At 48.3% G+C, this 72,089-nt stretch overlaps 1 protein-coding gene across 1 annotated transcript; it reads right to left on the reverse strand.

Annotated features, from left to right (window-relative positions):
* Window positions 1–13,629: 13,629 nt before the first annotated feature.
* Window positions 13,630–35,189, reverse strand: LOC138294027 (olfactory receptor 11A1-like). Its single transcript, XM_069233278.1, has 3 exons — window positions 35,129–35,189; window positions 20,274–20,413; window positions 13,630–14,595 (listed from the first exon to the last, which is right to left on the reverse strand). The coding sequence occupies exons 1-3, from the start codon at window positions 35,187–35,189 to the stop codon at window positions 13,630–13,632; spliced, it is 1,167 nt and encodes a 388-aa protein (XP_069089379.1).
* Window positions 35,190–72,089: the final 36,900 nt, after the last annotated feature.

The raw sequence follows: 72,089 nt of genomic DNA on the forward strand, positions 1-72,089 counted from the left end.
AAAACGCTAACCGCATGATTTGCAGCTAGCAAGGCTTGTTGGCGTTCTTTCGGCGGGAAAAGACTTCTGCACGACTCTCCACGGCGAGAGGGATCCGTCCACCAAAGGGGAAGTCTCTATCACTTTTCGTTCCTGCAGAAACCTCAGCTTCTTCTGTCCAGTGGAAGCTTCTTTGCACCCGCAGCTGGCATTTCCTGGGCATCTGCCCATCTCCGACTTGCTTGTGACTTTTGGATTTGGTCCCCTTGTTCCACAGGTACCCTAGATTGGAAATCCACAGTTGTTGCATTGTTGGTTTGTGTCTTTCCTGCATTATTCCTCTAACACGACTTCTTTGTCCTTAGGGGAACTTTAGTGCACTTTGCACTCACTTTTCAGGGTCTTGGGGAGGGTTATTTTTCTAACTCTCACTATTTTCTAATAGTCCCAGCGACCCTCTACAAGGTCACATAGGTTTGGGGTCCATTCGTGGTTCGCATTCCACTTTTGGAGTATATGGTTTGTGTTGTCCCTATCCCTATGTTTCCCCATTGCATCCTATTGTAACTATACATTGTTTGCACTGTTTTCTAAGACTATACTGCATATTTTTGCTATTGTGTATATATATCTTGTGTATATTTCCTATCCTCTCACTGAGGGTACACTCTAAGATACTTTGGCATATTGTCATAAAAATAAAGTACCTTTATTTTTAGTATAACTGTGTATTGAGTTTTCTTATGATATTGTGCATATGACACTAAGTGGTACTGTAGTAGCTTCACACGTCTCCTAGTTCAGCCTAAGCTGCTCTGCTAAGCTACCATTATCTATCAGCCTAAGCTGCTAGACACCCTATACACTAATAAGGGATAACTGGGCCTGGTGCAAGGTGCAAGTACCCCTTGGTACTCACTACAAGCCAGTCCAGCCTCCTACATTGGTTGTGCAGCGGTGGGATAAGTGCTTTGAGACTACTTACCACTCTTGTCATTGTACTTTTCATAAGAGAAAAATATACAAAACAAGGTCAGTGTATATACACATAGCCAAAAAGTTTTGCATTTCCTCTTTTCACTCTTTTCTAAAGTGCTGAAAAGTACTTCTAACTTTCTAAAAAGTTCTAAAAAGTTTTTAAAGTTTTTTTTCTCTGTCTTTCTAAAAGCTCTGACAAACTTTTTATCTTTTACTATCACTTTAACTCTCTCTAAAAATGTCTGGCACAGGCCAAAATGTTGATCTGTCGAAACTTGCATATGATCACCTTAGCTGGAAAGGAGCAAGGAATCTCTGCATAGAGAGAGGTTTGAGTGTAGGGAAGAATCCTTCCTTAGAACTGTTAATTAACATGCTTAGAGTACAGGATAAGGCCATAAGTGCCCAATCTGTAGAAAAAGTAGCTAATGGTTCTCAATCTGATCCAGGGACTCCCCCAGGAAAAGATTCAGGAAAGAAACTTCCTAGCCTGCCCATTACTAGACAGTCTAGCATAGTTGGTAATGATGATGAGCCACACCATATAAATAGTGTTGTCTCACATCATAGCAAAAGCATTTATTCTCACCATACTGGTAGTGATGTTTCTGTTAGCCAAGCTGTTAGGGTGGCTTCTGTAAGGGACAGGTCTCCTTCTGTCCATTCTCACCATACTTCTGTTTCAAGGCATGTCCCTCCCACCCACCCTGATGACAGATTGTTAGAAAGGGAACTCAATAGATTGAGAGTGGAACAAACCAGACTGAAGCTCAAGAAGCAACAGCTGGATTTGGATAGACAGACTTTAGAAGTAGAGAAGGAGAGACAGAAACTGGGTTTAGAAACCCATGGTGGCAGCAGCAGTATTCCCCATAGTCATCCTGCAAAAGAGCATGATTCCAGGAATCTGCACAAGATAGTTCCCCCTTATAAGGAGGGGGATGACATTAACAAGTGGTTTGCTGCACTTGAGAGGGCCTGTGTTGTACAGGATGTCCCTCAAAGGCAGTGGGCTGCTATCCTATGGTTATCATTTAGTGGAAAAGGTAGGGATAGGCTCCTTACTGTGAAAGAAAATGATGCTAATAATTTCCAAGTTCTTAAGAATGCACTCCTGGATGGTTATGGCTTAACCACTGAACAATACAGGATAAAGTTCAGAGAGACCAAAAAGGAGTCTTCACAAGACTGGGTTGATTTCATTGACCATTCAGTGAAGGCCTTGGAGGGGTGGTTACATGGCAGTAAAGTTACTGATTATGAAAGCCGGTATAACACAATCCTGAGAGAGCATATACTTAATAATTGTGTGTCTGATTTGTTGCACCAGTACCTGGTAGACTCTGATCTGACCTCTCCCCAAGAATTGGGAAAGAAGGCAGACAAATGGGTCAGAACAAGGGTGAACAGAAAAGTTCATACAGGGGGTGACAAAGATGGCAATAAGAAGAAAGATGGTGAAAAATCTCATGATAAGCATGGGGATAAGGGTAAAACCAAAGATCCCACTTCAAATCTTAAACACTCTTCAGAGGGTGGGGATAAAACTAATTCTTCCTCTTCTTCTCAACCTGCACACATTAAAAAGCCTTGGTGCTTTGTGTGTAAAAACAGAGGCCATAGGCCAGGGGATAAGTCCTGTCCAGGTAAACCCCCTGAGCCTACCACCACTAATACATCAAGCTCTAGTGCCCCTAGCAGTAGTGGTAATAGTGGTGGGACTGCTGGCAACAGTCAAGTTAAGGGTGTAGTTGGGTTCACTTTTGGGTCCATAGTAGAAACTGGGGTAGTCACTCCCAAGACAGTTTCTGTCACACCTAGTGGCATTGGCCTTGCCACACTGGCTGCTTGTCCCCTTACAATGAATAAGTACAGGCAGACAGTTTCAATAAATGGTGTTGAGGCCTTGGCCTACAGAGACACAGGTGCCAGTATCACTTTGGTGACTGAAAACCTAGTGCATCCTGATCAACACATCATTGGACAACAGTATAAGATTATTGATGTCCATAACTCCACTAAGTTCCTTCCCTTAGCTATAATTCAGTTTAGTTGGGGTGGAGTTACTGGCCGTAAGCAGGTGGTGGTATCACCTAGCTTACCTGTAGATTGTCTCCTAGGTAATGACCTAGAGGCCTCAGGTTGGGCTGATGTAGAGTTTTATGCCCATGCAGCCATGCTGGGCATCCCTGAGGAATTGTTCCCTCTCATTTCTACTGAAATGAAAAAGCAAAGGAGAGAAGGCCTGAAAACTCAGGATCCCTCTCCAACAACAGGTAAAAAGGGTATCACAGTATCCCCTAACCACCCTACCATTCAGGATACCATTCCTGTGGTGGGAGAAACCTCTCCTGGGGTGGCACCTGTTCCAAGGGAATCATCAGCTGGCAAAGCTGGACTCCCTGAGGTAGAAGTACCTCTCTGTGGGATAACTAACATTGGTGACAAAAAGAGCACCATTTTAGTTAACATGAAGCATCCCTCCAACCCTCCCAGAGAAACTTTAGTGCAGAAACCCTGCACTGCCTCACAACACTTAGGACAGCATCCCTGCCCTAGTGTGGAGCTCATAGGACAGCATCCCTGCCCTGCTCCAACTCAAGAGAAACAGCATCCCTGTTCTCTCTTCCAGCCATATGGACAAAGTTTTTGCCCAGCTATGGCTTTTCTGAGACAGCATCCCTGTCTGGCATTTCCATCACTACAAATAGGTTCAGTGGACAATTCCCACTGCTCTAAACTAAAACTTACTGATAGAAACTCTGAAAATACATCTTCACATTGTTGCTTAGCTAAAAAACTTCAAACAGGGTGGTTTACATCCCCACAGAGAAGTAACCATATAGTGGATGATAAAGGGAGTAACCAGTCTATTGTAGAGCTACTCTCTACTTATCACCACTTAGACAATAAAGTCTCAACTGGCCAAGGTTAGCCTTATTGTCCTTCGTTTGGGGGGGGGGGGGTTGAGTGAGAAAGTAGCCTCTTTCTAGCCTTGTTACCCCCACTTTTGGCCTGTTTGTGAGTGTATGTCAGGGTGTTTTCACTGTCTCACTGGGATCCTGCTAGCCAGGGCCCAGTGCTCATAGTGAAAACCCCATGTTTTCAGTATGTTTGTTATGTGTCACTGGGACCCTGCTAGTCAGGACCCCAGTGCTCATAAGTTTGTGGCCTATATGTATGTGTTCCCTGTGTGGTGCCTAACTGTCTCACTGAGGCTCTGCTAACCAGAACCTCAGTGGTTATGCTCTCTCATTTCTTTCCAAATTGTCACTAACAGGCTAGTGACTATTTTTACCAATTTACATTGGCTTACTGGAACACCCTTATAATTCCCTAGTATATGGTACTGAGGTACCCAGGGTATTGGGGTTCCAGGAGATCCCTATGGGCTGCAGCATTTCTTTTGCCACCCATAGGGAGCTCTGACAATTCTTACACAGGCCTGCCACTGCAGCCTGAGTGAAATAACGTCCACGTTATTTCACAGCCATTTTACACTGCACTTAAGTAACTTATAAGTCACCTATATGTCTAACCTTTACCTGGTAAAGGTTAGGTGCAAAGTTACTTAGTGTGAGGGCACCCTGGCACTAGCCAAGGTGCCCCCACATTGTTCAGAGCCAATTCCCTGAACTTTGTGAGTGCGGGGACACCATTACACGCGTGCACTACATATAGGTCATTACCTATATGTAGCTTCACAAGGGTAACTCCGAATATGGCCATGTAACATGTCTATGATCATGGAATTGCCCCCTCTATGCCATCCTGGCATAGTTGGCACAATCCCATGATCCCAGTGGTCTGTAGCACAGACCCTGGTACTGCCAAACTGCCCTTCCTGGGGTTTCACTGCAGCTGCTGCTGCTGCCAACCCCTCAGACAGGCATCTGCCCTCCTGGGGTCCAGCCAGGCCTGGCCCAGGATGGCAGAACAAAGAACTTCCTCTGAGAGAGGGTGTGACACCCTCTCCCTTTGGAAAATGGTGTGAAGGCAGGGGAGGAGTAGCCTCCCCCAGCCTCTGGAAATGCTTTGTTGGGCACAGATGTGCCCAATTCTGCATAAGCCAGTCTACACCGGTTCAGGGACCCCTTAGCCCCTGCTCTGGCGCGAAACTGGACAAAGGAAAGGGGAGTGACCACTCCCCTGACCTGCACCTCCCCTGGGAGGTGTCCAGAGCTCCTCCAGTGTGCTCCAGACCTCTGCCATCTTGGAAACAGAGGTGCTGCTGGCACACTGGACTGCTCTGAGTGGCCAGTGCCACCAGGTGACGTCAGAGACTCCTTCTGATAGGCTCCTTCAGGTGTTAGTAGCCTATCCTCTCTCCTAAGTAGCCAAACCCTCTTTTCTGGCTATTTAGGGTCTCTGTGTGTCTGGGGAAACTTCAGATAACGAATGCATGAGCTCAGCCGAGTTCCTCTGCATCTCTCTCTTCACCTTCTGATAAGGAATCGACTGCTGACCGCGCTGGAAGCCTGCAAACCTGCAAACCTGCAACATAGTAGCAAAGACGACTACTGCAACTCTGTAACACTGATCCTGCCGCCTTCTCGACTGTTTTCCTGCTTGTGCATGCTGTGGGGGTAGTCTGCCTCCTCTCTGCACCAGAAGCTCCGAAGAAATCTCCCGTGGGTCGACGGAATCTTCCCCCTGCAACCGCAGGCACCAAAAAGCTGCATTACCGGTCCCTTGGGTCTCCTCTCAGCACGACGAGCGAGGTCCCTCGAATCCAGCAACTCTGTCCAAGTGACCCCCACAGTCCAGTTACTCTTCAGTCCAAGTTTGGTGGAGGTAAGTACCTCGCTGGGCTGCATTGCTGGGAACCGCGACTTTGCAGCTACTCCGGCCCCTGTGCACTTCTGGCGGAAATCCTTTGTGCACAGCCAAGCCTGGGTCCACGGCACTCTAACCTGCATTGCACGACTTTCTAAGTTGGTCTCCGGCGACGTGGGACTCCTTTGTGCAACTTCGGCGAGCACCGTTTCACGCATCCTCGTAGTGCCTGTTTCTGGCACTTCTCCGGATGCTACCTGCTTCACAGAGGGCTCCTTGTCTTGCTCGACGTCCCCTCTCTCTGCTGGTCCAATTTGCGACCTCCTGGTCCCTCCTGGACCTCAGCAGCGTCCAAAAACGCTAACTGCACGATTTGCAGCTAGCAAGGCTTGTTGGCGTTCTTTCGGCGGGAAAATACTTCTGCACGACTTTCCACGGCGAGAGGGATCCGTCCACCAAAGGGGAAGTCTCTAGCCCTTTTCGTTCCTGCAGAAACTTCAGCTTCTTCTGTCCAGTAGAAGCTTCTTTGCACCCGCAGCTGGCATTTCCTGGGCATCTGCCCATCTCCGACTTGCTTGTGACTTTTGGACTTGGTCCCCTTGTTCCACAGGTACCCTAGATTGGAAATCCACAGTTGTTGCATTGTTGGTTTGTGTCTTTCCTGCATTATTCCTCTAACACGACTTCTTTGTCCTTAGGGGAACTTTAGTGCACTTTGCACTCACTTTTCAGGGTCTTGGGGAGGGTTATTTTTCTAACTCTCACTATTTTCTAATAGTCCCAGCGACCCTCTACAAGGTCACATAGGTTTGGGGTCCATTCGTGGTTCGCATTCCACTTTTGGAGTATATGGTTTGTGTTGCCCCTATCCCTATGTTTCCCCATTGCATCCTATTGTAACTATACATTGTTTGCACTGTTTTCTAAGACTATACTGCATTTTTTGCTATTGTGTATATATATCTTGTGTATATTTCCTATCCTCTCACTGAGGGTACACTCTAAGATACTTTGGCATATTGTCATAAAAGTAAAGTACCTTTATTTTTAGTATAACTGTGTATTGTGTTTTCTTATGATATTGTGCATATGACACTAAGTGGTACTGTAGTAGCTTCACACGTCTCCTAGTTCAGCCTAAGCTGCTCTGCTAAGCTACCATTATCTATCAGCCTAAGCTGCTAGACACCCTATACACTAATAAGGGATAACTGGGCCTGGTGCAAGGTGCAAATACCCCTTGGTACTCACTACAAGCCAGTCCAGCCTCCTACACTGATGTCAATAACTCCACTCAGTCTCTCCCTTTAGCTGTAGTTCAACTTAGTTGGGGTAGAGTTACTGGCCCCTAGCAGGTGGTGGTATCACCTAGCTCACCTGTAGATTGTCTCTTAGGGAATGACCTAGAGGCCTCAGGTTGGGCTGAGGTAGAGTTTAGGACCCATGCATCCACGCTGGGTATCCCTGAGGAATTGCTTCCTCTCATTGCTGGTGAAATGAAAAAGCAAAGGAGAGAAAAAGGCCTGGAATCTCATGATCCTTCTCCCCCAACAGGTAAGAAGGGTATAAAAGTATCTCTTCCCCACCCTGCCACTAAGTATACCATTCCTGTGGTGGGAGAAACCTCTCCTGAGGTGGAACCTGTACCAAAGGAGCCATCAGCTTCCACAGCTGGACTCCCAAAGGTAAAAGAACCTCTCCGTGGAACTAATAATCCAGATGTGCAAAACTGCACCATTTTAGTAAATATTGAGCATCCTTCCAACCCTCCCAGAGAAACTTGTCAACCCTGTACTGCCTCTAAACACATAGGACAGCAGCCCTGCCCTGCTCCAACTCAAGAGAAACAGCAACCCTGTTCTCTCTTACAGCCATATGGACTACGTTTTTGCCCAGCTATGGCTTTCTTGAGATAGCATCCCTGTCTAGCATTTCCTGCATTTGACATAGGCCCAGTGGGCCAATCCCACAGCCCAACATACTAATAGGAACTCTGAGAATTTACACTCACACTGTTGGTTAGGTAAAAATCTCCAAACGGGGTGCTTTACATCCCCACAGGGAAGTAACCATATAGTGGATGATAAAGGGAGTAACCAGTCTATTGCAGATCTACTCTCCACTTATCACCACTTAGACAATAAAGTCTCAACTGGCCAAGGTTAGCCTTATTGTCCTTCGTTTGGGACGGGGGGGGGTGTTGGAAAGTAGCCTCTTTCTAGCATGATTACCCCCACTTTTGGCCTCTTTGTGAGTGTGTGTCAGTGTGTTTTTACTGTGTCACTGGGATCCTGCTAGCCAGGACCCCAGTGCTCATAGATAAAAACCTATATGTCCGTGTATTTTGCCTGTCTCACTGGGATCCTGCTAGCCAGGACCCCAGTGCTCATAGTTTATGGCCTGATGTGTATGCCTGTGTAGTGCCTAACTATGTCACTGAGGCTCTGCTAACTAGAACCTCAGTGCTTATGCTCTCTATAATTTTTAATTTGTTGCTGTAGTCCAGTGAATTAATTTACCAATTTCAATTGGCATACTGGACCCTCCTTATAAGTCCCTAGTATACGGTACCCGGGTACCAAGGCATTGGGGTTCCAGGAGATCCATATGGGCTGCAGCATTTCTTTTGCCACCCATAGGTAAAATCCTTTCACAGGACTGCCATTGCAGTCTGCGTGAAATAGTGCTCACACTATTTCACAGCCATTATCACTGCACTTAAGTAACTTATAAGTCACCTATATGTTTAACCTCACTTGCTGAAGGTTAGGTGCAAAGTTACTAAGTGTGAGGGCACCCTTGCACTAGCAAAGGTGCTCCCACATAGTTCATGGCCATTTCCCGGGACTTTGTGAGTGCGGGGACACCATTACACACATGCACTACATATAGGTCAATACCTATATGTAGCTTCACAATGGTAACTCCGAATATGGCCATTTAATATGTCTAAGATCATGCAATTGTCCGCCCATTCCAAATCTGGTATTGAGGAGCCAATTCCAGGCATCCTGGGGGCTCCACTGTGGACCCCCAGTACTGCCAAACAAGCTCTCTAAGGCTTGCACTACAGCTACAGCTGCTGCCACCTCACAGACAGGGATCTGCCCTCCTGGGATCTGGGCAGCCCAGTCCCATGAAGGCAGAACAAAGCATTTCTTCTGAGAGCAGGGTGTTACATCCTCTCCCGTCGGAAATAGGTGTTTTAGGCTGGGGAGGGGTAGCCTCCCCCAGCCCCTGGAAATGCTTTGAAGGGCACAGATGGTGCCCTCCTTGCATAAACCAGTCTACACTGGTTCAGGGACCTCTTCTCCCCTGCTCTGGCGGGAAACTGGACAAAGGAAAGGGGAGGTACCACTCCCCTGTTCATCACCACCCCAGGGGTGGTGCCCAGAGCTCCTCCAGTCTGTCTCAGACTTCGGCCACCTTGCTTTGCGAGGTGTGGAGGCACTCTGTAGGGCTCTGAGTGACCAGTGCCAGCAGGGGACATCAGAGACCCCTCCTGATAGGTCCATACCTGATAAGGTAGTTAATCTCCTTCTCAGGGGTATTTAGGGTCTCTCCTCTTGGTTCTCTTCTGATTCTGCTTGCAAGTTTCCTTCCATGAATCCTAAGCAACAATTTCAGACTCCTCTGACCTCGGATCAACCGCAGCCTGCTCCAAGAAACACTGTTACTGCAACAAAGTGTCTACAAGAGACACTTTTCTTCAGCAACCTCAGATCCAAGTCAGCAACTGCAACAGTTTCCATGGTGTGCATGCTCTGGGGACTCCCTGTCTTCATCCTGCACCAGAAGGGCCAAAGAAATCTCCTGTGGAGTGACGGAGTCACTCCCCTACTCCAAGCAGGCACCTTCCAAGATGACAACCGGTACCCTTGGACTCCTCTCACGGCGACGGGCTTGCTCCTACGGCCACATAGGGTGGACACCATCGACATAGATTGTCCTGAAGTCCTGCTGACGCAATTTGGAGGAGGTAAGACCTTGCCTTCCCTGATAGCGACGGTACCCCTGTGTACTTCGTCTTCTTCACCTCCTGAGGCCTCTGTGCACAATTTGAAAAATTCCTTTGTGCACAGCCTAGCCCAGGTCCCCAGCCCTCCATCCTGTGACGCTCAACTCGCTGAGTTGTTCTCCAGCGGCGTGGGACCTTCTTTTGTTGTGCTGCATCAACCGTGTTTTGCACCTCCTTTGTCCCCAGATCCTGCGACTCCCGGTGGTGCTGGCTGGCATCCTCAGGGCTTTCTAAAGAGCTGAGAGCCCCTTCTTCCTCTTCACACAGAGTTGAGTACCCCAAGTTCCTCCTAGGTCCATTCAGCGCCATTTTGTGGCAAAATGTACTTTTGTCTTAGTCCAGGTTTGTTTGTGCCTTCCAACACGAAATCTCATCTGCAACGATCTTCACGCCGTGAGACATCTTTTCCATCATGCAGGAACCCGCTGGCATCTTCCTAGGGTGCATTTTTGCAGTCTTTGACTAATCGGGGACTTTTCTTTCGCACCCTATTCTGGGTTGGCAGGGGCTCCTGTCCTTCCTAGAACTTCTTTCGACTTCTGTACTTGGTCCCCTTCCTTCGCAGGTCTTCAGGTTCAATATTCCAGCAGTTGTTCTTTGCAGACTTGGTTGGCTGCTGCAAAATCCCAAAAACAAGGTGTAGTGTGTTCCAAGGAAACTTGCAGTACTTTACTCCTGCTTTTCTGGGCTCTGGGGTGGGGTGATTTACTTACCTTTACTGTATTCTTACTCTCCCAGCAATTCTGCACACACTACACTTATCTAGGGTAGAATTAATGATTCGCATTCCACTTTTTTAGTATATGGTTTGTGTTGCCCCTAGACCTATTTCATCCCATTTCATTCTATAGGATTTCCTACTGTTTGCATTGTTCTATGACTATTTACTTGTCTAATTTTGGTGTCTAGCGTACATATTGTGTATAATACTTACCTCTATAAGGATTATTGTCTCTAAGATATTTTTGGTACTGTGTCACCCAAATAAATACCTTTATTGTTGGTAACACTGAGTATTTTTACTTGTGTATAAGTACTGTGTAACTATAAGTGGTATTGCATGAGCTTTGCATGTCTCCTAGTTCAGCCTAAGCTGCTCTGCTACAGCTACCTCTATCAGCCTAAGCTGCTAGAACACTACTACATTCACTAATAAGGGATAACTGGACCAGGTGTAAGGTGTAAGTACCCAAGGTACCCACTACAAACCAGGTCAGCCTCCTACACCTCCCTATCCATCTCCAAGCTCCCCTCCCTCCTCCGAGGACCTACTTAATGGAAGCCACAGAGCAACCCCATTGAGCTGGTCCCAGGCCCAGCTCTCCCCCATGCTCCTGCATTGCTCTCGCTCCTGTCTTCTCCTTGATTTTCACAGCCTTGAGACCCTCACGGGTGATTTGCCGCACTTTCTAAATCCTTGATTGATTGATTGAATGTGTACTGCTTAGTTCCATGGAAACCTGCTATCCCACGATACTCGCAGAGTGCACCTCTCCTACCTGCTCCATGCGGGCAATGTTTGTTCTTTGTGGTGGCTGCCCCATTCCCCCCAGACATGGCCACGCAGTACAGGGGCCTGGCCCACTACTGCAAGTGTGCCTGGAGATGGGGCCCCAGGCCCCTCTTCTCCATGTTGGGGGCCACTATGACACACCCTTATTTTCCTTACTGCATCTGCTCCTTACCATAACTGCATCAGAGCTGCCTTATCTTAAAAGGTGGACACTGGCAGTGAGCTCCTGCAGTTCATTTGCATACAATTGCCTTGTGTGAGACACATATAGTGAGACTCGACAACAGTAAAAAGTCCAAAACAGGGTGATTCAACAAGCAAACAAATCTAGGTGCATTACATGAGCGGACCTGATTTTCCAATAATTTACATTTAGATAAAACATAAACCCATCATAGGGAGACAAAATCTTTGGTACTTTTATAGGGGGCAGACCTTTGACATAATTTGAAGTTTGGTGGGTAGAGTACTTTGCTTCAAATATGGCGGAGTACCCTGTCCTCTTAACTGGTGGACTGCTTGTTTATTTAGTATCAGGTGGGCCATTCTGTTTGGAGTGGTTGGAGCTCCCCCTGGTTTCTCCTTGTAGTGCAGGAAGACCTTACAGAGACATCCTCATGGACAAGGGGCAGTCGGTATCTAGGAGGGAAGGTCTCAGCTACTTTTTTCAGTTTGGCATCACCATTAAGTGCCTAGCAGTCCCACACAGAATAAATAGAATAGAAATGACTCCTGAACTACTTGAAAAAGCTCCTAGCGTCTCAGGGTCATAAGGTATTGGACGCCTCCCTTGCACACATTATGCCTGGTGTGGGCATAATGTGTTGCAAGGGGTTACAAAGTGGTGCAATGCAAGAATTGCACCCCTTTGTAAATATGGTTCAGCATTTTTGGCCTTCCAATGCCACATTAGCGTCACAAAAATGATGCTAATGTGGTGCTCGTATGGCGCTAGGCCTTCTTAAATCCAGGCCTTATTGTGAAAACTCTGCTCTACTTTTACAACTTTAAACTTGCTCCTTGAAAGACAAAGCAGGAGAGCCTGGTAGACCAATCATTTCTGGAATCAGAACCATCTCATAAAAGTAAAATTTAAAAGTGCTCTGCAACCACTCTTTACAAGATACAAAGTTCCACCTAACACACAACTAACTTTTAAAGTAAGTGCAATAAATGCCACAACAAACCATAATTCTGACCATGAGAACTAAAGCAAACACAACCTTTTCATTCTCAAAGCACTTTTGATAGCTCTTGGGAGCAGTTATGGAACACACCTCCCATACAAACATGCACACTATGCTTGTCTGATCTTGAGAGACCTTCATGGGTATAAAATGACAAAAGCCACTCTCTCTTTGTATTACACACATGAAACTGTAGATCAATTCTATGAACGATTTAGAAGTTTCCATCCTACGCTTGAAAGTCATTCCATCAATAAAATTAACCTTTTCTGCAAAGATGTGTATATAAAAACCTTTTCAAGAGACCAATGACAGATACAGATTGTTTATGCTGCAAGAGCATTCATCCCGCACAAAACATAAAGGCCCTCATTATGACTCCAGGTATGCAGTGGCAGTCTGACCGCGGCCAAAGCGGTGGTCAGACCATCGGCACTGCCAGTTTCCCTCCACAGGAGAGGCTGGCGGTGTAGGCGGTCTTGATCTGCCAGGGCAGCGCTGCATGCATCACCATCCTGGGTATTACGAGTCCCCTCTCTGCCAGCTTTTACATGGTGGTTGCACCAACACATAAAATCTGGCGGAGACGGGCGCAGGTGGCACCATGGGGGCCGCTGCACTGCCCATGATTTTGGCATGGGCAGTGCAGGGTTTCCCATGGCTAGCCCCATAGTGCTTTGCAGACAGTGAAAAGCGCGATGGGTGCTGGTGCACCCAATGCACTGCAACATTGCCACCGGCTCAATTATGAGCCGGTGTCAATGTTGTGGGCTGATTCCCGCTGGGCCAGTGGGAAACTCATAATAGAGGCCACAGGAAGGTCACAGCACTGGCGGTGACCTGACCGCGTGACTTCGGTGGACGAGCTTTTCCATCCGCCAAAGTTGTAATAAGGCCCTAAATCTGTAATTGCCAGCAATCCTAATAGGAGCACTAGAATCTGTTTAAAGACAAACATCAGAAGATCAACATCTCACTTCTGCAACAGGTTCTGTCTGCCAAACAGAGAATTTAAATGTTCCTTGATAATATCCAGAAATTTCCTACTGCAATCCATGGAGAGATGGACGCTTTTACTGAAATCAGGCCCTTAGAGTGAAATCATTTTCTTCTAGCTTCAAGTGGTGATATCTTGATAATATCCTGACGTGTTTTAGCAACACAAATTAAATCAAGCTTTACTGCTGGCCAAACAAGTTCTGTAGTCCAAAAATCTTCCTCATTGCATACTTGATCTCTGTGTTCCTCAGCGTGTATACAATGGGGTTGAACACTGGAGTTCCCACCGTGTAGAGCAGGGAGAAGGCTTTGTTAAGGTTGAGCACATGGCCTCCTGCTGGTAACATGTACACAATGGTCAGCATACCAAAGTATGTGATGCACACCGCCAGGTGAGCACTGCAGGTGGAGAAGGCTCTGTACCTGCCGGTGCTCGTCGGGATGCTGAGAATGGCCGAGATGATGTTCACATAGGAGATGGTGATTAACAGGAACTGGAAGGACAGCACAATGAAAGAAAAGACAAACACTTCCATTTCAATCATCGAAGGATCAGAGCAGGTTGCTTGGGTCAACGGCATCAAATCGCAGAAGAAGCCATCAATCTCACTGTGATCAGGGAACTGGAGCTGGCACAAGAGAAATACTGTGATCAGTGCTCCTGTTAACCCAGATGCCCAAGTGCCAGCTGTTAGATGAAAGCAGACATGCGGGGCCATCAGAGTGGAGTAATGTAAGGGGCGGCAAATGGCTGCATATCTATCGTAGGCCATCGCTGTGATGAGGAAGCACTCAGTGGTGGCCATCCAACAAAATATGAAGAACTGTGTGACACATCCTTTGAGAGAAATGATGAGGCCCTTTCTCAGCAGCCCTCCAAGTAGAGTAGGGGCCAAAGACGAGGTGTAGCAGACCTCAAGGCATGAGAGATTACACAGCAAGATGTACATGGGCGAATGAAGGCGGGCAGTGGAGTAAATTGTTATCATAACCAGGATGTTCCCCGCCACTGTTAGTGTGTAAATAGTCAGGAAGATGAGAAAGAGGACAGACTTCAGTGAGGGAAAGATCTGAAATCCCAGAAGCAGGAACTCAGCACCGCCGGTGTGATTGTCCAAACACTCAGTATTTCTCATTCCAATAACCTAAACAAATATGAATATAAAATGTAATGGGAGCAATGAAATGAGTTTGGCCAAACAGACATTTACTAACAATGGACTTACTTCAAGAAGAAGTTGGTTGCATGGATGCTGATTTGGAGTATTTTAAATGGGTTTACTATTTTATTTATGAAATAATTCTGAATGATTGATTGAGTTAAAGGTTAACTATAGTAGTGTAGTTGTGAGAAAGTAGGTTGTTGGCTCACTGGAGTGTAAGCCCTGGTCAAGCAATAGCCACAATCCCTTGCAGGGCTAGCTACGAAAAGTCACTACAGGAGCTTGTGCTTAACCCTGCGTAGTTTGGCCAAGGAAGCTGTCAGGCATAACTTAGAGGCAAAGTGTAAAGTATTTATGCAGCACGTACACAACAATAAAAATCCCAAACCAATTTAGAAACATAGAGTAAATTTTACTAAATTGACCCCAAAATATCAAAAATGCAATCAATAGTACCAGTATTATGACTTTTTAACTTTTAAGACTCAAAATAGCATTTAAAAGTGAAAAGCGCCAACCACGGACATCTCGTCATGCTAGATCGGGGTAAAGTCAAAAGTTAAGACCAAACTTTATGGGGCACGGGTCAGGTACACAAAGTGGATTGGGCCCAGTTAGCGCTTACCTTTGGACTTAGAAGATTTTTGAAGAAAAAGTCTCTGAGGAGGTTAAAGTTCAGTAGGGCAACTCTGAATGTGTGACTGAGGGGGGAGCGTCATAGTCAGATAGCTGTAGAGCAAAGCCGCTGTGAAGATTTTTGCCTTAGGACATAGGCGTTGTGATGGAAGTCGAAAATCTCAAGCGGGACAAATCAGAAGGCTGTAGCCAAAGACAGTTCCATAAGGTCAGATATGACTTTGGCAAAGGGCTCTTCAGCTGAATCCAATTTCCTGCTGTGGAGAAGAATGCAGCGGAAGAAACCTCAGAGTTCATCCAAATAGCGATGGATCTCAGTTGGATAGGCGACCAGGTTGGTCCCATTTTCCTCCTAGTTCTCGAGTACTTTTTAGCCAAATTTTGTCTGTGTCCTCAGAAATGGGCCATCTGTGCATCATAAACACCACAGCCAAGTGTCCAGGAGTAGGGATGACCTCTTTGGGGTTCAGGACTCACTCAGACGGGGTCCAAGTGTGGGTTCAAGATGGTGGGAGCCTGGTATGTCCCGGTGGCTCTGGAAAAAGGAGGCCAGAAAACTAACCCTTAAGGCCACTTCTGGAAGCCCTGGGTGCAGGTGAAGACACACGACTGGACTCAACATCAAGGTTGGCCTCTGAGGGTTCAAGGCAAGCTCCAGGCAGCAACTCAGTTCTTTTAGGCACAGCAGCAGTCTGGTAGAGTGTACAGTAGGTCACAGCAGCAGGCAGTCCTCTGAGAGTCCTTCCACAGGTCCAGTGGTGAATTTAAGAGTGGGTATGAGGGCCCTATTTTTATACCCAGGTGCCCTGCTCCTGGAAGATGGGAGATGGGAGAAGTTTCTGGAAAGGTTCTTTGAAGTCATGAGAGTTTCCTGCCTCCTCTTCCCTGGCTTCAAGCTGGCTGCACTGACAATACAGGGTTGTTCGGCCTATAGTGAGTAGCCAGGGCACAGCCTCTTCAGGTGCAAGTGGGTCTGTGCTTAGGTCCACCCCATCAGCCAGTTGATGGCCAATTGAGGCTCTGCTAATCCCACTATTGTGTGACTGTCTGGGTGAATTTGCAAAGTCCTGTCAGTGACACACAGTCAGGTGACCTACAACAGGCCGCAGACAGAGAGGACTAAGGGCAGGAAAAAGACAACTTTCTAAAAGTAGCCTTTTAAAACTTGTAATGATAAATTTGGCTTTACTATTAAATAGGATTTATCATTAGAGGTTCATAGGTAGCAAACATGCCATATCTGCATCATCTTACTTAAGAATTGCAGCTTATTTAATGTGAAAAGGAATTCCCAAAGTTATCCTCTGTGCTGGGTAGGCGTCACAGTAGTGAAAAATACAATTGGGAGTTTTTCACTACTAGGGCATGTTAAACTTAAAGGTACATGACCTACCTTTTAACACTACACAGCAGCCTGCCCTATGGACTACATAGGGCCTACCTTTGAGGTGACTTTTATGTAATAAAAAGGGGGTTTAAGGCTTGGCAAGGGATTTTAAATGCCAAGCTGACTTGGCAGTGGGGCACTGCAGCATAGCAGGTCTGAGGCATGTTTGAATGGCTATTTAAGAGGGTGGCACCATCAGGGCTGCAGGCCCACTGGTAGCATTTAATTTACAGGCCCTGGCTATAGAGGTGGGGTCAGTGATACTACATGAAGGGAAGGGGCAATGCTTCTACTGTATTGGTAGAAGTCAAGGTATTAGAACATGGGCAGTAGTGATGCTACTACTGGGCATGTATTGAAGGTATGAGCTGAGGTTCTAGTAGGAGTGGTGTTACAATGCTTGCAATGAACAGCATCCCCATGTCTGCCATTTGAAAACATTCAGCGTGATTCGGAGTTTTATGTACAGGTTAGTCCGTCACAAACATATCTTGTCCGCCATATTACAATTCCTGTAGGATACAATGGGATCTTAATACAGCAGACGGGATATCCAAACTCTAAATTAGGCCCCTTTCTTTTAAAGCACCCATGCTCCTTAAATAAACGCCTGCTTTCTGTTGCTGGTAAAAGGTGCGTATATTGGGTGGTTCTTCTAAGTGTCACCTGTAATGTCCCTGCACACACTTCCTTTATTGATCCTGAGTATATCGCCCTGTACTTTCAGAGTCCTCCGAATGTGAACCTGCACTGGTTTCAGCTGCTCGCATTAAAGTCTGTTATAATGTTTGGTTAAGATGTAAATTAAAAATAACTCACTAATCTGTACATATGCTTCATTGACGAAGGGGAGCCCTTTTCAGCAGTTTTTTGTTGACACCTAATACTGAAGCAACAGCTGAAGAGTGATGCTGTTTACATGACCGTACCCCGCTTCCCCTAAGAGCTGCGTAGACACAGGACAGCTGAGAAGACGTGCACCCACCAGGGCTCATGTGCGGATGGCATTTCACAGTCACGATATGATTAAGGTCTTGGCAGCAGCGGTCACCAGTGGTGCTGGAGCAACGCTCAGGGTGCGGGTGCTGTCCTCAATGCTACACCAGTGAAGTTACAGAGATTGTGAAAAGTACGCATGGCACACAAAGACGACTAGGGAACGGGTTCAGCGGGCGTAGTGGTCAGGACGCCGTTGTAAATATATTACCAAAGCATGGTGTGGGAGCACACATCCATTTACAGACCGCACATTTCCCATTGAAATGACCAGTAAATGTGCACCTGCAATTTTACTTAATATACAGCACACAAATGATAATCGGTAGAAACTGATATCCCCAAGTGTACTGACTTGTTTTTGATTGTAATTAAATATTTTTTCTACTGCACTTCAGAATTGCAAAAAATGTGGTTCATTAGTTGTTTCCTAACTGAGGATGTTCTTTGAAATATGTGTACAGTTCATTTACAGGTAATTACACTTTGGGCCTGTTTTGGGTTTAGGCGGAGGGGTTACCCCTCCGCCGAAATCTAAATCCAGTTCTTTCCTATATGATTAAGATTTCAGCAGATGGGATATCCATCACCGTTGTGCGGAGTAAACTCTCGGTTGAAATATAAAATCAGGCCCCATGTTGTGTGCTAGAACATAATGACATCCTACAGCCTTCCCTTTCACACACCCAGTGCCCAGCAAGATGGTTGGATACAACCATGGAACCATGCAACTGGTGCACTTTACGTCAAGGAGGGGCTACTCCCTGCTCAAACTGCTGTGACGTGCACCAGTCCCATCCTATGGTTGTACGTCGATCATAACCTAGTGGGGCTACGAGATGTGTAACGCCCTTATAGTAGCAGGGTGCAGCACTCATCACAGATTGCTAGCTTTCCAAAGAAGATTGGACATACTAACCCTGCAGTGTGTGTCTGAGAACAGTGCAATTAATATATCCACTGCTACCTTTGTCTGCTTATGTTGGTTAATATTGTGACATAAATCCACTCACTTTGCAGACAGAGGAAGAAGAGTAAACGCTGAGCTCCCTTTAAAAAGAATAAGCAGTAGTTTGTGATCAGACACAGGCTGGCATTTGACCTCTGTGACAAGATGAAAAACACGGTTCAGCAGCATCTTTCTTCCTCATTCAGCGTCTGAGCTCCAGCATGTTTATTATGGGGATGCTTTAGCACCACCCACTCTCCTGCCCACGGCACAGTCGTGAAGAAGAGGGTTGTTTATGTTATGCTACTGGTAAAGAGCACTAACTAAAATAAACAAACTTGTAGACAGAACATTGTTCCACACAAGTGTGCCTGGCTGATAAACTGCTACCACCTGAGAGAAACAGACTATTTTATGCAGGAAGATAGGAAGCAGGACACCTTTTCACAGACATGTACTGCTTCCACAGATAGCATACAAGGAAGTCAGCTGAAAACACATGCACTCCCATGGAATGCCTCGCGAAAAAAGGAGGCACTGAAAAGTGAGTACTTGTAAACGAATACAAGGATGGAGGCACAAAGGAGGGGCAAAGACACGCTGGGTGACCTAAAACAACTACATGCGCTCGTAGGTGAGGTTTCAGCCTGTCCCCTATATGCATGTGGTACCAGACAGCTGCACTCTCTGGTAGGCTTTGGCCTAATAAGCAAACTAATTCTGGGTACCCCCCAAAGGAAGTGTCTAGCAAGGGGGTCTAGACAAAATCTGCAATCTCATCCAGTGGTGCAGTAATGTTCGGAGTGGGGCTGCTGTGATCAGTGTTACATCACTTAACTCATAGGGTTGTAAAAAATTCAAGCATCGCACACAACAAGTCTAGCAGGCGAGACACATCTGTTCAGCGGGAGAGAAGGGTGTGGGATGTAGTTGGTGGTGCATTTTCGAGGACACTGTCGATAATATATTACTAAAGCATGGTGTGTAGCGCACAGTCATTTACAGACAACACATTTGCCACTGAAATGACCACCACATTTGCACAGATTTGTAGTTTTACTGAAACAACTATATAGCACACAAAGGATAATGGGTGGAAATCAGGTTCCAGAGGATATTTATAGTTTGTGCATCACCAAGTGAAGTGTCTGGATTTGTTTTGTTTCTATTAAGATATCTGTTTCGATCGCACTTCAGAATTACAGAAGAAAGTGCTTCATGTGTGCGTTCTTAACTGCTGATATACTTCAAATATTTGTATAGTTCATATTTTGTCTTCTGATGGAAAAAATAACATGGTACAGACTTTCCTTTGACACTGAGCAAGCTCGTCACACAGCATGTGTATTTGGGGGTGCCTCAACACTCTCTGTGACCCTACTTCCAGCACCTATGAGACCCCAGTGAAGCAAAGGGTTCACCAGCACAGGTCACACGGGGTCACAGCCTTTGGAAGTTTGTACAGACCAGCTCCAGTCATGATACACAAACACTTACCTAAGAGGCTCAGGATGTGTAGCTGGAGGGAGGTGGGTGACCCCACAGACCTGCTGAGGGGCGGGGGGGCTCAGAAGCGTGGACTGCAAGGGTCTGGGAGAGCAGAGATGTCACTGTTGGAAGAGCAGACGCCACACAAGCGGAGTGACCCAAGGCCTGGGCTCTTCATCACTGGAAGCAAGAAGCCGGCATTACCTGGACCCCTTGTGGTGGTGAGAAGGCGCACTGACCTCCCAGGTGAACCATCACATCCTTCTGTACAACGTTTAATCTATGGAGTGGTGGTAATGGAGGGGCATCGATGAGGGAGAATTGTTCATAGCAGGACTCACGGACTTCAGAGGATTATGAGCAGAACTGTGAACAATGTAGAGTTCCTGGTAAAGTCAGCAAGTACCGAGCCCTGGAAGAATGAACATGCGCCGAGCCCTGGGAGAGTGAATATGCACCGAGCCCTGGGAGAGTGAACATGCACCGAGCCCTGGTAGAGTGAATATGCACCGAGCCCTGGGAGAGTGAATATGCACCGAACCCTGGTAGAGTGAATATGCAGCGAGCCCTGAGTGAATATGCACCGAGCCCTGGTAGAGTGAACATGAACCGAGCCCTGGGAGAGTGAACATTCACCGAGCCCTGGGAGAGTGAATAGAGTGAATATGCACCGAGCCCTGGGAGAGTGAATATGCACCGAGCCCTGGGAGAGTGAATATGCACCGAACCCTGGTAGAGTGAATATGCAGCGAGCCCTGAGTGAATATGCACCGAGCCCTGGTAGAGTGAACATGAACCGAGCCCTGGGAGAGTGAACATTCACCGAGCCCTGGGAGAGTGAATAGAGTGAATATGCACCGAGCCCTGGGAGAGTGAATATGCACCGAACCCTGGTAGAGTGAATATGCAGCGAGCCCTGAGTGAATATGCACCGAGCCCTGGTAGAGTGAACATGAACCGAGCCCTGGGAGAGTGAACATTCACCGAGCCCTGGGAGAGTGAATAGAGTGAATATGCACCGAGCCCTGGGAGAGTGAACATGCACCGAGCCCTGGGAGAGTGAATATGCACCGAACCCTGGTAGAGTGAATATGCAGCGAGCCCTGAGTGAATATGCACCAAGCCCTGGTAGAGTGAACATGAACCGAGCCCTGGGAGAGTGAACATTCACCGAGCCCTGGGAGAGTGAATAGAGTGAATATGCACCGAGCCCTGGGAGAGTGAACATGCACCGAGCCCTGGTAGAGTGAATATGCACCGAGCCCTGATAGAGATCCTTCCAACACTTGTCAGCTCTCTTCCCCCTCTTTAAACCTCTCAGAGCGATGAGGACTTCCCTCCTCTGCTTCTGCCGGGCCCTCGTGCTCGCGGTAATCCACGGGGTGCAATTACAACAAGTCTTTGTAACGAGCAGGTCGTACACCAGGAAAGGACTCAAAACTTCATCTCCAGCTACTAACTTTCTACTCCTAACTTAGTTGAAGCAATTTGACATTAAAGAGGTCTCCATTTTAGGCTCCAAACTGAACATAATAGCCCCACGCCTGTTTCTAACAAAGAGTGTGATGGGTACAGATGTTTTTTAAATTTAACAAAAGACACGACATAAAGGGGCTCCGTAAACCTTGAGTCCTGACGTAAAGGGGCTCTTAAAAACTTGAGTCATGACATAAAGGGGCGCTATAAACCTCGAGTCCTGACATAAAGGGACTCTGTACACCTTGAGTCATTCCATAACAAGGCTCTGTAAACCTTGAGTCATGACATAAAGTGACTGTGTAAACCTCGAGTCATGACATAAAGTGACTGTGTAAACCTCGAGTCATGACATAAACGGGCTCTGTAAACCTCGAGTCATGACATAAAGGGGCTCTGTAAACCTCGAGTCATAACATAAAGGGGATCTGTAAACCTCGAGTCATGACATAAAGTGACTGTGTAAGCCTCGAGTCATGATATAAACGGGCTCTGTAAACCTCGAGTCATGACATAAAGGGGCTCTGAAAAACTTGATTCATGTTATAAAGGGACGCCATATACCTCAAATCATGACATAAAGTGACTGTGTAAACCACGAGTCATGACATAAAGTGACTGTGTAAACCTCGAGTCATGACATAAAGTGACTGTGTAAATCTCGAGTCATGACATAAACGGGCTCTGTAAACCTCGAGTCATGACATAAAGGGGCTCTGTAAACCTCGAGTCATGGCATAAAGGTGCTCTGTAAACCTCTAGTGATGGCTCAAAGGGGCTCTGTAAACCTCGAGTCATGACATAAACGGGCTCTGTGTAGGAAAGTACCATCTTTCCTGGCATGTTACCCCCATTTTTCACTGTATATATGTTGTTTTAGTTGTATGTGTCACTGGGACCCTGGTAACCCAGGACCCCAGTGCTCATAAGTGTGCCTGAATGTGTTACCTGTGTAGTGACTAACTGTCTCACTGAGGCTCTGCTAATCAGAACCTCAGTGGTTATGCTCTCTCATTTCTTTCTAAATTGTCACTAACAGGCTAGTGACAAATTTTACCAATTTACATTGGCTTACTGGAACACCCTTATAATTCCCTAGTATATGGTACTGAGGTACCCAGGGTATTGGGGTTCCAGGAGATCCCTATGGGCTGCAGCATTTCTTTTGCCACCCATAGGGAGCTCTGACAATTCTTACACAGGCCTGCCACTGCAGCCTGAGTGAAATAAAGTCCACGTTATTTCACAGCCATTTTACACTGCACTTAAGTAACTTATAAGTCACCTATATGTCTAACCTTTACCTGGTAAAGGTTAGGTGCAAAGTTACTTAGTGTGAGGGCACCCTGGCACTAGCCAAGGTGCCCCCACATTGTTCAGAGCCAATTCACTGAACTTTGTGAGTGCGGGGACACCATTACACGCGTGCACTACATATAGGTCACTACCTATATGTAGCTTCACCATGGTAACTCCGAATATGGCCATGTAACATGTCTATGATCATGGAATTGCCCCCTCTATGCCATCCTGGCATTGTTGGTACAATTCCATGATCCCAGTGGTCTGTAGCACAGACCCTGGTACTGCCAGACTGCCCTTCCTGGGGTTTCACTGCAGCGGCTGCTGCTGCCAACCCCTCAGACAGGCAGCTGCCCTCCTGGGGTCCAGCCAGGCCTGGCCCAGGATGGCAGAACAAAGAACTTCCTCTGAGAGAGGGTGTGACACCCTCTCCCTTTGGAAAATGGTGTGAAGGCAGGGGAGGAGTAGCCTCCCCCAGCCTCTGGAAATGCTTTGTTGGGCACAGATGTGACCAATTCTGCATAAGCCAGTCTACACCGGTTCAGGGACCCCTTAGCCCCTGCTCTGGCGCGAAACTGGACAAAGGAAAGGGGAGTGACCACTCCCCTGACCTGCACCTCCCCTGGGAGGTGTCCAGAGCTCCTCCAGTGTGCTCCAGACCTCTGCCATCTTGGAAACAGAGGTGCTGCTGGCACACTGGACTGCTCTGAGTGGCCAGTGCCACCAGGTGACGTCAGAGACTCCTTGTGATAGGCTCCTTCAGGTGTTAGTAGCCTTTCCTCTCTCCTAGGTAGCCAAACCCTCTTTTCTGGCTATTTAGGGTCTCTGTCTCTGGGGAAACTTTAGATAACGAATGCATGAGCTCAGCCGAGTTCCTCTGCATCTCCCTCTTCACCTTCTGATAAGGAATCGACCGCTGACCGCGCTGGAAGCCTGCAAACCTGCAACATAGTAGCAAAGACGACTACTGCAACTCTGTAACGCTGATCCTGCCGCCTTCTCGACTGTTTTCCTGCTTGTGCATGCTGTGGGGGTAGTCTGCCTCCTCTCTGCACCAGAAGCTCCGAAGAAATCTCCCGTGGGTCGACGGAATCTTCCCCCTGCAACCGCAGGCACCAAAAAGCTGCATTACCGGTCCTTTGGGTCTCCTCTCAGCATGACGAGCGAGGTCCCTCGAATCCAGCGATGCTGTCCAAGTGACCCCCACAGTCCAGTGACTCTTCAGCCCAAGTTTGGTGGAGGTAAGTCCTTGCCTCACCTCGCTGGGCTGCATTGCTGGGAATCGCGACTTTGCAAGCTACTCCGGCCCCTGTGCACTTCCGGTGGAAATCCTTCGTGCACAGCCAAGCCTGGGTCCACGGCACTCTAACCTGCATTGCACGACTTTCTAAGTTGGTCTCCGGCGACGTGAGACTCCTTTGTGCAACTTCGGCGAGCACCGTTTCACGCATCCTCGTAGTGCCTGTTTCTGGCACTTCTCCGGGTGCTACCTGCTTCAGTGAGGGCTCTTTGTCTTGCTCGACGTCCCCTCTCTCTGCAGGTCCAATTTGCGACCTCCTGGTCCCTCCTGGGCCCCAGCAGCGTCCAAAAACGCCAAACGCATGATTTGTGTGTAGCAAGGCTTGTTGGCGTCCTTCCGGCGGGAAAACACTTCTGCACGACTCTCCAAGGCAAGAGGGATCCGTCCACCAAAGGGGAAGTCTCTAGCCTTTTTTGTTCCTGCAGAAACCTTAGCTTCTTCTGTCCAGTCGAAGCTTCTTTGCACCCGCAGCTGGCATTTCCTGGGCATCTGCCCATCTCCGACTTGCTTGTGACTTTTGGACTTGGTCCCCTTGTTCCACAGGTACCCTAGATTGGAAATCCACAGTTGTTGCATTGCTGGTTTGTGTCTTTCCTGCATTATTCCTCTAACACGACTCTTTTGTCCTTAGGGGAACTTTAGTGCACTTTGCACTCACTTTTCAGGGTCTTGGGGAGGGTTATTTTGCTAACTCTCACTATTTTCTAATAGTCCCAGCGACCCTCTACAAGGTCACATAGGTTTGGGGTCCATTCGTGGTTCGCATTCCACTTCTGGAGTATATGGTTTGTGTTGCCCCTATCCCTATGTTTCCCCATTGCATCCTATTGTAACTATACATTGTTTGCACTGTTTTCTAAGACTATACTGCATATTTTTGCTATTGTGTATATATATCTTGTGTATATTTCCTATCCTCTCACTGAGGGTACACTCTAAGATACTTTGGCATATTGTCATAAAAATAAAGTACCTTTATTTTTAGTATAACTGTGTATTGTGTTTTCTTATGATATTGTGCATATGACACTAAGTGGTACTGTAGTAGCTTCACACGTCTCCTAGTTCAGCCTAAGCTGCTCTGCTAAGCTACCATTATCTATCAGCCTAAGCTGCTAGACACCCTATACACTAATAAGGGATAACTGGGCCTGGTGCAAGGTGCAAGTACCCCTTGGTACTCACTACAAGCCAGTCCAGCCTCCTACATTGGTTGTGCAGTGGTGGGATAAGTGCTTGAGACTACTTACCACTCTTGTCATTGTACTTTTCATAAGAGAAAAATATACAAAACAAGGTCAGTGTATATACACATAGCCAAAAAGTTTTGCATTTCCTCTTTTCACTCTTTTCTAAGTGCTGAAAAGTACTCCTAAACTTTCAAAAAGTTCTTAAAAGTTTAAAAAGTTTTTTCTGTCTTTCCAAAAAGTTCTGAAAACTTTTTTTCTTTTTTTTGTATCACTTTAACTCTCTCTAAAAATTGTCTGGCACAGGCAAAAATGTTGAACTGTCCAAACTTGCATATGATCACCTTAGCTGGAAAGGAGCAAGGAGTCTCTGCATAGAGAGAGGTTTGAGTGTAGGGAAGAATCCTTCCTTAGAACTGTTAATTAATATGCTTAGAGTACAGGATAAGGCCATGAGTGCCAAATCTGGTGAAAAAGTAGCTAATGGTTCTCAATCTGATCCAGGGACTCCCCCAGGAAAAGGTTCAGGAAAGAAACTTCTCAGCCTGCCCATTACTAGACAGTCTAGCATAGTTGGTACAGAGGTTGAATCACACCATACTGAGGGTGTGCTCTCACATTATACTGGTAGCCAAGCTGTTAGGGTGCCCTCTGTAAGGGACAGGTCTCCTTCTGTTCATTCCCATCATACCTCTGTATCTAGAAATGTCCCTCCCACCCACCCTGATGACAGATTGTTAGAAAGGGAGCTCAATAGATTGAGAGTGGAACAAACCAGACTGAAGCTCAAGAAGCAACAGCTGGATTTGGATAGACAGTCTTTAGAATTAGAGAAGGAAAGACAGAAGTTGGGTTTAGATACCCATGGTGGCAGCAGCAGTATTCCCCATAGTCATCCTGCAAAAGAGCATGATTCCAGGAATCTGCACAAGATAGTTCCCCCTTATAAGGAGGGGGATGACATTAACAAGTGGTTTGCTGCACTTGAGAGGGCCTGTGCTGTACAGGATGTCCCTCAAAAGCAGTGGGCTGCTATCCTATGGCTATCATTTAGTGGAAAAGGTAGGGATAGGCTCCTTACAGTGAAAGAAAATGATGCCAATAATTTCCAAGTTCTTAAGAATGCACTCCTGGATGGTTATGGCTTAACCACTGAACAGTACAGGATAAAGTTCAGAGAGACCAAAAAGGAGTCTTCACAAGACTGGGTTGATTTCATTGACCATTCAGTGAAGGCCTTGGAGGGGTGGTTACATGGCAGTAAAGTTACTGATTATGACAGCCTGTATAACTTAATCCTGAGAGAGCATATTCTTAATAATTGTGTGTCTGATTTGTTGCACCAGTACTTGGTGGACTCTGATCTGACCTCTCCCCAAGAATTGGGAAAGAAGGCAGACAAATGGGTCAGAACAAGAGTGAACAGAAAAGTTCATACAGGGGGTGACAAAGATGGCAACAAAAAGAAGGATGGTAAGTCTTCTGACAAGGGTGGGGACAAATCTAAAAATGAGTCTTCATCAGGCCCACAAAAACACTCTGGTGGGGGTGGTGGGCCCAAATCCTCCTTTAATCAGAACAAGGAAAAGAAACCCTGGTGCTATTTATGTAAAATAAAAGGCCATTGGACAACAGATCCCAGTTGTCCAAAGAAAGGCACCACAGCTCCTACCACTACAACCCCTACTGCTACACCTAGTGTCCCTACTAATAGCAGTGGTGGTGGGAGCAAACCTACTAATAGCCAATCCAAGGGAGTAGCTGGGCTCACTTTTGGTAATTTAGTTGGGGTTGGTCTAATTAGGGAGACCACAGAGACTACTTTAGTCCCTGAAGGGGCTATTGACTTAGCCACTTTGGTTGCTTGCCCCCATAACTTGGAGAAGTACAAGCAACTAACCCTAATAAATGGTGTTGAGGTCCAGGCCTACAGGGACACAGGTGCCAGTGTCACAATGGTGATTGAGAAACTGGTGCACCCTGAACAACACATACTTGGACACCAGTACCAAGTAACCGATGCTCACAACATAACACAAAGCCACCCCATGGCTGTTGTAAATCTCAACTGGGGGGGGGTAACTGGTCCAAAGAAAGTTGTGGTAGCTTCAGATTTACCTGTAGACTGTCTATTAGGGAATGATTTGGAGACATCAGCTTGGTCAGATGTGGAGTTGGAGGCCCATGCAGCAATGCTGGGCATCCCAGGGCATATTTTTGCTTTGACAAGGGCTCAGGCCAAAAAGCAAAAAGGACAGGGAAGCTTGGATCCTGGAACAATGGACCAAGTGCTCCCTAAAGCTAGGGCTAGTAGAAGCAAACCACTTCCTACTATCCCTCCCTCTACAGTGGATTCTACTTCTGAGGAAGAAGAATTCCCTCCCTGTGCAGAACCTACACCAGAGGAGCTGGAAGCAGACACTGCTGAGCTTTTGGGTGAAGGGGGGCCTGCCAGAGAGGAGCTGAGTGTGGCACAGCAAACCTGTCCCACATTAGAGGGTCTCAGACAGCAAGCTGTCAAACAGGCTAATGGGGATGTCAGTGACCCTCACAGAGTTTACTGGGAGGACAACCTCTTGTACACTGAGCATAGGGATCCTAAACCTGGAGCTGCCAGGAGATTAGTGATTCCTCAGGAGTACAGAAAGTTCCTCCTAACACTGGCACATGACATTCCCTTAGATGGGCACCTGGGTCAAATGAAAACTTGGGACAGATTGGTACCATTGTTTCATTGGCCTAGGATGTCTGAGGACACAAAGGAATTTTGTAAGTCCTGTGAAACCTGTCAAGCCAGTGGCAAGACAGGTGGCACTCCAAAGGCACCCCTTATCCCACTGCCTGTGGTTGGGGTTCCCTTTGAAAGGGTAGGGGTTGACATAGTTGGCCCCCTTGACCCTCCTACTGCTTCAGGCAATAGGTTTATCTTGGTGGTAGTGGACCATGCCACAAGATATCCTGAAGCTATTCCTTTAAGGACCACTACAGCTCCTGCAGTGGCAAAGGCCCTCCTGGGAATATTTTCCAGAGTGGGCTTCCCAAAGGAAGTGGTATCAGACAGGGGAAGCAATTTCATGTCTGCATACTTAAAGGCCATGTGGAAGGAGTGTGGTGTAACGTACAAGTTCACAACACCCTATCATCCACAAACAAATGGACTGGTGGAGAGATTTAATAAAACTCTCAAAGGCATGATTATGGGTCTCCCTGAAAAACTCCGCAGGAGATGGGATATCCTTCTACCATGCCTCCTTTTTGCCTACAGGGAGGTACCCCAGAAAGGAGTGGGCTTCAGCCCCTTTGAACTTCTTTTTGGACACCCTGTTAGGGGTCCACTCACACTTGTAAAGGAGGGTTGGGAACAACCTTTAAAAGCTCCTAAGCAGGATATTGTGGATTATGTACTTGGCCTCAGATCAAGGATGGCTGAGTACATGAAAAAGGCCAGTAAAAACCTTCAGGCCAGCCAAGAGCTCCAGAAGCAATGGCATGATCAGAAGGCTGTTTTGGTTCAGTACCAACCAGGGCAGAAAGTGTGGGTCTTGGAGCCTGTGGCCCCAAGAGCACTCCAAGATAAATGGAGTGGACCCCACACAATTGTTGAAAAGAAGGGTGAAGTCACCTACTTGGTTGACTTAGGCACTGCAAGGAGTCCCCTTAGGGTGCTCCATGTCAACCGCCTGAAACCCTACTATGACAGGGCTGATCTCACCCTGCTCATGGCAACAGATGAGGGACAGGAAGAAGACAGTGATCCTCTACCTGATCTCTTCTCTTCCACAGATCAAGATGCTCTTGTGGAAGGTGTAGTTTTGGCTGATTGTCTTACTGCTGAGCAGAAAGACAATTGCATAAATCTCCTAGGACAATTTTCAGAACTCTTCTCTATTGTGCCAGGCACCACTTCTTGGTGTGAGCACACTATAGATACTGGAGACAGTTTACCTGTCAAAAGTAAGATCTATAGGCAGCCTGACCATGTCAGGGACTGCATAAAGAAAGAAGTTCAGAAAATGTTGGAACTCGGAGTGGTTGACCACTCTGACAGTCCATGGGCTTCTCCTGTGGTACTGGTACCAAAACCCAATTCTAAAGATGGAAAGAAGGAAATGCGGTTTTGTGTAGACTATAGAGGTCTCAACTTGGTAACCAAAACTGATGCTCACCCTATACCCAGGGCAGATGAGCTCATAGATACACTGGCATCTGCCAAGTATCTAAGCACTTTTGATTTGACTGCAGGGTATTGGCAGATCAAATTGTCAGAAGATGCTAAACCTAAGACTGCATTTTCTACCATTGGAGGACATTACCAGTTTACTGTAATGCCTTTTGGTTTGAAAAATGCACCTGCCACTTTTCAGAGGTTGGTGAACACAGTCCTGCAAGGGCTGGAAGCTTTCAGTGCAGCATATTTGGACGATATAGCTGTCTTTAGCTCCAGCTGGGATGATCACCTGGTCCACCTATGGAAAGTTTTGGAGGCCCTGCAAAAGGCAGGCCTCACTATCAAGGCTTCAAAGTGCCAGATAGGGCAGGGTAAGGTGGTTTATCTGGGACTTCTTGTTGGTGGGGAACAGATTGCACCACTTCAGGGGAAAATCCAAACAATTATTGATTGGGTTCCCCCTACCACTCAGACTCAGGTGAGAGCCTTCCTAGGCCTCACTGGGTATTACAGGAGGTTCATTAAGAACTATGGCTCCATTGCAGCCCCTCTTAATGACCTCACTTCCAAGAAAATGCCTAAAAAGGTATTATGGACAGCAAGCTGTCAGAAAGCTTTTGAGGAGCTGAAGCAGGCCATGTGCTCTGCACCTGTCCTGAAAAGCCCTTGTTACTCTAAAAAAATTCTATGTCCAAACTGATGCATCTGAATTAGGAGTAGGGGCAGTCCTATCACAACTTAATTCTGAGGGCCAGGATCAACCTGTTGCTTTTATTAGTAGAAGGTTGACCCCTAGAGAAAAGCGTTGGTCTGCCATTGAGAGGGAGGCCTTTGCTGTGGTCTGGGCTCTGAAGAAGTTGAGGCCATACCTGTTTGGCACTCACTTCATTGTTCAGACAGACCACAAACCTCTACTTTGGCTAAAACAAATGAAAGGTGAAAATCCTAAATTGTTGAGGTGGTCCATATCCCTACAGGGAATGGACTATACAGTGGAACATAGACCTGGGAGTAGCCACTCCAATGCAGATGGACTCTCCAGATATTTCCACTTAGACAATGAAGACTCATCAGGTAATGGCTAGTCTTATTGTCCTTCGTTTGGGGGGGGGTTGTGTAGGAAAGTACCATCTTGCCTGGCATGTTACCCCCATTTTTCACTGTATATATGTTGTTTTAGTTGTATGTGTCACTGGGACCCTGGTAACCCAGGGCCCCAGTGCTCATAAGTGTGCCTGAATGTGTTACCTGTGTAGTGACTAACTGTCTCACTGAGGCTCTGCTAATCAGAACCTCAGTGGTTATGCTCTCTCATTTCTTTCTAAATTGTCACTAACAGGCTAGTGACAAATTTTACCAATTTACATTGGCTTACTGGAACACCCTTATAATTCCCTAGTATATGGTACTGAGGTACCCAGGGTATTGGGGTTCCAGGAGATCCCTATGGGCTGCAGCATTTCTTTTGCCACCCATAGGGAGCTCTGACAATTCTTACACAGGCCTGCCACTGCAGCCTGAGTGAAATAACGTCCACGTTATTTCACAGCCATTTTACACTGCACTTAAGTAACTTATAAGTCACCTATATGTCTAACCTTTACCTGGTAAAGGTTAGGTGCAAAGTTACTTAGTGTGAGGGCACCCTGGCACTAGCCAAGGTGCCCCCACATTGTTCAGAGCCAATTCACTGAACTTTGTGAGTGCGGGGACACCATTACACGCGTGCACTACATATAGGTCACTACCTATATGTAGCTTCACCATGGTAACTCCGAATATGGCCATGTAACATGTCTATGATCATGGAATTGCCCCCTCTATGCAATCCTGGCATTGTTGGTACAATTCCATGATCCCAGTGGTCTGTAGCACAGACCCTGGTACTGCCAGACTGCCCTTCCTGGGGTTTCACTGCAGCTGCTGCCAACCCCTCAGACAGGCAGCTGCCCTCCTGGGGTCCAGCCAGGCCTGGCCCAGGATGGCAGAACAAAGAACTTCCTCTGAGAGAGGGTGTGACACCCTCTCCCTTTGGAAAATGGTGTGAAGGCAGGGGAGGAGTAGCCTCCCCCAGCCTCTGGAAATGCTTTGTTGGGCACAGATGTGACCAATTCTGCATAAGCCAGTCTACACCGGTTCAGGGACCCCTTAGCCCCTGCTCTGGCGCGAAACTGGACAAAGGAAAGGGGAGTGACCACTCCCCTGACCTGCACCTCCCCTGGGAGGTGTCCAGAGCTCCTCCAGTGTGCTCCAGACCTCTGCCATCTTGGAAACAGAGGTGCTGCTGGCACACTGGACTGCTCTGAGTGGCCAGTGCCACCAGGTGACGTCAGAGACTCCTTGTGATAGGCTCCTTCAGGTGTTAGTAGCCTTTCCTCTCTCCTAGGTAGCCAAACCCTCTTTTCTGGCTATTTAGGGTCTCTGTCTCTGGGGAAACTTTAGATAACGAATGCATGAGCTCAGCCGAGTTCCTCTGCATCTCCCTCTTCACCTTCTGATAAGGAATCGACCGCTGACCGCGCTGGAAGCCTGCAAACCTGCAACATAGTAGCAAAGACGACTACTGCAACTCTGTAACGCTGATCCTGCCGCCTTCTCGACTGTTTTCCTGCTTGTGCATGCTGTGGGGGTAGTCTGCCTCCTCTCTGCACCAGAAGCTCCGAAGAAATCTCCCGTGGGTCGACGGAATCTTCCCCCTGCAACCGCAGGCACAAAAAAGCTGCATTACCGGTCCCTTGGGTCTCCTCTCAGCACGACGAGCGAGGTCCCTCGAATCCAGCGACGCTGTCCAAGTGACCCCCACAGTCCAGTGACTCTTCAGCCCAAGTTTGGTGGAGGTAAGTCCTTGCCTCACCTCGCTGGGCTGCATTGCTGGGACCCGCGACTTTGCAAGCTACTCCGGCCCCTGTGCACTTCCGGCGGAAATCCTTTGTGCACAGCCAAGCCTGGGTCCACAGCACGCTAACCTGCATTGCACGACTTTCTAAGTTGGTCTCCGGCGACGTGGGACTCCTTTGTGCAACTTCGGCGAGCACCGTTTCACGCATCCTCGTAGTGCCTGTTTCTGGCACTTCTCCGGGTGCTACCTGCTTCAGTGAGGGCTCTTTGTCTTGCTCGTCGTCCCCTCTCTCTGCAGGTCTAATTTGCGACCTCCTGGTCCCTCCTGGGCCCCAGCAGCGTCCAAAAACGCCAAACGCACGATTTGCGTGTAGCAAGGCTTGTTGGCGTCCTTCTGGCGAGAAAATACTTCTGCACGACTCTCCAAGGCGAGGGGGATCCGTCCACCAAAGGGGAAGTCTCTAGCCCTTTTCGTTCCTGCAGAAACCTTAGCTTCTTCTGTCCAGTCGAAGCTTCTTTGCACCCGCAGCTGGCATTTCCTGGGCATCTGCCCATCTCCAACTTGCTTGTGACTTTTGGACTTGGTCCCCTTGTTCCACAGGTACCCTAGATTGGAAATCCACAGTTGTTGCATTGCTGGTTTGTGTCTTTCCTGCATTATTCCTCTAACACGACTCTTTTGTCCTTAGGGGAACTTTAGTGCACTTTGCACTCACTTTTCAGGGTCTTGGGGAGGGTTATTTTGCTAACTCTCACTATTTTCTAATAGTCCCAGCGACCCTCTACAAGGTCACATAGGTTTGGGGTCCATTCGTGGTTCGCATTCCACTTCTGGAGTATATGGTTTATGTTGCCCCTATCCCTATGTTTCCCCATTGCATCCTATTGTAACTATACATTGTTTGCACTGTTTTCTAAGACTATACTGCATATTTTTGCTATTGTGTATATATATCTTGTGTATATTTCCTATCCTCTCACTGAGGGTACACTCTAAGATACTTTGGCATATCGTCATAAAAATAAAGTACCTTTATTTTTAGTATAACTGTGTATTGTGTTTTCTTATGATATTGTGCATATGACACTAAGTGGTACTGTAGTAGCTTCACACGTCTCCTAGTTCAGCCTAAGCTGCTCTGCTAAGCTACCATTATCTATCAGCCTAAGCTGCTAGACACCCTATACACTAATAAGGGATAACTGGGCCTGGTGCAAGGTGCAAGTACCCCTTGGTACTCACTACAAGCCAGTCCAGCCTCCTACACTCTGTAAACCTCGAGTCATGACATAAGGGGGCTCTGTAAACCTTGAGTCATGACATAAACGGGCTCTGTAAAACTCGAGCCATGACGTAAAGGGGCTCTGTAAACCTCGAGTCATGGCATAAAGGGGCTCTGTAAACCTCGAGTTATGGCATAAAGGGGCTCTGTAAACCATGAGTCATGACATAAACGGGCTCTGTAAAACTCGAGTCATGACATAAAGGGGCTCTGTAAGCCTTAAGTTATGGCATAAAGGGGCTGTTTAACCTCGAGCCATAGCATAAAGGGGCTCTGTAAACCCCGAGTCATGGCATAAAGGGGCTCTGTAAACCTCAATTTATGGCATAAAGGGGCACTGTAAACCTCAATTTATGGCATAAATGGCCTGTGTTTAGCTTGAGTCATGACATAAAGGGGCAGTATAAACCTCGAGTCATGGCATAAAGGGGCCGTATAAACCTCGAGTCATGGCATAATGGGGCGCTGTAAACCTCAAGTCATGGCATGAGGGGGCCGTGTAAGCCTCAAGTCATGGCATAAAGGGGCTGTGTAAATCTTGAGTCATGGCACAAAGGGGCTGTGTAAACCTCGAGTCATGACATAAAGGGGCTGTGTAAACCTAGAGTCATGGCATAAATTGACTGTGTAAGCCTCGAGTCATGGCACTAAGGGGCTGTGTAAACCTCGAGTCATGGCATAAAGGGGCTGTGTAACCCTGAGCCATGGCATAAAGGGGCTCTGTAAACCTTGACTCATGGCATAAAGTGACTGTGTAAGCCTTGATTCATGGCATAAAGGGGCTCTGTAAACCTCGAGTCATGGCATAAAGGGGCTCTGTAAACCTGCAACCCTTGACCCTGCTTCAGCAGTCAGTTCGCTCCCCGCTCTGCCTCCCTGTGCCACCTCCTCACCGTCCGTTGCTTTTTGCCTTGTAAACTCCCCAGCCGCTGCGTCCCCTGCGGCCCCTCCCGCCTCCCCCCTCCTCCTCCTCACCGTCATTTCCTGTAGCCTTGTAAACTCCCCAGCCGCTATGTCCCCTGCGGCCCCACCCCCCCGCCTTCCCATTTGACCAGCCCTTCCTCCTCCCAGCTGCCACTCCCTCCCTCCCCTCCATTTATGGCAGCCGCGGCACGGACGCGCCCAGTGCCAATCCCCCTGACCCCTTCAGACAAACCTACTCCCCCCTCACCCTCCACTCACTCAACCCAGGCCCTTGCCCCACCTGCACCCTTTCCAGCCCCACACACACTCATGGTCCCTTCACCTGCCTCACCTGTCATTTCTCCTGCTCCTCATCCCTCACACCACACACCAACCATAGCGACCCCACCGACAACACACACAACACCCCCAACACAACACACGCCTGCTCTGCTCCCACCCCCACCAACCAGCCCCACAGCACACCACCCCCACAACAACACCCTCACCGCACCACAACCACCTCAACTGCCTGCTCCTCAACACTCGCTCCCTTCACAAACATGCCATAGAACTCTGGGACCTTATCACATCACACTCACCTGACATCGCCTTCCTCACGGAACCCTGGACCAACCCATCCTTGGAACCCGACATAGCCATCGCCACCCTCAAGGGATACAAACTCCAACGCAAAGACCGCCTCAACAGGCCAGGTGGTGGCATTGCCATCCTACACAGGGACACCATCAAAGTCACCACCAGCTCCCAAGACACTATCGACAACACGGAACACATGCACTTCCTAATCTGCATTAACAACAACTCCACCCTCAGAGGTACACTAATATACAGACCACCAGGACCACGCCCCGCCTTCTGCAACACCATTGCCGACACCATCAGCGTGCACGCCCTCACCTCCACAGACTACATCCTCCTCGGTGATTTAAACTTTCACTTGGAGAACCTACAAGACCACAACTCTACCTCCCTCAAAAACAACCTCACCAACCTCAGACTCAAACAACTTGTCACCGCACCCACCCACTCAGCAGGACACACGCTCGACTAAATCTTCACCTCAAGCCAACACATAGCCTACACCCACACCACCGAACTCCTCTGGACTGACCACCACTGCGTCCACTTCTCCTTCACCAAACCCCCAACACACCTCCATCAACACACCACACCCTACCACATGTGGGACAAGATACTGTAGGAAAGTACCAACTTGCCTGGCATGTTACCCCCATTTTTCACTGTATATATGTTGTTTTAGTTGTATGTGTCACTGGGACCCTGGTAACCCAGGGCCCCAGTGCTCATAAGTGTGCCTGAATGTGTTACCTGTGTAGTGACTAACTGTCTCACTGAGGCTCTGCTAATCAGAACCTCAGTGGTTATGCTCTCTCATTTCTTTCCAAATTGTCACTAACAGGCTAGTGACCATTTTTACCAATTTACATTGGCTTACTGGAACACCCTCATAATTCCCTAGTATATGGTACTGAGGTACCCAGGGTATTGGGGTTCTAGGAGATCCCTATGGGCTGCAGCATTTCTTTTGCCACCCATAGGGAGCTCTGACAATTCTTACACAGGCCTGCCACTGCAGCCTGAGTGAAATAACGTCCACGTTATTTCACAGCCATTTTACACTGCACTTAAGTAACTTATAAGTCACCTATATGTCTAACCTTTACCTGGTAAAGGTTAGGTGCAAAGTTACTTAGTGTGTGGGCACCCTGGCACTAGCCAATGTGCCCCCACATTCTTCAGAGCCAATTCACTGAACTTTGTGAGTGCGGGGACACCATTACACGCGTGCACTACATATAGGTCACTACCTATATGTAGCTTCACAATGATAACTCCGAAAATGGCCATGTAACATGTCTATGATCATGGAATTGCCCCCTCTATGCCATCCTGGCATAGTTGGCACAATCCCATGATCCCAGTGGTCTGTAGGACAGACCCTGGTACTGCCAAACTGCCCTTCCTGGGGTTTCACTGCAGCTGCTGCTGCTGCCAACCCCTCAGACAGGCATCTGCCCTCCTGGGGTCCAGCCAGGCCTGGCCCAGGATGGCAGAACAAAGAACTTCCTCTGAGAGAGGGTGTGACACCCTCTCCCTTTGGAAAATGGTGTGAAGGCAGGGGAGGAGTAGCCTCCCCCAGCCTCTGGAAATGCTTTGTTGGGCACAGAGGTGCCCAATTCTGCATAAGCCAGTCTACACCGGTTCAGGGACCCCTTAGCCCCTGCTCTGGCGCGAAACTGGACAAAGGAAAGGGGAGTGACCACTCCCCTGACCTGCACCTCCCCTGGGAGGTGTCCAGAGCTCCTCCAGTGTGCTCCAGACCTCTGCCATCTTGGAAACAGAGGTGCTGCTGGCACACTGGACTGCTCTGAGTGGCCAGTGCCACCAGGTGACGTCAGAGACTCCTGCTGATAGGCTCCTTCAGGTGTTAGTAGGCTATCCTCTCTCCTAGGTAGCCAAACCCTCTTTTCTGGCTATTTAGGGTCTCTGTCTCTGGGGAAACTTTAGATAACGAATGCAAGAGCTCATCCGAGTTCCTCGGCATCTCCCTCTTCACCTTCTGATAAGGAATCGACTGCTGACCGCGCTGGAAGCCTGCAAACCTGCAACATAGTAGCAAAGACGACTACTGCAACTCTGTAACGCTGATCCTGCTGCCTTCTCGACTGTTTTCCTGCTTGTGCATGCTGTGGGGGTAGCCTGTCTCCTCTCTGCACCAGAAGCTCCGAAGAAATCTCCCGTGGGTCGACGGAATCTTCCCCCTGCAACCGCAGGCACCAAAAAGCTGCATTACCGGTCCCTTGGGTCTCCTCTCAGCACGACGAGCGAGGTCCCTCGAATCCAGCGACTCTGTCCAAGTGACCCCCACAGTCCAGTGACTCTTCAGTCCAAGTTTGGTGGAGGTAAGTCCTTGCCTCACCTCGCTGGGCTGCATTGCTGGGAACCGCGACTTTGCAGCTACTCCGGCCCCTGTGCACTTCCGGCGGAAATCCTTTGTGCACAGCCAAGCCTGGGTCCACGGCACTCTAACCTGCATTGCACGACTTTCTAAGTTGGTCTCCGGCGACGCGGGACTCCTTTGTGCAACTTCGGCGAGCACCGTTTCACACATCCTCGTAGTGCCTGTTTCTGGCACTTCTCCAGGAGCTACCTGCTTCAGTGAGGGCTCTTTGTCTTGCTCGATGTCCCCTCTCTCTTCAGTTCCAATTTGCAACCTCCTGGTCCCTTCTGGGCCCCAGCAGCGTCCAAAAACGCCAAACGCACGATTTGCAGCTAGCAAGGCTTGTTGGCGTTCTTTCAGCGGGAAAACACTTCTGCACAACTCTCCACGGCAAGCGGGATCCATCCACCAAAGGGGAAGTCTCTAGCCCTTTTCGCTCCTGCAGAAACCTCAGCTTCTTCTGTCCAGTCGAAGCTTCTTTGCACCCGCAGCTGGCATTTCCTGGGCATCTGCCCATCTCCGACTTGCTTGTGACTTTTGGACTTGGTCCCCTTGTTCCACAGGTACCCTAGATTGGAAATCCACAGTTGTTGCATTGCTGGTTTGTGTCTTTCCTGCATTATTCCTCTAACAATGACTACTTTGTCCTTAGGGGAACTTTAGTGCACTTTGCACTCACTTTTCAGGGTCTTGGGGAGGGTTATTTTTCTAACTCTCACTATTTTCTAATAGTCCCAGCGACCCTCTACAAGGTCACATAGGTTTGGGGTCCATTCGTGGTTCGCATTCCACTTTTGGAGTATATGGTTTGTGTTGCCCCTATCCCTATGTTTCCCCATTGCATCCTATTGTAACTATACATTGTTTGCACTGTTTTCTAAGACTATACTGCATATTTTTGCTATTGTGTATATATATCTTGTGTATATTTCCTATCCTCTCACTGAGGGTACACTCTAAGATACTTTGGCATATTGTCATAAAAATAAAGTACCTTTATTTTTAGTATAACTGTGTATTGTGTTTTCTTATGATATTGTGCATATGACACTAAGTGGTACTGTAGTAGCTTCACACGTCTCCTAGTTCAGCCTAAGCTGCTCTGCTAAGCTACCATTATCTATCATCCTAAGCTGCTAGACACCCTATACACTAATAAGGGATAACTGGGCCTGGTGCAAGGTGCAAGTACCCCTTGGTACTCACTACAAGCCAGTCCAGCCTTCTACAGATACCCACAGAACGCCTGAACTCCCAACTGGCTCACAACCCCCCACACCAACGACCCCAACACAGGAGCACTCAACCTCTCGAAAAGAATCACTACCTGCGCAGACACACTAGCCCTCCTCAGAAAACACATCACCACCCTCAACATCAAGAAAGCCCCTTGGTTCACCCCCAAACTCCAAGACTCCAAGCGCAAATGCCGCCAAGCTGAGAAAATATGGCGACAAGAACCCTCTACAACCAACTTCTCCACCCTCAAAGCCACCATTCGCACCCATCACCAACTCATACGCACCGCCAAAAGAGATCAATACAAGACACGCCTTGACAACAACTCTCAAAACAGCAAAGAACTCTTCACCATCATTAATGAACTAGCCAAACCCAAAGCCATCAACACAGACCCCTCACTCACACAGCCCCTATGTGACACCCTCTCCAACCACTTCCACCAAAAAAACTGGACATCCACAACAGCTTCATACCACACACACCCACCACACACACCCCTCACTCACCCAACTCAACCCCCACTCATGACCCCCCACCACACTTACCACCTGGGCCCCCACCACACATGAAGAAAACGAAAAAAAACATGAACTCTATCCACTCCGGATCCCCCTCCAACCCTGGCCACATCGCATCTACAACAAAGCCAGCCCAACCATCGCCCCCTTACTCCACAACATAATCAACTCCTCTTTTGACTCCGCCACCAACCCAGACCCCTGGAAGCATGCGGAAATCACCGCTCTCCTAAAAAAAAACAAAGCTGACCCGGAGACCCTCTCCAACTATCGCGCCGTCTCCCTCCTCCCTTTCTTTGCCAAGGTTGCAGAGAAACTAGTCAACGCCCGCCTATTCCACTTCCTCGAAGAAAACAACACTATTGACCCCTCACAATCCGGGTTCTGCAAGTACCACAGCATGGAAACTGCCCTCATCGCAAGCACTGACGACATCAGGACCAAAGTCGACAAAGGCGAGACCGTCGCACTCATCCTCCTAGATCTCTCTGCAACCTTTGAAATTGTCTGCCACCACACTCCCCACACACCTCCACAACATAGGAATTCGCCACAAAGCCTTAGACTGGCTCACCTCCTTCCTCACCGACTGGACCCAGAGAGTCCGCCTTCCACCTTTCCACTCCACTGCTACCAAGATCATCTGCAGAGTCCCCCAAGGGTCCTCCCTCATCCCCACACTATTCAACAATTACATGATCTCCCTAGCCAACATCCTCCGATCACACGGAATCACTATCCTCTCCTACGCAGATGACACCCAACTCATCCTCTCCCTCACCCGCAACCCCACCACCGCCAAAACCAACCTACAAGCTGCTCTCCTCAACACCGCCAACTGGATGACAACTACCCACCTCAAGCTTAACTCCAACAAAACCGAGATCATCATCTAAGCCCCAACAAAACCATATGGGACGACACCTGGTGGCCCACCGCCCTAGGCCCCCAACCCAGCCCCGCAAACCACGTACGCAACCTCGGCATCATCCTGGACCCCTCCCTCTCCATGACACAGCAAATCAATGCTCTAACCTCCTCCTGCTTCCCCACACTCTGCACTCTAAAATAATCCTTCAAATGGATTCCCCCAGAAACCAGGAAGACAGTCACCCATGCACTCATCAGCAGCAGACTAGACTACGGTAACGCCCTCTACGCCAGCACCACACTAAAACTGAAAAGCAAACTCCAAAGAACCCAGAACACAGCCACACGCCTCGTCCTTGGCCTCCCCCGCCACGAGCGAATCTCACCACACCTCAAATCCTTTCACTGGCTCCCCATAGACAAGAGAATCACATTCAAGATCCTCATTCACGCACACAAATCCCTCCACAACACCGGCCCAACCTACCTCAATGACAGAGTGAACTTCCACACTCCCACCCGCAACCTCCGATCAGCCGATCTCGCCCTAGCTACAGTCCCCCGCATCCAACGAACACCACAGGAGGCAGGTTCTTCTCCTACCTCGTCCCCAAAACCTGTAACTCCCTCCCCACCAACCTCCGGAAAACCAAAGACCTCCTGCTCCTCAGAAAGAACCTCAAGACATGGTTGTTCGAACAGTCACCCTCCTTTCCCCCTCACCTTGACTCCCCCCCTAGCGCCTTGAGACCCTCACAGGTGAGTACCGCGCTCTATACATTTTTTTCATTGATTGATTGATTGATTGATTGATGTCATGGCATAAAGGGGCTCTGTAAACCTCGATTAATGACATAAACGTGTGCTGTAAACTTCGACTCATGGCATAAAGGGGCTCTGTAAACCTCGAGTCATGGCATAAAGGGGCTGTGTAACCTCGAGTCATGGCATAAAGGGGTTCTGTAAACCTCGAGTCATGGCATGAAGGGCCCGTGTAAACCTCAATTCATGGCATAAAGGTGCTGTGTAAAGCTTGAGTCATGGCATAAAGGGGCTGTATAAACCTCGAGTCATGGCATAATGGGGTGCTGTAAACCTCAAGCCATGGCATAAAGGGGCTCTGCAAAACTTGAGGCATGACATAAAGGGGCTCTGTAAACCTTGACACATGATATAAATGGGCTCTGTAAACCTTGTCATGACATAAAGGGGCTCTGTAAACCTCGAGCCATGGCATAAAGTGGCTGTGTAAGCCTGGAGTCATGGCACAAAGGGACCATGTAAACCTTGAGTCATGACACAAAGGGGCCTTGTAAACCTCGAGTCATGGTATAAAGTGGCTGAGTAAGCCTTGAGTCATGGCTTAAAGAGGCTCTGTAAACCTCGATTCATGACATAAAGGCGTGCTGTAAACCTCGAGTCATGGCATAAAGGGGCTCTGTAAACCTCGAGTCATGGCATAAAGGGGTGCTGTAAACCTCGTGTAACCTCGAGTCATGGCATAAAGGGGTTGTGTAACCTCGAGTCATGACATAAAGGGGTTCTGTAAACCTCGAGTCATGGCATAAAGGGGCTCTGTAAACCTTGAGTCATGGCATAAAGGGGCAGTGTAAACCTCGATTTCATGGCATAAAGGGGCTCTGTAAACCTCGAGTCATGGCATAAAAGGGCCGTGTAAACCTCAAGTCATGGTATAAAAGGGCTCTGTAAACCTTGAGTCATGACATAAAGAGGCTCTATAAACCTTAATACATGGCATAAAGGGGCTCTGTAAACCACGAGTCATGGCATAAAGTGATTGTGTAAGCTTCGAATCATGGCATAAAGGGGCTCTGTAAACCTCGAGTCATGGCATAAAGGGGCTGTGTAAACCTCGAGTCATGGCATAAATGGACTCTGTAAACCTTGATACATGACATAAAGGGGCTCTGTAAACCTTGATACATGACATAAAGGGGCTCTGTAAACCTCTAGTCATGACATAACGGGGCTCTGTAAACCTCGAGTCATGGCATAAATGGGCTCTGTAAACCTTGATACATGACATAAAGGGTCTGTGTAAACCCTGAACCATGACATAAAGGGGCTCTGTAAACCTCGTCATGACATAAAGGGGCTCTGTAAACCTTGAGTCATGATATAAAGAAACTCTATTAACCTTGGTCCAGCAGCAATCCAACAGTGAACCTAGACGAGTCTTGCCTCCTGAGACCCACCACAAGACTTGCCCTCCAGCACCAAACCTATCACATGAGCCCTTCCCAATAATGGGGCACTCCCAAGGTTCAACCAGGGGTCTGGGATAACATCAATAACATCACATTTATAAACATTCTCCCTCTCTGAGGCCTCTGAGTGAGGGCAAGAGAAGGTCAGTCATCCTCTGGTCGTGGGCCTCCTTGGCACCGCAGACCGATTGCAGAGGTCTTGGGGGCAGGACCTTCATGTGCAACCAAAGATCAGCAGGGTACCTGCAGGACAGACCTGTGACTGTGCATGACTCATGCATGACCTGTTGCCCAGGGGCACAGCTGGGAGTAGGGTGTTTCGGGTGTGACACCCTACCCAAATAAAGGCATTCTTGGCTTGACAGTCGGGGCTGTTATGTCTGTTTTAGTTATTGTGCTTGTTCATTTTTCATTAAGAGTTTTTTAACTTCTTTATTTTTTGAACCAGGAACTAGAATATATCGAGTGACTGGTTTATCAAAAAAACTGTAAATCTGCACTCAGAAGTGTAGGAAAGTACCATCTTGCCTGGCATGTTACCCCCATATTTCACTGTATTTATGTTGTTTTAGTCCATGTATCACGGGGACCCTGCCAGGCATGGCCCCAGTGCTCATAAGTGTTCCCTGTATGTGTTCCCTGTGTGATGCCTAACTGTCTCACTGAGGCTCTGCTAACCAGAACCTTAGTGGTTATGCTCTCTCTGCTTTCCAAATTTGGCACTAACAGGCTAGTTACTAAATTTACCAATTCACATTGGCATACTGGTACACCCATATAAATCCCTAGTATATGGTACTGAGGTACCCAGGGTATTGGGGTTCCAGGAGATCCCTATGGGCTGCAGCATTTCTTTTGCCACCGATAGGGAGCTCTGACAATTCTTACACAGGCCTGCCAGTGCAGCCTGTGTGAAATAACGTCCACGTTATTTCACAGCCATTTACCACTGCACTTAAGTAACTTATACGTCACCTATGGGTCTAAACTTCACCTGGTGAAGGTTGGGTGCAAAGTTACTTAGTGTGTGGGCACCCTGGCACTAGCCAAGGTGCCCCCACATCGTTCAGGGCATATTCCCCGGACTTTGTGAGTGTGGGGACGCCATTACACGCGTGCACCATACATAGGTCACTACCTATGTATGGTGTCACAATGGTAACTCCGAACATGGCCATGTAACATGTCTAAGATCATGGAATTGCCACCCCAATACCATTCTGGTATTGGGGGGACAATTCCATGATCCCCCAGTTCTCTAGCACAGAACCCGGGTACTGCCAAACTGCCTTTCCGGGGTCTCCACTGCAGCTGCTGCTGCTGCCAACCCCTCAGACAGGTTTCTGCCCTCCTGGGGTCCAGGCAGCCCTGGCCCAGGAAGGCAGAACAAAGGATTTCCTCTGAGAGAGGGTGTTACACCCTCTTCCTTTGGAAATAGGTGTGAAGGGCTGGGGAGGAGTAGCCTCCTCCAGCCTCTGGAAATGCTTTGATGGCCACATATGGTACCCATCTCTACATAAGCCAGTCTACACGGGTTCAGGGATCCCCCAGCCCTGCTCTGGCATGAAACTGGACAAAGGAAAGGGAAGTGACCAATCCCCTGACCAGTACGTCCCATGGGAGGTGCCCAGAGCCCCTCCAGTGTGTCCCAGACCTCTGCCATCTTGGAGACAGAGGTGTTGGGGGCACACTGGACTGCTCTGAGTGACCAGTTCCAGCAGGTGACGTCAGAGGCTCCTTCTGATAGGCTCTTACCTCTCTTGGTAGCCAATTCTCCTAACCTGGTAGCCAAACCTCCTTTTCTGGCTATTTAGGGTCTCTGCTTTGGGGAATTCTTCAGATAACGAATGCAAGAGCTCACCAGAGTTCCTCTGCATCTTCCTTTTCACCTTCTACCAAGGATCGACTGCTGACTGCTCGAGGACGCCTGCAAAACCGTAACAAAGTAGCAAGAAGACTACCAGCAACATTGTAGCGCCTAATCCTGCCGGCATTCTCAACTGTTTCCTGGTGGTGCATGCTCTGGGGGTAGCCTGCCTTCACCCTGCACCAGAAGCTCCAAAAAAATCTCCTGTGGGTCGACGGAATCTTCCCCTTGCTAACGCAAGCACCAAAAGACTGCAACACTGGTCCTCTGGGTCCCCTCTCATCCTGACGAGCGTGGTCCCTGGAACACAGCAACTCTGTCCCAGCGACTCCCCCAGTCCAGTGACTCTTCAGTCCAAGTTTGGTGGAGGTAAGTCCTTGCCTCCCCACTCTAGACTGCAAAGCTGTGTACCGCGTGATTTGTAGCTTCTCCGGCTCCTGTGCACTTTTGCGGGATTTCCTTCGTGCACAGCCATGCCTGGGTCCCCAGTACTCCGTCCTGCAGTGCACAAGTTGTCCTCTGGCGTTGTGGGAATCCCTTTTGTAACTTTGCATGGACTCCGGTTCACTCTTCTTCCAAGTGCCTGTTGGGGTACTTCTGCAGGTGCTGCCTGCTTCTGTGAGGACTCCCTGAGTTGCTGAGTGCCCCCTCTGCCTCCTCCTCCAAGTGGCAACATCCTGGTCCCTCCTGGGCCACAGCAGTACCCAAAAACCTCTACTGCAACCCTTGCAGCTAGCAAGACTTGTTTGTGGTCTTTCTGCGTGGGAACACCTCTGCAAGCTTCAGCGCGACGTGGGACATCCGTCTTCCAAAGGAGAAGTTCCTAGTCCTCTTCTTTCTTGCAGAACTCCAAGCTTCTTCCAACCGGTGGCAGCTTCCTTGCACCTTCAGCTGGCATTTCCTGGGCTCTTGCCCACTCTCAACACTTTCGCGACTATTGGACTTGGTCCCCTTGTCTTACAGGTACTCATGTCCGGAAATCCGTTGTCAGTGCACTGCTGGTGTTTGTTCTTCCTGCAGAATCCCCCTATCACGACTTCTGTGCTCTCTTGGGGTAGTAGATGTACTTTACTCCTTCTTTTCAGGGTCTTGGGGTGGGGTATTGTTTTAACCCTCACTGTTTTCTTACAGTCCCAGTGACCCTCTACAAGCTCACATCGGTTTGGGGTCCATTCGTGGTTCGCATTCCACTTTTGGAGTATATGGTTTGTGTTGCCCCTATCCCTATGTGCTCCTATTGCAACCTATTGTAATTCTACACTGTTTGCATTACTTTTCTTGCTCTTACTTACCCAATTTTGGTTTGTGTACATATAATTTGTGTATATATATTACCTTCTTACTGAGGGTACTCACTGAGGTACTTTTGGCATATTGCCATAAAAATAAAGTACCTTTATTTTTAGTAACTCTGTGTATTGTGTTTTCTTATGTTATTGTGCATATGATATAAGTGGTATAGTAGGAGCTTTGCATGTCTCCTAGTTCAGCCTAAGCTGCTTTGCCATGGCTACCTTCTATCAGCCTAAGCTGCTAGAAACACCTCTTCTACACTAATAAGGGATAACTGGACCTGGCACAAGGTGAGTGTAGCTCTGGTACCCACTACAAGCCAGGCCAGCCTCCTACAAGAAGTATTTGTTGAATAGGTGCAAATCTACTACTTTTTATTTTAATTCACTAACTTTTGCAAAAGGAGTCTTGGAAGGCTGTGCCAATCTCAGGTTTGCAGGCACAATATGTAGGAGGCTGGCCTGGTTTGTAGTGGGCACCAGAGGTACTTACACCTTATACCAGGTCCAGTTATCCCTTATTAGTGTATGTAGTCCGTGTCTGGAAGCCAGGCTCTCTAGGGGTAGTGTGGATTAGCAGCCAAGGCCTAACTAGGAGACATGCAAATCTCATGCAATACCACTGTAGTCACACAGTACTCACACACATGAAAGAAAATACTCAGTGTTACAAAAATAAAGGTACTTTATTTTAGTGACACACTTGTAAAATATACCTTAGAGACTATACTCCCTTAGGAGGTAAGTAATATGCGTAATATATACACTAGTATCCAAAAACAGGTAAGAAAACAGTTAGGAAACAGTGCAAATAATGAAAATCACAATAGTTAGAAATAGGCCTAGGTGGAACACAAACCATATACTAAAATAGTGGAATGCGAATGTCGGTTTCCCACCTAGGCAAGTGTAGTGTGTAGAAGGGGACTGGAAGTGTAAGAAAAAACACCAAAGGTAAGTAATAGAACACATGACCCTGACCTGCATGAAGGTGAAAAAGTGGAACCACCAGTGAAGAACAGCAGTCAGTACTGCACCCAAGAAGATGGATGCGGGTTCCTGGTTGGTGCAGAAGATGTCCCATGCTGGATGGATGATTGCAGTCTGGTTTGCTTCGTTGGATTCCGCCAACAAGCCTTGGCAAACGCAAAGCTCTCTGTTGGAGGAAAATGGCGCTGCTCGGGATCAGGAAGGACCAGGTCGACTCTTCCCAGGAGGGAGAGTCAGAGGGGGCCCTTTAGCAGTCCAGAGAGCCCTCAGACAACCAGGCAGCATGACTTGGAGTCCAACAAGATGAGGGCAAAGGAGGTGCAAATGGAGGCCCGGGCACCACTTTAATAAAGGGTCCCACGCCACCGGAGAATGTCGCAGGAAGCTGTGCATCACAGGAAGGAGTGCTGGGGGCCTGAGCTGTGCTGTGCATGAAGAACTTCATGGAAGGTTGCACACAAGCCTTGGCAACTGCAAATCACATGGTGTATGGGGTACTGTCGTGCGTGGGGAGGCAAGCCCTTACCTCCACAAAAGTTGGACAGCTGGACGTCAGGACCATCGGGACCACTTCAGTACACCATCCGTGTTGCTGGATCCACGCACTTCACCAGGAGAGGGGACCCAAGCCACTGGCCGTTGCTGCAGAGGATACCTACTGGAGCAGGGAATGATACCTTCACTTCTACAGACATTCCTTCACCCTTCTGGTGCAGGCTGAAGACTTGAAGTCCTCTGAGGATGCGCGACCAGGAAACAATTGCACTTGCTCTCAGGAGCTGAAGATACAGTATTGCAGAAGTCGTCTTGGCTTCTTTGTTGCAGTTTTGTAGAAGTCCTGGAGGTCCAGATGCAGTTTCTTTGGTGAGAAGGTGAAGTAAAGGATGCAGAGGATTCCTGCTGGAGTGTTGCAATCCAAACATGAAGAACCACCCAGAGGAGAGACCCTAAATAGCCCTGAAAGGGGGAGTGGTCACCTAACCAGGTAAGCACCTATCACTGGACGGCTCTGGCGTCACCTGCTGGCACTGGCCACTCGGATGCTCCCAGAGTTCCCTGGCCATCCTGAAAACAAGATGGCAGAACTGAGGGAATCTCTGGAGGAGCTCTGAGCACCACCCCTGGGGTGATGATGGACAGGGGAGTGGTCACTTCCCTTTCCTTTGTCCAGTTTCGTGCCAGAGCAGGGACTGGGGGTCCTTGAACCGGTGTAGACTGGAGTATGCAGGGAAGGCACCATTTATGCCCTGCAAAGCATTTCCAGAGGCTCTGGGAGGCTACCCCTCCCATGCCGGTAACATCTGTTTCCAAAGGGAGAGGGTATAACACCCCTCTCCCAAATATAATCCTTTGTTTCTGCCTTCCTAAGCTCGAGTTGTAGAAGGAGCAGGAGGGCAGAAACCTGTCTGTGAGGTGTCAGCAGCAGGGGCTGCTGGAAAACCTCTGAAGGGTGGTTTGGCAATACTAGGGGTCCACTGTGGACCCCCCAAAGTACATGGAATTATACAACTAATGCTAGAATCAGCATTGGGGGATAATTCTGAGATATTAGACACCTCACATGGCCACGTTCGGAGTTACCATTATATAGCTAGACATAGTTAGTGACCTATGTCTAGTACACGTATAAAATGGCATACCTGCACTCACAAAGTCTGGGAAATTGGTCCTGGATGACATGGGGGCACCTCTGCTAGTGCAGGGGTGCCCTTACACACAGGTGCTCTGCACCCAGCCTTCAGTGCGGGAAGGCCAAACATATAGCTGACTTATGAGTGGCCTAGTGCATTGTAAATGGCAGTGAAAGGGTGCATGCACCATTTCACGCAGGCTGCAATGGCAGTCCTGTAGAATCCTTTGCCTGGACTCCCTATGGGTGTCAAAAGAAATGCTGCAGCCCATAAGGATCCCCTGGAACCCCATTGCCCTGGGTACCTGTAGGAAAGTACCATCTTGCCTGGCATGTTACCCCCATATTTCACTGTATATATGTTGTTTTAGTGTATGTGTCACTGGGACCCTGCCAGCCAGGGCCCCAGTGCTCATAAGTGTGCCCTGTATGTGTTCCCTGTGTGATAACTAACTGTCTCACTGAGGCTATGCTAACCAGAACCTCAGTGGTTATGCTCTCTCTGCTTTCCAAATTGTCACTAACAGGCTAGTGACCAATTTCACCAATTCACATTTGCATACTGGAACACCCTTATAATTCCCTAGTATATGGTACTGAGGTACTCAGGGTATTGGGGTTCCAGGAGATCCCTATGGGCTGCAGCATCTCTTTTGCCACCCATAGGGAGATCTGACAATTCTTACACGGGCCTGCCAGTGCAGCCTGAGTGAAATAACGTCCACGTTATTTTACAGCCATTTACCACTGCACTTAAGTAACTTATAAGTCACCTATATGTCTAACCTTCACCTGGTGAAGGTTGGGTGAAAAGTTACTTAGTGTGTGGGCACCCTGGCATTAGCCAAGGTGCCCCCACATCGTTCAGGGCAAATTCCCTGGACTTTGTGAGTGCGGGGACACCATTACATGAGTGCACTGTACATAGGTCTCTACCTATGTACAGCGTCACAATGGTAACTCCGAACATGGCCATGTAATATGTCTAGGATCATGGAATTGTCACCCCAATGCCATTCTGGCATTGGGGGACAATTCCATGATCCCCCGGGTCTCCAGCACAGAACCCGGGTACTGCTAATCTGCCTTTCCCAGGTTTTCACTGCAGCTGCTGCTGCTGCCAACCCCTCAGACAGGTTTCTGCCCTCCTGGGGTCCAGCCAGGCCAGGCCCAGGAAGGCAGAACAAAGGACTTCCTCAGACAGAGGGTTTAACACCCTCTCCCTTTGAAAATAGGTGTCAGGGCTGGGGAGGAGTAGCCTCCCTAAGCCTCTGGAAATGCTTTGATGGGCACAGATGGTGCCCATCTCTGCATAAGCCAGTCTACATCGGTTTAGGGATCCCCCAGCCCTGCTCTGGCGCGAAACTGGACAAAGGAAAGGGGAGTGACCACTCCGCTGACCTGCACCTCCCAGGGTAGGTGCCCAGAGCTCCTCCAGTGTGCCCCAGACCTCTGCCATCTTGGAAACAGAGGTGTTCCTGGCACACTGGACTGCTCTGAGTGGCCAGGGCCAGCAGGTGACGTCAGAGACTCCTTCTGATAGGCTCTTACCTTTCTTACTAGCCTATCCACCTTCCTAGGTAGCCAAACCTTCTTTTCTGGCTATTTAGGGTCTCTGCTTTGGGGAATTCTTCAGATACCGAACGCAAGAGCTCACCAGAGTTCCTCTGCATTTCTCTCTTCACCTTCTGCCAAAGGATTGACCGCTGACTGTTCAGGACGCCTGCAAAACCGCAACAAAGTAGCAAAGACGACTACTGCAACCTTGTATCGCTTCACCCATATAATTCCCTAGTATATGGTACTGAGGTACCCAGGGTATTGGGGTTCCAGGAGATCCCTATGGGCTGCAGCATTTCTTTTGCCACTCATAGGGAGATCTGACAATTCTTACACAGGCCTGCCAGTGCAGCCTGAGTGAAATAACGCCCATGGAATTTCACAGCCATTTACCACTGCACTTAAGGAACTTATAAGTCACCTATATGTCTAACCTTCACCTTGTGAAGGTTGGGTGCAAAGTTACTTATTGTGTGGGCACCCTGGCACTAGCCAAGGTGCCCCCACATCATTCAGGGCAAATTCCCCAGACTTTGTGAGTGCGGGGACACAATTACACACGTGCACTGTACATATGTCTCTACAGTGCAGAAACCTGTCTGAGTGGTTGGCAGGAGCAGCAGCTGCAGTGAAACCCCGGGAAAGGCAGTTTGGCATTACCCGGGTTCTGTGCTAGAGACTCGGGGGATCATGGAATTGTCTCCCCAATGCCAAAATGGTACTAGGGTGACAATTCCATGATCCTAGACATATTATATGGCCATGTTCTGAGTTACCATTGTGACGCTGTACATAGATAGAGACCTATGTACAGTGCACACGTGTAATGGTGTCCCCGCACAAAGTCTGGGGAATTTGCCCTGAACGATGTGGGGGCACCTTGGCTAGTGCCAGGGTGCCCACACACTAAGTAACTTTGCACCCAACCTTCACCAGGTGAAGGTTAGACATATAGGTGACTTATAAGTTACTTAAGTGCAGTGGTAAATGGCTGTGAAATAACGTGGACGTTATTTCACTCAGGCTGCACTGGCAGGCCTGTGTAAGAATTGTCAGATCTCCCTATGGGTGGCAAAAGAAATGCTGCAGCCCATAGGGATCTCCTGGAACCCCAATACCCTGGGTACATCGGTACCATATACTAGGGAATTATAAGGGTGTTCCAGTATGCCAATGTGAATTGGTGAAATTGGTCACTAGCCTGTTAGTGACAATTTGGAAAGCAGAGAGAGCATAACCACTGAGGATCTGATTAGCAGAGCCTCAGTGAGACAGTTAGGCATCATACAGGGAACACATACATATAGGCCACAAACTTATGAGCACCGGGGTCCTGGCTAGCAGGGTCCTAGTGACACATAACAAACATACTGACAACATAGGGTTTTCACTATGAGCACTGGGCCGTGGCTAGCAGGATCCCAGTGAGACAGTGAAAACACCCTGACATATACGCACAAACAGGCCAAAAGTGGGGGTAACAAGGATAGAAAGAAGCTACCTTCTCACACTGCAGGTTAGAGCGTCGGGGACCCAGGCTTGGCTGTGCACGAAGGAAATCCTAAAAGAGTGCACAGGAGCCGGAGCAGCTGCAAATCATGTGGTACCCAGCAATGCAGTCTAGCGTGGGGAGGCATGGACTTACCTCCATCAAACTTGGACTGGAGAGTCACTCGACTGTGGGAGTCACTTGGACAGAGCTGCTGAGTTCCAGGGACCACGCTCGTCGTGCTGAGAGGGGACCCAGAGGACCAGTGATGCAGTCTTTTGGTGCCTGCGGTTGGAGGGGGAAGATTCCGTCGACCCACGGGAGATTTCTTCAGAGCTCCTGGTGCAGAGAGGAGACAGGCTACCCCCAGAGCATGCACCACCTGGAAACAGTCGAGAAAGCCAGCAGGATGAAGCGATACAAGGTTGCTAGTAGTCATCTTGCTACTTTGTTGCGGTTTTGCAGGCATCCTGAGCAGTCAGCGGTCGATCCTTTGGCAGAAGGTGAAAAGGGAGAAGCAGAGGAACTCTGATGAGCTCTTGCATTTGTTATCTGGTGAGATCCCCAAAGCAGAGACCCTAAATAGCCAGAAAAGGAGGTTTGGCCACCTAGGAAGGAGGCTTGGCTACCAAGAGAAGTAAGAGCCTATCAGAAGGAGCCTCTGACGTCACCTGCTGGCACTGGCCACTCAGAGCAGTCCAGTGTGACACAGACACCTCTGTTTTCAAGATGGCAGAGGTCTGGGGCACACTGGAGGAGCTCCCCCTGGGAGGTGCAGGTCAGGGGAGTGGTCACTCCCCTTTGCTTTGTCCTGTTTCACGCCAGAGCAGGGCTGGGGGATCCCTGAACCGGTGTAGACTGGCTTATGCAGAGATGGGCACCATTTGTGCCCATCAAAGCATTTCCAGAGGCTGGGGGAGGCTACACTTCCCTAACCCTGACACCTATTTCCAAAGGGAGAGGGTGTAACACCCTCTCTCAGAGGAAATCCTTTGTTCTGCCTTCCTGGGCCAGGGCTGCCTGGACCCCAGGGGGGCCGATACCTGTCTAAGGGGTTGGCAGCAGCAGCAGCTGCAGTGGAGACCCCGGAAAGGCAGTTTGGCAGTACCCGGGTTCTGTGCTAGAGACCCGGGGATCATGGAATTGTCTCCCCAATGCCAGAATGGCATTGGGGTGACAATTCCATGATCTTAGACATGTTACATGGCCATGTTCGGAGTTACCATTGTGACGCTATACATAGGTAGTGACCTATGTATAGTGCACGCATGTAATGGTGTCCCTGCACTCACAAAGTCTGAGGAATTTGCCCTGAACAATGTGAGGACACCTTGGCTGGTGCCAGGGAGCCCACACACTAAGTAACTTTGCACCCAACCTTCACTAGGTGAAGGTTAGATATATAGGTGACTTATAAGTTACTTAAGTGCAGTGGTAAATGGCTGTGAAATAATGTGGATGTTATTTCACTCAGGCTGCACTGGCAGGCCTGTGTAAGAATTGTCAGATCTCCCTATGGGTGGCAAAAGAAATTCTGCAGCCCAGAGGGATGTCCTGGAACCCCAGTACCCTGGGTACCTCAGTACCATATACTAGGGAATTATATGGGTGTTCCAGTATGCCAATGTGAATTCGTGAAATTGGTCACTAGCCTGTTAGTGAGAATTTGGAAAGCAGAGAGAGCATAACCACTGAGGTTCTGGTTAGCAGAGCCTCAGTGAGACAGTTAGTCATCACACAGGGAACACATACAGGGCACATACTTAGGAGCACTGGGGCCCTGCCTGGCAGGGTCCCAGTGACACATAGACTAAAACAACATATATACAGTAAAATATGGGGGTAACATGCCAGGCAAGATGGTACTTTCTTACACAACCCCCCCAAACGAAGGACAATAAGACTAGCTGTGACCTGATGAGTCTTCATTGTCTAAGTGGAAATATCTGGAGAGTCCATCTGCATTGGAGTAGGTACTCCCAGGTCTATGTTCCACTGTATAGTCCATTCCCTGTAGAGATATGGACCACCTCAACAATTTAGGGTTTTCACCTTTCATTTGTTTTAGCCAAAGTAGAGGTTTGTGGTCTGTCTGAAAAATGAAGTGCGTGCCAAACAGGTATGGCCTCAACTTCTTCAGTGCCCAGACCACAGCAAAGGCCTCCCTCTCAATGGCAGACCAACGCTTTTCTCTAGGGGTAAACCTTCTGCTGATAAAAGCTACTGGTTGATCCTGGCCCTCAGAGTTAAGTTGCGATAAGACTGCCCCTACCCCTAATTCAGATGCATCAGTTTGAACAATGAATTTCTTGGAGTAACATGGGCTTTTTAGGACAGGTGCAGTGCGCATGGCCTGTTTGAGCTCCTCAAAAGCTTTCTGACAGCTAGCTGTCCACAATACCTTTTTAGGCATCTTCTTCCTAGTGAGATCATTAAGTGGGGCTGCAATGGAGCCATAGTTTTTATTGAATCTCCTGTAATACCCAGTGAGGCCTAGGAAGGCTCTCACCTGGGTATGTGTTGTAGTGGAAACCCAATCCATGATTGTCTGGATTTTCCCTTGAAATGGTGCAATCTGTTCTCCACCTACCAGGTGTCCCAGATAAACCACCTTTCCCTGCCCTATCTGGCACTTTGAAGCCTTGATAGTGAGGCCTGCCTTTTGCAGGGCCTCCAAACCTTTCCACAGGTGGACCAGGTGATCATCCCAGGTGGAGCTAAAGACAGCTATATCATCTAGATATGCTGCACTAAAAGCCTCCAACCCTTGCAGGACTGTATTCACCAACCTCTGAAAAGTAGCAGGTGCATTTTGTAACCCAAAGGGCATCACTGTAAATTGGTAGTGCCCTCCTATAGTTGAAAATGCAGTTTTAGCTTTAGCATCCTCTGATAATTTGATCTGCCAATACCCTGCAGTCAAATCAAAGGTGCTTAGATACTTGGCAGATGCCAGTGTATCTATGAGCTCATCTGCCCTGGGTATAGGGTGAGCGTCAGTTTTTGTTAACTGGTTGAGACCTCTGGAATCTACACAAAACCTTATCTCCCTTTTTCCATCTTTTGAGTGAGGCTTTGGTACAAGCACCACAGGAGAGGCCCATGGGCTTTCAGGATATTCAACCACTCCTATATCAAGCATTTTCTGAACTTCTTGCTTTATGCAGTCCCTTACATGGTCAGGCTGCCTATAGATTTTACTTTTGACAGGCAAGCTGTCTCCAGTATCAATTGTGTGTTCACACCAAGATTTGGTGCCTGGCACAGTTGAAAAGAGTTCAGAAAACTGTCCGAGAAGATTTATGCAGTAGTCTTTCGGCAGGAAGACAGTCAGCCAAAACTACACCTTCCACTAAAGCATCATCTTCTGTGGAAGAGAAGAGATCAGGGAGAGGGTCACTTTCTTCTTCCTGTCCTTCATCTGTTGCCATGAGCAGGGTGAGATCAGCCCTGTCATGGTAGGGTTTTAGGCGGTTGACATGAATCACCCTAAGGGGACTCCTGGCATTGCCCAGGTCAACCAAGTAGGTGGCCTCGCCCTTCTTTTCAACAATGAGGTGGGGTCCACTCCATTTGTCTTGGAGTGCTCTTGGGGCCACAGGCTCCAATACCCACACCTTTTGCCCTGGTTGGTACTGAATCAGAACAGCCTTCTGGTCATGCCATTGCTTTTGGAGCTCTTGGCTGGCCTGAAGGTTTGTACTGGTCTTTTTCATGTACTCGGCCATTCTGGATTTTAGGCCACGTACATAGTCCACTACGTCTTGTTTGGGAGCTTTGAAAGGTTGTTGCCAACCCTCCTTCACAAGTGTTAGGGGACCTCTTACAGGGTGCCAAAGAGGAGTTCAAAGGGGCTGAAGCCCACTCCTTTCTGGGGTACCTCCCTGTAAGCAAAAAGGAGGCAAGGTAACAGGACATCCCATCTCCTCCTGAGTTTTACAGGGAGTCCCAATTTTCATTCCTTTGAGAGTTTTATTAAACCTCTCTACCAGTCCATTTGTTTGTGGATGATAAAGTGTGGTGAATTTGTATGTCACACCACATTCCTTCCACATAGCCTTCAAGTATGCAGACATAAAGTTGCTACCTCTGTCTGATACAACCTCTTTTGGAAAACCCACCCTGGAAAAGATTCCCAGTAGGGCTTTTGCCACTGCAGGTGCTGTAGTGGTCCTTAGAGGAATTGCTTCAGGATATCTTGTGGCATGGTCCACAACCATCAAGATAAAGCTTTTGCCTGAAGCAGTAGGAGGGTCAAGGGGGCCAACTATGTCGACCCCTATCCTTTCAAAGGGGACCCCAACCACAGGTAGTGGAATAAGGGGAGCCTTTGGTGTGCCACCAGTCTTGTCACTGGCTTGGCAGGTCACACAAGACTTACAAAAATCTTTTGTGTCCTCTGACATCCTAGGCCAGTGAAACAGGGGGACAAGCCTTTCCCATGTTTTGATCTGGCCCAAATGCCCAGCCTAAGGAATGTCATGTGCCAGAGTTAGGAGGAACTCTCTGTACTGCAGGGGAATGACAAATCTCCTGGCTGCTCCAGGTTTTGGGTCCCTTGCCTCTGTGTACAAGAGGTTGTCCTCCCAGTAAACTCTATGTGAGTCACTGACATCCCCATTTTGCTGCTTGACAGCTTGCTGCATGAGACCCTCTAATGTGGGACAGGATTGCTGTGCCACACTCAGCTCTTCCCTGGCAGACCCCCCTCCACCCAAAATCTCAGCAGTGTCCGCTGCCAGCTCATCTGGTGAAGGTTCTGCACAGGGAGGACATTCTTCTTACTCAGAATGAGAATCACCTGTAGAGGGAGGGATAGTGGGTAGGGATTTACCCTTGCTACCCCTAGCGTTAGGGAACACTTGGTCCATTGTTCCAGGATCCAAGTCACCCTGTCCTTTTTGCTTTTTGGCCCGAGCCCTTGTCAAAGCAAAAATATGCCCAGGAATGCCCAGCATTGCTGCATGAGCCTCCAACTCCACTTCTGCCCAAGCTGATGTCTCTAAATCATTTCCTAGTAGACAGTCTACAGGTAAATCTGAAGAAACCACAACTTTCTTTGGACCAGCAACTCCCCCCAGTTGAGATTCACAACAGCCATGGGGTGGCTAAGAGTGTTGTTATGAGCGTCTGTCACTTGGTACTGGTGACCAAGTAGGTGTTGTTCAGGGTGTACCAGTTTCTCTATTACCATGGTAACACTGGCACCTGTGTCCCTGTAGGCCTGAACCTCACCACCATTGATTAGGGGAAGTTGCTTGTACTTATCCATATTAAGGGGACAAGCAACCAAGGTGGGCAAATCAATGGCACCTTCAGAGACTAGCACAGCCTCTGTGGTCTGCCTAACAAGACCAACCCCAACTAAGTTACCAAAAGTGATCCCAGCTACTCCCTTGGATTGGCTATTAGTAGGTTTGCTCCCACCACCACTGTTATTACTAGGGGCACTAGAGGTTGCAGTAGGCGTTGTGGTAGTGGGAGGTTTGGTGTTTTTCTTTGGACAACTGGCATCAGTTGTCCAATGGCCTTTTACTTTACATAAATAACACCAAGGCTTTTTTTACTTGATTTGAAGAGGATTTGGACCCACCACCCCCACCAGAGTGTTTTTGTGGGCCTGATGAAGACTCAGTTTTACTTTTGTCCCCTGCCTTGTCAGAAGACTTACCATCCTTCTTCTTGCCATCCTTGTCACCCCCTGTATGAACTTTTCTGTTCTGACCCATTTGTCTGCCTTCTTTGCCAATTCTTGGGGAGAAGACAGATCTGAGTCCACTAGATATTGGTGTAACAAGTCAGACACACAGTTATTCAGAATATGCTCTCTCGGAATAAGATTATACAGGCTTTCATAGTCAGAAACTTTACTGCCATGTAACCACCCCTCCAAGGCCTTCACTGAACAGTCAAAAAAGTCTATCCAGTCTTGTGAGGACTCTTTTCTGGTGTCTCTGAACTTAATCCTGCATTGTTCAGTGGTTAAGCCAAATCCATCCAAGAGTGCATCCTTCAAAACTGCAAAATTATTAGCATCACTTTCTCTAACAGTAAGGAGCCCCTTAGGGTGCTCCATGTCAATCGCCTGAAACCCTACTATGACAGGGCTGATCTCACCCTGCTCATGGCAACAGATGAGGGACAGGAAGAAGAGAGTGACCCTCTCCCTGATCTCTTCTCTTCCACAGAACAAGATGCTCTAGGGAAGGTGTAGTTTTGGCAGATTGTCTTACTGCTGAGCAGAAAGACCACTGCATAAATCTCTTGGGTCTATTTTCTGAACTCTTTTCTACTGTGCCAGGCACCACTTCTTGGTGTGAGCACACTATAGATACTGGAGACAGCATGCCTGTCAAAAGTAAGATCTATAGGCAGCCTGACCATGTCAGAGACTGCATAAAACAAGAGGTTCAGAAAATGCTTGAACTGGGAGTGGTTGAGCACTCTGAAAGTCCATGGGCCTCTCCTGTGGTGCTTGTGCCAAAGCCTCATTCCAAAGATGGGAAAAGGGAAATGAGGTTTTGTGTAGATTACAGAGGTCTCAACCAGGTAACTAAAACTGATGCTCACCCTATACCCAGGGCAGATGAGCTAATAGATACTCTGGCATCTGCCAAGTATCTAAGCACCTTTGATTTGACTGCAGGGTATTGGCAGATCAAGTTGTCAGAGGATGCTGAAGCAAAAACTGCATTTTCGACTATTGGAGGGCACTACCAATTCACAGTAATTCCCTTTGGTTTGAAAAATGCACCTGCCACTTTTCAGAGGTTGGTGAATACAGTCCTGCAAGGGTTGGAGGCTTTTAGTGCAGCATATAGATGATATAGCTGTCTTTAGCTACACCTGGGATGATCACCTGGTCCACCTATGGAAAGTTTTGGAGGCCCTGCAAAAGGCAGGCCTCACTATCAAGGCTTCAAAGTGCCAGATAGGGCAGGGGAAAGTGGTTTATCTGGGACACCTTGTAGGTGGAGAACAGATTGCACCACTTCAAGGGAAAATCAAAACTATCATAGATTGGGTCTCCCTACAACTCTGACCCAGGTGAGAGCCTTCTTAGGCCTTACTGGGTATTGTGGACAGCTAGCTGTCAGAAAGCTTTTGAGGAGCTTAAACAGGCCATGCGCACTGCACCTGTCCTAAAAAGCCCATGTTACTCCAAGAAATTAATTGTTCAAACTGATGCATCTGAATTAGGGGTTGGGGCAGTCTCATCACAACTTAACTCTGAGGGCCAGGATCAACTAGTAGCTTTTATCAGCAGAAGGTTGACCCCTAGAGAAAAGCGTTGGTCTTCCATTGAGATGGAGGCCTTTGCTGTAGTCTGGGCACTGAAGAAGTTGAGGCCATACCTGTTTGGCACTCACTTTATTGTTCAGACAGACCACAAACCGCTACTGAAATGAAAGGTGAAAATCCTAAATTGTTGAGGTGGTCCATATCTCTACAGGGGATGGACTATACAGTGGAACATAGACCTGGGAGTACCCACTCCAATGCAGATGGACTCTCCAGATATTTCCACTTAGACAATGAAGACTCATCAGGTCATGGCTAGTCTTATTGTCCTTCCTTTGGGGGGGGTTGTGTAGGAAAGTACCATCTTGCCTGGCATGTTACCCCCATATTTCACTGTATATATGTTGTTTTAGTCTATGTGTCACTGGGACCCTGCCAGGCAGGGCCCCAGTGCTCAAAAGTATGTGCCCTGTATGTGTTCCCTGTGTGATGACTAACTGTCTCACTGAGGCTCTGCTAACCAGAACCTCAGTGCTAATGCTCTCTCTGCTTTCCAAATTGTCACTAACAGGCTAGTGACCAATTTCACCAATTCACATTGGCATACTGGTACACCCATATAATTCCCTAGTATATGGTCCTGAGGTACCAAGGATATTGGGGTTCCAGGAGATCCCTATGGGCTGCAGCATTTCTTTTGCCACCCATAGGGAGATCTGACAATTCTTACACAGGCCTGCCAGTGCAGCCTGAGTGAAATAACGCCCACGTTATTTCACAGCCATTTTCCACTGCACTTAAGTAACTTATAAGTCACCTATATGTCTAACCTTCACCTGGTGAAGGTTGGGTGCAAAGTTACTTAGTGTGAGGGCACCCTGGCACTAGCCAAGGTGCCCCCACATCGTTCAGGGCAAATTCCCCAGACTTTGTGAGTGCGGGGACACCATTACACGCGTGCACTATACATAGGTCACTACCTATGTATAGCGGCACAATGGTAACTCCGAACATGGCCATGTAACATGTCTAAGATCATGGAATTGTCACCCCTATGCCATTCTGGCATTGGGGAGACAATTCCATGATCCCCTGGGTCTCTAGCACAGAACCCGGGTACTGCCAAACTGCCTTTCTGGGGTCTCCACTGCAGCTGCTGCCAACCCCTCAGACAGGTTTCTGCCCTCCTGGGATCCAGGCAGCCCTGGCCCAGTAAGGCAGAACAAAGGATTTCCTCTGAGAGAGGGTGTAACACCCTCTCCCTTTGGAAATAGGTGTGATGGCTTAGGGGGAGTAGCCTCCCCCAGCCTCTGGAAATGCTTTGGTGGGCACAGATGCTGCCCATCTCTGCATAAGCCAATCTACACCGGCCCTGCTCTGGCGTGAAACTGGACAAAGGAAAGGGGAGTGACCACTCCCCTGACCTGCACCTCCCAGGGGAGGTGCCCTGAGCTCCTCCAGTGTGCCCCAGAACTCTGCCATCTTGGAAACAGAGGTGTTGCTGGCACACTGGACTGCACTGAGTGGCCAGTGCCAGCAGGTGACGTCAGGGACTCCTTGTGATAGGCTCTTACCTCTGTTGGGAGCCAATCCTCCTTCCTAGGTAGCCAAACCTCCTTTTCTGGCTATTTATGGTCTCTGCTTTGGGTAATTCTTCAGATAACGAATGCAAGAGCTCACCAGAGTTCCTCTGCATCTCCCTCTTCACCTTCTGCCAAAGGATCGACCGCTGACTGCTCAGGACGCCTGCAAAACCGCAACAAAGTAGCCAGATGACTACTAGCAACCTTGTATCGCTTCATCCTGCCGGCTTTCTCGACTGTTTCCAGGTGGTGCATGCTCTGGGGGTAGCCTGCCTCTTTCTTGCACCAGGAGCTCTTAAGAAATCTCCCGTGGGTCGACGGAATCTTCCCCCTGCAACCACAGGCAACAAAAGACTGCATCACCACTCATCTGTGTCCCCTCTCAGCACAACGAGCGTGGTCCCTGGAACTCAGCAACTCTGTCCAAGTGACTCCCACAGTCCAGTGACTCTTTAGTCCAAGTTTGGAGGAGGTAAGTCCTTGCCTCCCCACGCTAGACTGCTTTGCTGGGTATCGCATGATTTGCAGCTGCTCAGGCTCCTGTGCACTCTTCCATGATTTCCTTCGTGCACAGCCACGCCTGGGTCCCTGACACTCTATCCTGCAGAGCACAACCTTCTGAGTTGTCCTCCGGCATTGTGGGACTCCCTTTTGTGACTTCGCATGTACTCCAGTTCACCCTTCTTCTAAGTGCCATTTCCGGTACTCTGCGGGTGCTGCTTGCTTCTGTGAGGGATCCCTGACTTGCTGGATGCCCCCTCTGTCTCCTCATCCAAGTGGCAACATCCTGGTCCCTCCTGGGCCACAGCAGCATCCAAAAACCCTAATTACGACCCTTGCAGCTAGCAAGGCTTGTTTGTGGTCTTTCTGCGTGGGAACACCTCTGCAAGCTTCTTCACGACGTGGGACTTCCCTCCTCCAAAGGGGAAGTTCCTAGTCCTCTTCGTTCTTGCAGAACACCAAGCTTCTTCCATCCGGTGGCAGCTTCCTTGCACCCTCAGATGGCATTTCCTGGGCTCTTGCCCACTCTCGACACTTTCGCGACTATTGGACTTGGTCCCCTTGTCTTACAGGTACTCAGGTCCGGAAATCCGTTGTCAGTGCACTGCTGGTGTTTGTTCTTCCTGCAGAATCCCCCTATCACGACTTCTGTGCTCTCTTGGGGTAGTAGATGTACTTTACTCCTTCTTTTCAGGGTCTTGTGGTGGGCTATTTTTCTAACCCTCACTGTTTTCTTACAGTCCCAGCGACCTTCTACAAGCTCACATAGGTTTCTGGTCCATTCGTGGTTCGCATTCCACTTTTGGAGTATATGGTTTGTGTTGCCCCTATACCTATGTGCTCCTATTGCAATCTACTGTAACTTTACATTGCTTGCATTACTTCCTTTTGCTATTACTTGCATAATTTTGGTTTGTGTACATATATCTTGTGTATATTTCTCATCCTCATACTGAGGGTACTCACTGAGATACTTTTGGCATATTGTCATAAAAATAAAGTACCTTTATTTTTAGTATCTGTGTATTGTGTTTTTTTATGCTATTGTGCATATGACACCAGTGGTATAGTAGGAGCTTTACATGTCCCCTAGTTCAGCCTAAGCTGCTTTGCCATAGCTACCTTCTATCAGCCTTTGATGCTAGAAACACCTCTTCTACACTAATAAGGGATAACTGGACCTGGCACAAGGTGTAAGTACCTCTGGTACCCACTACAAGCCAGGCCAGCCTCCTACAATATCTCTGTTCCTGGTTAAACCTTCATGTTTCTAAGTAAACATAATGTGCTGTGTTAGACAATTGGTTTTATCAATGCTTGTTTTACCAATGCTTGTTTGCTAATGTGAGCAGGTGTAGATATGTGCTTCTAATTGGGTGTGGTGACTCATCCACATGTGGAAACTCAACTGCTTTCCTGATTGGCTATAAATAACAGTGAAGCATGCCTCCCCGCTTGACTTTGTTTTGCTTCCTGATCTCAGCATCTGACATGGCAGTCCAGCCCATGCTGTCATCCTCGTATTCAGGACTTTTAAGGCAATTATTTTCTTCGTTCCTGTACCAGCTGACACCAGGCATTACTCCAGCACTCCGGAAAAGACTGCAGCTAAGTGACTAGTTTTCTCCAGGGAGTTTGTTCTTTGAGCACCCCGCTTTCCTAGAACAGCTGGTGTATTTCAGACCTTGTATTTTGGCACAGTGCTTATCTTGAAGAGACAAATGCATTTCTGAACATTCTACATTATTATTGTAGTTACTTGCCTAAATGGGCTTCAGAAAATCTGATTGAGCTCAAGTACTACAAAAAAAGGACAGTGCAATTAAAAAAAAAAAGCATTTACGTGACTTTTCTTTCTCTAATAACATAACTCTTGGATTTAAATTGTGTCATTCATGCCTGTGTTTCAGGTTTGAGGAATTTGCTTTTTGAAGGGTTTTTCACACACACAGTGAAACCAAACCAAACTGTACCACCCTGTAGGAGGCTGGACTGGCTTGTAGTGAGTACCAAGGGGTACTTGCACCTTGCACCAGGCCCAGTTATCCCTTATTAGTGTATAGGATGTCTAACAGCTTAGGCTGATAGATAATGGTAGCTTAGCAGAGCAGCTTAGACTGAACTAGGAGACGTGTGAAGCTACTACAGTACCACAAGTGTCACTTGCACAATATCATAAGAAAACACAATACACATTTATACTAAAAATAAAGGTACTTTATTTTTATGACAATATGCCAAAGTATCTCAGTGAGTACCCTCAGTATGAGGATAGCAATTATACACAAGTTATATGTACACAATACCAAAAATATGCAGTATAGTCTTAGAAAACAGTGCAAACTATGTAGAGTTACAATAGGATGCAATGGGGACACATAGGGATAGGGGCAACACAAACCATATACTCCAAAAGTGGAATGTGAACCACGAATGGACCCCAAACCTATGTGACCTTGTAGAGGGTCGCTGGGACTATTAGAAAATAGTGAGGGTTAGAAAAATAGCCCACCCCAAGACCCTGAAAAGTGAGTGCAAAGTGCACTGAAGTTCCCCAAAAGACAAAGAAGTGATAGAGGAATAATGCAGGAAAGACACAAACCAACAATGCAACAACTGTAGATTTCCAATCTAGGGTGCCTGTGGAACAAGGGGACCAAGTCCAAAAGTCACAAGCAAGTCGGAGATGGGCAGATGCCCAGGAAATGCCAGCTGTGGGTGCAAAGAAGCTTCTACTGGACAGAAGAAGCTGAGGTTTCTGCAGGAACGAAAAGGGCTAGAGACTTCCCTTTGGTGGACGGATACCTCTTGCCGTGGAGAGTCGTGCAGAAGTGTTTTCCCGCCGAAAGAACGCCAACAAGCCTTGCTAGCTGCAAATCGTGTGTTTACCGTTTTTGGACACTGCTGCAGCCCAGCAGGGACCAGGAGGTCGCAAATTGGACCAGGCGAGAGAAGGGATGTCGAGCAAGACAAGGAGCCCTCTCAACAGCAGGTAGCACCCAGAGAAGTGCCAGAAACAGGCACTACAAGGATGTGTGAAACGGTGCTCGCTGAAGTTGCACAAAGGAGTCCCACGTCGCCGGAGACCAACTTAGAAAGTCGTGCAATGCAGGTTAGAGTGCCGTGGACCCAGGCTTGGCTGTGCACAAAGGATTTCTGCCAAAAGTGCACGGAAGCCGGAGTAGTTGCAAAAGACGGGGTTTACAACAATGCAGTCTGACGTGGGGAGGCAAGGACTTACCTCCACCAAACTTGGACTGAAGAGTCACTGGACTGTGGGAGTCACTTGGACAGAGTTGCTGGATTCAAGGGACCTCGCTCGTCATGCTGAGAGGAGACCCAAGGGACCTGTAATGCAGCTTTTTGGTGCCTGCGGTAGCAGGGGGAAGATTCCGTCGACCCACGGGAGAATTCTTCGGAGCTTCTAGTGCAGAGAGGAGGCAGACTACCCCCACAGCATGCACCACCAGGAAAACAGTCGAGAAGGCGGCAGGATCAGCGTTACAGAGTTGCAGTAGTCGTCTTTGCTACTATGTTGCAGTTTTGCAGGCTTCCAGCGCGGTCAGCAGTCGATTCCTTGGCAGAAGGTGAAGAGAGAGATGCAGAGGAACTCTGATGAGCTCTTGCATTCCTTATCTAAAGTTTCCCCAGAGACAGAGACCCTAAATAGCCAGAAAAGAGGGTTTGGCTACCTAGGAGAGAGGATAGGCTACTAACACCTGAAGGAGCCTATCAGAAGGAGTCTCTGACGTCACCTGGTGGCACTGGCCACTCAGAGCAGTCCAGTGTGCCAGCAGCACCTCTGTTTCCAAGATGGCAGAGGTCTGGAGCACACTGGAGGAGCTCTGGACACCTCCCAGGGGAGGTGCAGGTCAGGGGAGTGGTCACTCCCCTTTCCTTTGTCCAGTTTCGCGCCAGAGCAGGGTTAAGGGGTCCCCTGAACCGGTGTAGACTGGCTTATGCAGAATTGGGCACATCTGTGCCCAAGAAAGCATTTCCAGAGGCTGGGGGAGGCTACTCCTCCCCTGCCTTCACACCATTTTCCAAAGGGAGAGGGTGTAACACCCTCTCTCAGAGGAAGTCCTTTGTTCTGCCATCCTGGGACAAGCCTGGCTTGACCCCAGGGGGGCAGAAACCTGTCTGAGGGGTTGGCAGCAGCTGCAGTGAAACCCCAGGAAAGGCAGTTTGGCAGTACCACGGTCTGTGCTACAGACTACTGGGATCATGGGATTGTGCCAACAATGCCAGGATGGCATAGAGGGGGCAATTCCATGATCTTAGACATGTTACATGGCCATATTCGGAGTTACCATTGTGAAGCTACATATAGGTAGTGACCTATATGTAGTGCACGCGTGTAATGGTGTCCCCGCACTCACAAAGTCCGGGGAATTGGCCCTGAACAATGTGGGGGCATCTTGGCTAGTGCTAGGGTGCCCTCACACTAAGTAACTTTGCACCTAACCTTTACCAAGTAAAGGTTAGACATATAGGTGACTTATAAGTTACTTAAGTGCAGTGAAAATGGCTGTGAAATAATGTGTGCATTATTTCACTCAGGCTGCAGTGGCAGGCCTGTGTAAGAATTGTCAGAGCTCCCTATGGGTGGCAAAAGAAATGCTGCAGCCCATAGGGATCTCCTGGAACCCCAATACCCTGGGTACCTCAGTACCATATACTAGGGAATTATAAGGGTGTTCCAGTAAGCCAATGTGAATTGGTAAAAATTGGTCACTAGCCTGTTAGTGACAATTTGGAAAGAAATGAGAGAGCATAACTACTGAGGTTCTGGTTAGAAGAGCCTCAGTGAGACAGTTAGGCACCACACAGGGAACACATACATATAGGCCACAACCTTATGAGCACTGGGGTCCTGACTAGCAGGGTCCCAGTGACACATAACAAACATACTGAAAACATAGGGTTTTCACTATGAGCACTGGGCCCTGGCTAGCTGGATCCCAGTGAGACAGTGAAAACACCCTGACATACACTCACAAACAGGCCAAAAGTGGGGGTAACAAGGCTAGAAAGAGGCTACTTTCTCACACACCCTAACTGTTTGAACCCAGAGTGGACATTTGTATTTCTTGGATTGTTTTTGTTCCTTTTAGTTTAACCCTATGCATGCAGCAAAATTATAGGTGATATAATTAATGCCATTGTTTGTCTTTCTTGTGCATGATAAGTGCAAGCACAGTTCTAATTGTAGTGTGCAACAGTGAATCTCGGTGAAGCCAGCCCTAGTGTTGCAGAACTTATTGTTATGGTACTCAGTTTGGGTTTTTTGTAATGCAGTGTTAGTAACTGTGCCAACAGTTATTATTATCCAAGAAAAGTGCTGGAGCATCCCTGTGTTCTTCTACCGTTCCCGTGCCCATATCAGAAAGAGAGACTCTATTTCAAGGAAGTTGAGTGCACTAACTCTACTATCACTCTGTCAACAACGACCTGCCCCTCGAAGATACTGGGTGCCTGGCTTGACTGGCAAGACGTGGCAGTGTTTTGTCTCTCTCTCTTCCACTCCCCCTTTCCTTTTGGGACACGTGCTGGGGTTTCTGTGTCCACCAGGAAGGGCCGAGAGGTGTTCCAAGAGGTTGGGGGGCATACTATCGCCCCTGCAAACATCCTGCTTTTCAGGTGAGTGGCCCCATCTCGACAGTACCTCTTAAATTTCCTCCTACACGCTGACCAGGGAATCAGCACTCAGGAAGAGGTAGAGGATAACTCCAACCAGGAAAGCTCAGAGGAGCAAGATGACAATCCTGGGGAGGGTCCTTGTAGGAAAGTACCATCTTGCCTGGCATGTTACCCACATATTTCACTGTATATATGTTGTTTTAGTCTATGTGTCACTGGGACCCTGCCAGGCAGGCCCCCAGTGCTCATAAGTATGTGCCCTGTATGTGTTCCCTGTGTGATGACTAACTGTCTCACTGAGGCTCTGCTAACCAGAACCTCAGTGGTTATGCTCTCTCTGCTTTCCAAATTGTCACTAACAGGCTAGTGACCAATTTCACGAATTCACATTGGCATACTGGTACACCCATATAATTCCCTAGTATATGGTACTGAGGTACCCAGGGAATTGGGGTTCCAGGAGATCCCTATGGGCTGCAGCATTTCTTTTGCCACCCATAGGAAGATCTGACAATTCTTACACAGGCCTGCCAGTGCAGCCTGAGTGAAATAACGTCCACGTTATTTCACAGCCATTTACCACTGCACTTAAGTAACTTATAAGTCACCTATATGTCTAACCTTCACCTGGTGAAGGTTGGGTGCAAAGTTACTTAGTGTGAGGGCACCCTGGCACTAGCCAAGGTGCCCCCACATCGTTCAGGGCAAATTCCCCGGACTTTGTGAGTGCGGGACACCATTACACATGTGCACTATACATAGGTCACTACCTATGTATAGCTTCACAATGGTAACTCCGAACATGGCCATGTAACATGTCTAAGATCATGGAATTGTCACCCCAATGCCATTCTCGCATTGGGGAGACAATTCCATGAGCCCCCGGGTCTCTAGCACAGAACCCGGGTACTGCCAAACTGCCTTTCCGGGGTCTCCACTGCAGCTGCTGCCAACCCCTCAGACAGGTTTCTGCCCTCCTGGGGTCCAGGCAGCCCTGGCCCAGGAAGGCAGAACAAAGGATTTCTTCTGAGAGCGAGTGTAACACCCTCTCCCTTTGGAAAGAGGTGTGAAGGCTGGGGAGGAGTAGCCTCCCCCAGCCTCTGGAAATGCCTTGATTGTCACTGATGCTGCCCATCTCTGCATAAGCCAGTCTACACCGGTTCAGGGATCCCCCAGCCCTGCTCTGGTGCGAAACTGGACAAAGGAAAGGGGAATGACCACTCCCCTGACCTGCACCTCCCAGGGGAGGTGCCCAGAGCTCCTCCAGTGTGCCCCATACCTCTGCCATCTTGGATTCAGAGGTGTTGCTGGCACACTGGACTGCTCTGAGTGGCCAGTGCCAGCAGGTGACGTCAGAGAGTCCTTCTGATAGGCTCTTACCTCTGTTAGTAGCCAATCCCCCTGCCTAGGTAGCCAAACCTCCTTTTCTGGCTATTTATGGTCTCTGCTTTGGGGAATTCTTCAGATAACGAATGCAAAAGCTCACCAGAGTTCCTCTGCATCTCCCTCTTCACCTTCTGCCAAAGGATCGACCACTGACTGCTCAGGACCCCTGCAAAACCACAACAAAGTAGCCAGACGACTACTAGCAACCTTGTATCGATTCATCCTGCCGGCTTTCTCGACTGTTTCCAGGTGATGCATGCTCTGGGGGTAGCCTGCCTCCTTCTTGCATCAGGAGCTCTGAAGAAATCTCCCGTGGGTCAAGGGAATCTTCCCCCTGCAACCGCAGGCAACAAAAGACGGCATCACCGTCCTCTGGGTCCCCTCTCAGCACGACGAGCCTGGTCCATGGAACTCAGCAACTCTGTCCAAGTGACTCCCACATTCCAGTGACTCTTCAGTCCAAGTTTGGTGGAGGTAAGTCCTTGCCTTCCCACACTAGACTGCATTGCTGGGTACCACGTGATTTGCAGCTGCTCCGGCTCCTGTGCACTCTTCCAGGATTTCCTTTGTGGACAGCCAAGCCTGGGTCCCCGACACTCTAACCTGCAGTGCACAACCTTCTGAGTTGTCCTCCGGAGTCGTGGGACTTCCTTTTGTGAATCTGCGTGGACTCCGGTTCACTCTCCTTCCAAGTGCCCGTTCAGGTACTTCTGCGGGTTCTGCCTGCCTCTCTGAGGGCTTCCTGAAATGCTGGGCGCCCCCTCTGTCTCCTCCTCCAAGTGGCCACATCCTGGTCCCTCCTGGGCCACAGCAGCATCCAAAAACCCTAAACGCGTTTCTTGCAGCTAGCAAGTCTTGTTTGCAGTCTTTCTGCGTGAGAACACCTCTGCAAGCTTCTTCACGAAGTGGGACATCCATCCTCCAAATGGGAAGTTACTAGTCCTCTTCATTCTTGCAGAACACCAAGCTTCTTCCACCCGGTGGCAGCTTCCCTGCACCCTCAGCTGGCATTTCCTGGGCTCCTGCGCACTCTCTACACTGTCGCGACTCTTGGACTTGGTCCCCTTGTCTTACATGTACTCAGGTCCGGAAATCCACTGTTGTTGCATTGCTGGTGTTGGTTTTCCTTGCAGAATCCCCCTATCACGACTTCTGTGCTCTCTGGGGGTTGAAAGGTGCACTTTAAACCTACCTTACAGGGTGGGCTATTTTTCTAACCCTCACTGTTTTCTCACAGTCCCAGCGACCCTCTACAAGCTCACATAGGTTTGGAGTCCATTCGTGGTTGGCATTCCACTTTTGGAGTATATGGTTTGTGTTGCCCCCATACCTATGTGCTCCTATTGCAATCTATTGTAACTTTACACTGCTTGCATTACTTCCTCTTGCTATTACTTGCATAATTTTGGTTTGTGTACATATATCTTGTGTATATTTCTCATCCTCATACTGAGGGTACTCACTGAGACACTTTTGGCATATTGTCATAAAAATAAAGTACCTTTAATTTTAGTATATCTGTGTATTGTGTTTTTTAATGATATTGTGCACATGACACCAGTGGTATAGTAGGAGCTTTACATTTCTCCTAGTTCAGTCTAAGCTGCTTTGCCATAGCTACCTTCTATCAGCCCAAGCTGCTAGAAACACCTCTTCTACACTAATAAGGGATAACTGGACCTGGCACAAGGTGTAAGTACCTCTGGTGCCCACTACAAGCCAGGCCAGCCTCCTACAATATCTTTGTTCCTGGTTAAACCTTCATGTTTCTAAGTAAACATAATGTGCTGTGTTACACAATTGGTGTTTATCAATGCTTGTTTTACCAATGCTATTTTGCTAATGTGAGCAGGTGTAGATATGTGCTTCTAATTGGGTGTGGTGACTCATCCACATGTGGAAACTCAACTGCTTTCCTGATTGGCTATGTACAGAAGAGGGAAGCATGCCTTCCCGCTTGGGTTTGTTTTGCTTCCTGATCTCAGCATCTGACTTGGCAGTCCATCCCATGCTGTCATCCTCGTATTCAGGACTTTTGAGGCAATTATTTTCTTCATTCCTGTACCAGCTGACACCAGGCATTACTCCAGCACTCCAGAAAAGACTGCAGCTAAGTGACTAGTATTCTCCGGGGAGTTTGTTCTTTGAGCACCCCGCTTTCCTAGAACAGCTGGTGTATTTCAGACCTTGTATTTTGGCACAGTGCTTATCTTGAAGGGACAAATGCATTTCTGAACATTCTACATTATTATTGTAGTTACTTGCCTAAATGTGCTTCTGGAAATCTGCTTGAGCTCATGTACTATAAAAAAAGGGACAGTGCAATTTTAAAAAAAAAAAGCATTTATGTAACTTTTCTTTCTCTAATAGCCTACATCTTGGATTTAAATTGTGTCATTCATGCCTGCGTTTCAGGTTTGAGGAATTTGCTTTTTGAAGGGTTTTTCACACACACAGTAAAACCAAACAAAACTGTACCACCCTAACTGTTTGAACCCAGAGTGGACATTTGTATTTCTTGGATTGTTTTTGTTCCTTTTAGTTTAACCCTATGCATGCAGCAAAATTATATGTGATATAATTAATGCCATTGTTTGTCTTTCGTGTGCATGATAAGTGCAAGCACAGTTCTAATTGTAGTGTGCAACAGTGAATCTCGGTGAAGCCAGCCCTAGTGTTGTAGTACTTATTGTTATGGTACTCAGTTTGGGTTTTTGGTAATGCAGTGTTAGTAACTGTGCCAACAGTTATTATTATCCAAGTTAAGTGCTGGAGCATCCCTGTGTTCTTCTACCGTTCCCGTGCCCATAGCAGAAAGAGAGACTCTGTTTCAAGGAAGTGGAGTGCACTAACTCTACTATCACTCTGTCAACAACGACCTGCCCCCCGAAGATACAGGGTGCCTGGCTTGACTGTCAAGACGTGGCAGTGTTTTGTCTCTCTCTCTTCCACTCCCCCTTTCCTTTTGGGACACGTGCCAGGGTTTCTGTGTCCACCAGGAAGGGCCGAGAGGTGTTCCAAGAGCTTGGGGGGCATACTATCGCCCCTGCAAACATCCTGCTTTTCAGGTGAGTGGCCCCAACTCAACAGTACCTCTTAAATCTCCTCCTACATGCATACCAGGGAATCAGCACTCAGGAAGAGGTAGAGGATAACTCCAACCAGGAAAGCTAAGAGGAGCAAGATGACAATCCTGGGAAAGGTTCCTTGTAGGAAAGTACCATCTTGCCTGGCATGTTACCCCCGTATTTCACTGTATATATGTTGTTTTAGTCTATGTGTCACTGGGACCCTGCCAGGCAGAGCCCCAGTGCTCATAAGTATGTGCCTGTATGTGTTCCCTGTGTGATGACTAACTGTCTCACTGAGGCTCTGCTAACCAGAACGTCAGTGGTTATGCTCTCCCTGCTTTCCAAATTGTCAATAACAGGCTAGTGACCAATTTCACCAATTCACATTGGCATACTGGTACACCCATATAATTCCCTAGTATATGGTACTGAGGTACTGTAGGAAAGTACCATCTTGCCTGGCATGTTACCCCCATATTTCACTGTATATATGTTGTTTTAGTTGTATGTGTCACTGGGACCCTGCCAGCCAGGGCCCCAGTGCTCATAAGTGTGCCCTGAATGTGTTACCTGTGTTATGACTAACTGTCTCACTGAGGCTCTGCGATCCAGAACCTCAGTGGTTATGCTCTCTCATTTCTTTCCAAATTGTCACTAACAGGACTTTGTGAGTGCGGGGACACCATTACACGCGTGCACTACACATAGGTCACTACCTATGTGTAGCTTCACAATGGTAACTCCGAATATGGCCATGTAACATGTCTAAGATCATGGAATTGCCCCCTCTATGCCATCCTGGCATTGTTGGCACAATCCCATTATCCCACTGGTCTGTAGCTCAGACCCGGGTACTGCCAAACTGCCTATTCAGGGGTTTCACGGCAGCTGCTGCTGCTGCCAACCCCTCAGACAGGTTTCTGCCCTCCTGGGGTCCAGCCAGGCTTGGCCCAGGAAGGCAGAACAAAGGACTTCCTCAGAGAGAGGGTGTTACACCCTCTCCCTTTGGAAAAAGGTGTGAAGACAGGGGAGGAGTAGCCTCCCCCAGCCTCTGGAAATGCTTTCATGGGCACAGATGGTGCCCATTTCTGCATAAGCCAGTCTACACCGGTTCAGGGACCCCTCAGCCCTGCTCAGGCGCAAAACTGGACAAAGGAAAGGAGAGTGACCACTCCCCTGACCTGCACCTCCCCTGGGAGGTGCCCAGAGCTCCTCCAGTGTGCTCCAGACCTCTGCCATCTTGGAAACAAAGGTGCTGCTGGCACACTGGACTGCTCTGAGTGGCCAGGGCCAGCAGGTGACGTCAGAGACTCCTTCTGATAGGCTCCTTCCGGTGTTGCAAGCCTATCCTCTCTCCTAAGTAGCCAAACCCTCTTTTCTGGCTATTTAGGGTCTCTGCTTTGGTGAATTCCTTAGATAATGAATGCAAGAGCTCATCAGAGTTCCTCTGCATCTCTCTCTTCACCTT

Source organism: Pleurodeles waltl, chromosome 4_2 (assembly GCF_031143425.1).
Source record: "Pleurodeles waltl isolate 20211129_DDA chromosome 4_2, aPleWal1.hap1.20221129, whole genome shotgun sequence".
In the NCBI taxonomy this organism is placed as follows: Eukaryota; Metazoa; Chordata; class Amphibia; order Caudata; family Salamandridae; genus Pleurodeles; species Pleurodeles waltl.

Coding starts and splice junctions, on each gene's coding strand:
- LOC138294027 (XM_069233278.1), bottom strand. CDS start 35,189: ATGGCTATGTCGGGTTCCAAGGATGGGTTGGTCCAGGGTTCCGTGAGG. Junction 20,414..35,128: donor CGTGAGGAAGGCGATGTCAG/GTGAGTGTGATG, acceptor AATCCTCTGAAG/TCCGTGAGTCCTGCTATGAA. Junction 14,596..20,273: donor CACCACCACAAGGGGTCCAG/GTAATGCCGGCT, acceptor ATATTTGTTTAG/GTTATTGGAATGAGAAATAC.